Consider the following 71,805-nt stretch of genomic DNA (forward strand, 5'->3'; position numbering starts at 1 on the left):
TATTAGTCGGCCTATCCCTGATGATGAAAATTCCATGATGCAATACACTCCTACAGTTCGTCACACAAATGTCGTACAGATGTCATTCATTTTTGCAAAATTGTACATTTTGATGCAGATGTCATACAATATCATACAAATTGTATGACATTTGTATGACGAAGCCTGTATAAGGTTATTCCATCATAACTTTTTTCAGCAAGGATAGGGCCCTTATCTAGCCCATATGTCCTGCGCACGAATTGTAGAGCTGTAATGCGGCCCCCATGAATTATCCGGGCTACATGACTCTCTTGCTGCTCAAATGGCTCTCGCAAGTCTCCTGAATGGCTCGCATGACCTTTTAACCGGCAGGGCACTAATCCGACCCGCGTGTCTTGTGTACAACCTATATCGCAATATCTGGACTAGATAAACTAACCGGGCTCAATGCCTTTATCCGGCCCCCATTCCTCTTAAGGGACAACATTTGTCTGATGGCGCAAGCATATCCGAATAGGATCGTCATTGACAAGCTGCTCTGTAAGAAAGTTTTCTGAGCCGCATCTTGATGACGGCTACGCCAGTGAACTCCAGAAAAGTACCTCCTGTTGGGGACGCTCGGGAGACTGCGTAATACTTGCTGAGCCCTGCCAATCAGGTTAGGGGAAGGACACCGACCAATAAGAGACTAAATCGACGGGGACCATGCAACACCGCCCTCATTTGTTTCGGTGCATTGTCTGCCTCCTATTAGCCGCTTATGATCCATTGAGATCAGACACTGTGCAGCTTTGTGAGTACTCTTAACTGTACTGTTGGCTCTATAGATTGAATTCACAGCACAAATGCAGCTTCTAAGACACCTTAAAAAGTTGATTCTGACGTGTCAGTGTAGCCTCCGATCATGCCTCCGATATTTAAACCTCGTAAGCAATAACTTGGGTACTTACCTCCACCCCCCGCCGCTGGAACCCTGTAAGTGGCTTTCGCCGTTTCTGCAGACAAAGTGCGGAGTAGGCTAGCGTAAGTAATTCAATCACTAAGCGAAGATGAACACATCACACACAGTTCGAAAGTAGCCTGCAACCGTAGTCAAACTTGTTCACCACGCCTCAGTTCCGTTGTGTTCTTTACCTAAAAGTTTACCGAAAAGTAAAACAAAAAACCGTGAGATTCTGCGTAGTTGAGAATTTCGCCAGCGTAGAGGTTACCCGATGTTTTGACTCGTGAGTTTATACAGGCGTTTACACCTTCTTCCATTTAAACTCTGTGTACATCGTGCTGCTCATTTCATTTAGCTTTCGCCTTCCAGAAGTTCACATGGCCTTTTGACATGCAGGCCACGTATCCCACCCCCATTGTTTGCTTACGGCCTTTATGGCAATATTAAGGCAAAAGCCTTTAATGGCTCATACTGTCGTCCGATAGCAGAGGGTGTCATATCTTTGGAAGTGTTTAACTCATGTTAACTCGGGAACTAAAAAAAGATAGGAGAAACCGAATGCTTGCTTGAGATAGAGGAGGAAAAAATAAACATAGAAGTCACGTTTGATGACTGTAGAGTATTTAGTTAATTAATTATAGTCAAAAATGTCAAAATTGCGTCGAAATAACGCATACATCGATATAGTCACGGTAATGGAGTGACGTCACATCCACCGGAAGTCGTCACGGCATAGTGAAAATTGTCACAGAATGGTCGAAAAACGCCGGATTTGAGTCAAATTAGATGAAAGGATATGTAATTAAGTGCAATTAACACTTAAAATCCCCGAAAGATGTACAATTTGGGTATCGATATAGCCAAGAGAACGGTGTGACGTCACATCCACCGGAAGTCATCACGGCATAGTGTCCTTGGCTTTCGCCTCTCAACGCTTCAGTTGCCAAAGTGTCCTCGCAATTTTTTTAACGAGATCACTTAACCAACCTCAAGGCCCTTATCCGGCCCACAAGCCTATTAGCGGGACCTCATGGGTCTTATGGCCCATAAGAAATAAATGGCCGTGTGACTTATTTCTTTGACTTCTCAGAAGTTTCATATACGGGTGCACCGACATCTCCTAGAGCAAGTGTATCTGCCCCTTTCCGGACGGATATTAAATTCCCACTGGAACAACCATGATGACCACAACAAAAGACAAACTACAAAATGCGAAATATTTCGGGACACCTTTCGTGATCTTTTTTCTGTATTCTTCTTCGAACAATGTACCGTATTTTAAACTTTCCAAAAAGAAACCGTACGATTGGTCCCATCTTCTAGTAGTCTTCGAGCAGGGCCGCAACCTCATCTACTTATCTAGCAGGAAGCGCGAAGCTTAGAATAGACACATAATTCTAAGATCCAGTAGCTGGAAGCAATTGCGACCTTTCCAAATGCAAAGATGATTCCCGTGATGAAATAAAAATGAAAAGGCTCAAGCCTGTAGGTATTCCTTACGTGTTTCGTCACCATGTTCACCTGCGAATAGAATCCGCGCCACAGTTAGAAGCCGAAAAAGTCGGTGGCATAATAACATAATATAAGAAAACTTCCTTAAAACATTGCGACTTCCAAGCTTCAGGAGTTAAGGGGCAAATGAAGGAACCTTAAGAAAAACAAAAACAATTTCTGAGGCGACGTAATGAGTCATCGAAACAGTTATCCGGTGTTTTGCAAAAGAATGAACTAACTTTAAACAAGCCTTTAAGTACTGACGAAGCTGTACTGATTTTTTTGAAGGGCTACTAATCTATTTGGGACAGGCCTTCATGTATTTTGAACTGAAAGTTGTGGCTATTTTATGCGCCGCCGAGCTGGCTGAGTGGTTATGGGGCTCGGCACTACGGGGTCCCTCATAGCCCGAATCGCTTTGGGGCATTAAACCCCACAAACCAAACCAAACTATTTTATGCAGTTATATTACCATTACCAATGAGAACTCCGAGAGAACTGTCCATGTAAAGCAAGGAATGACACACTCGGCATACATAGGCATTAACCCATTAGAGCTATTCGAACAATTTCCATCCCTGAACGATAGATCCGAAATAGGAACGGAGGTGTAAACCGAAGTGATAGAGCACATAATTGGCATTTGGACTAACTACTCAGATCGACCGTCATTTATCCACCCAGAAAGTGATTACATTGCTTATTTCTCATTATTCATCCCCACACACACACACACACACCCACACGCACGCACACGCACAGGCACACACACACACACACACACACACACGCGCGCGCGCGCGCACACACATACACGCACGCGCACACACACACACACATTCACAAAATCGTTCGCATGTGTTTTTCTCGGTTTTCATGAATGTTCACTTCCTTAATAAGCCTGTTACTATTACCCCACGCAAGAATATCACTTCACTTCTGTCCTTACGCGCCTACTGACATAACGGCCGCGGAGACGAACGGCAGTCAAAAGAAGATCTGGACGGGAAACCTTAGCCGCGCCTTAAGGGTATTACAAGATAGTATTAATGAGTTAGATGCCCATTTATGCGGAAACGATCACTCTCTACTTTACATTCATACATCGCGGGGAGCCCTTATACCAAGTCGCACCAAAGGGATAGACTCGCCAAGCTCATACATCGGGATGTCTCGGTACTGGGTGCTGATGCAGTCACCAGGCGCATCAATGACAAATACCTGCCCACTACGCCCACCGAACAACACGCGCCGTACGGCGGCCTACCCAACGCGAAGCTCGATCGTGACATCGACGTCGAGGAGGTCCGCGCGGCCCTGCACGCCCTCAACAGCCGGTCGGCAGCTGGCCCGGACCTCGTCACGAACAAGGCGCTCAAGAACCTCGACGACGGCTCGATTGAGAACCTCGCAAAATACTTCAACAAGTGCTGGAGAGCGGCCGCGCTACCAAAGCAGTGGAAGACAGCCAAGACTATCCTGATACCCAAGCCGGGGAAGCCACCGGACACGGACAACCTTCGGCCCATCTCGCTCACGTCCTGCGTGGGCAAGGTGCTGGAGCACGTCCTGCTCAACAGGTGGCAAGACTACCTGGAACGAGAGGGGCTGTATCCGGCCACGGTGATCGGCTTTAGACAGCACCTCAGCACGCAGGACGCGATGCTGCAGCTCAAATACCAAATCATAGACAATGGCGGCAGCGCCCGCGACAACAAGGCAATCCTGGGTCTCGACCTAAAGAGCGCCTTTGATAATGTGAAACACTCGGCGATTCTGTCCCAAGTCTCTAAGCTCAACATGGGCGAAAGATCCTACAACTATATCAAGGACTTCCTCACGGACAGGACCGCCCAGCTACGAGCAGGCGACCTACAAACGCAAGAGAAGAAGCTCGGGAGCACCGGCACACCGCAGGGATCGGTCATTTCGCCGATGCTGTTCAACCTGGTAATGATCGGAGTGGCCGAGAAGCTCGCGGACATCGAAGACGTCAGGCACACCATCTACGCGGACGATATCACACTGTGGGTGACCGGCGGCAGTGACGCCCACATCGAGGGCGCTCTGCAAGCAGCCGTCGACGCGATAGAAGACCACCTGGAAGGCACCGGCTTGAGATGTTCGCCGAGCAAATCGGAGCTCCTCATACTCCCACCTACCAACAATGGCAGATGCAAGAGCAGACAACGCGAATGCGAAAAAATCAGAATCGTAACCAAATCCGGCAACGTGATCCCCGAGGTCAGCAAAATCAGGATCCTAGGCATGGTCATCGAAAAGCATGGAAGAAACGGCGAAACCATCGCCCGTCTCACGGCAAAAGCGGCCAACGCTATGCGACTCCTCAAAAGAGTAACTTCCCGGAAGGCTGGCATGAGAGAGGAGAGCCTAATCAGGCTCGTCCAATCCTTCATCATCAGCCACGTCGCGTACGTTGCAGCCTACCATAGATGGCTGCAACACGAACGCAACAAAATTAATGTAATGATCAGGAGAGCGTACAAGGCGGCGCTGGGCCTGTTCGAGTCCACGAGCACGACCCGCCTCTTACAACTCGGGATCCACAACACGCTCGAAGAAATAGCCGAAGCGCAACGGACCTCTCAACTGGAGCGGCTGTCCACGACCAAAGCCGGGAGGAAGATACTGGACGACCTGGGAATAGGACACTCGAACGACGCGCAGACGAAGCTCCCCGTCCCCGAAGAGGTCCGACGCCAGACCAGAATCGACCCCATACCCAAGAACATGAACCCCGAGTATAACAAGGAAAGAAGAGCGGCGAGGGCCAAGGCTCTCATCGACCTGCACGCCAACGACGAGCACGCGCGGTACGTGGACGCGGCCGAATACCAACGGAACGCCTTCGCAGCGGTCGTCATAGAGGCGTCGACCGGCGCCACGAAGACGGCAGCGAGCGTGAGAGGCGCCGGAGCGGAACAAGCGGAGGAGGTGGCCATCGCCCTGGCCATTGCCGACGCAGACTGCTACACGGTGCTGAGTGACTCGAGACAGGCGGTGCGAAACTTCGCCAAAGGCCAAGTCTGCAGGGAGGCCGAGCGCGTACTACGAGCGACTAAACTGCAAGACAGAAGAGTAAGAATCAAGTGGTTTCCGGCGCACGCGGGCGACGCGTCGGAACGCAGTGCGAACCACAATGAGACGGCACATGCAGCGGCGCGAGCGCTAACCAACCGCGCCCCGACAACAGACCGTCCGACGTGGTTCGGAGCCAAGGACCGCATGACCGACTACAGCGAAATCACGAAGGCCTACCGCCTGGCTCGCAGGACTCTCCCACCCCCGCACCCGAGGCTGAGTCGAGCGGAGGCGGTACTACTGAGACAGCTCCAGACCGGATCGCTACCGAGCCCGAGACTGATGCATCGCATGTACCCCGAGACCTACCCGACCGATACGTGTAGAGTCTGCCGGAGGGAGCCGGCAGATCACACGCACATCCTGTGGGACTGCATCAAAAATCCAAAGGAAGCAAGATCAAGAACAATCCCGCCGCGGCTGGAGGCAGCCGCGAAGAGCAACGACCATGACCAACAGCTATGGGCCGTCCAGCAGGTCCTCGGGGCGCTCGAAAGGCAGGGATCCAGCGAGCCGGTAACGGCGAGCGGAGACCCGCGCCGAGTAACGGCAGCCTCGTAGACGACGTAGGCCCTCGTCGGGGCGCGCGAGCGTCCAACTGCAGGCACAAATAAAGTTTACTCCAATCCAATCCAATCCAATACCATTCCCAGGTAAAAATTCATGAAAAATCTCGAGAGAAGCCACCTATGAACTAGGTCACGTAACCTTGCGGTGTCATCGCAACCTGACCACCAAATTGTGAGCAAACTGCACACTGTCGCAGGAGGAAGTTAAATTATGATAGGTCGCTGACCGGTTGCTCGGCAAGAGCAACCTCGGTCGCCAAGGCTATGAAATAAACTATGTTTGTAGACGAAGGCAAATGCCAGTAATGGCTGCATTAATTGTTTCATGAGTGAGTTGACTCTTTGTTTAACGCGAGAGTGTTCGTACCCCCTGTCGGATAAAATTTTTCGACGTCGGCAACTGGCCACCTAGGCCACGTGACCTCGTGGGGTCATCGCAACCTGCCCACTGGATTGTGAGGAAATTAATTACCGTGGCGTTGCAAATTGGCCACCTAGGTCACGTGACCTCGTGGAGTGATCGCAACCTGCCCACCGGATTGTGAGGAAATTGACCAGCGTGACGTTGGCAACTGGCCACCTAGGTCACGTGACCTCGTGGGGTCATCGCATCCTGCCCACCGGATTGTGAGGAGATTGACCAGCGTGGCGTTGGCAACTGGCCACCTAGGTCACGTGACCTCGTGAGGTCATCGCATCCTGCCCACCGGATTGTGAGGAAATTGACCAGCGTGGCGTTGGCAACTGGCCACCTAGGTCACGTGACCTCGTGGGGTCATCGCATCCTGCCCACCGGATTGTGAGGAAATTGACCAGCGTGGCGTTGGCAACTGGCCACCTAGGTCACGTGACCTCGTGGGGTCATCGCACCCTGCCCACCGGATTGTGAGGAAATTGACCAGCGTGGCGTTGGCGATTGGCCACCTAGGTCACGTTACCTTGTCCCGTCGTCTACAACCTGCCCGACAGATTGTTAGCAATTTGACCACCATGGCAGGTGGCAGTTAAATTAATGATTCGCCGCGAAAGGTTGCTCGACAAGAGGCATCTGGTTCGCACAAGCCCCACAAGTGGCAGCACCTGCCATAGAAGGGTAGTGGCGCATCTTAGCCTGACCGCTGCACCACTGCGCCAAGAGTGAAATGAGAACTCCCAGGGACCTATTAATGGTAAGTCGAAAATGGGCCATTCCTCATGTGTTGGCATTAAACCGTAAACGCTATCGCGCCATACCTTTAATGTGGAGCCTAAATGCCATCCCAATTCCGTTATTCCTGTGTCCGCGATGTTCAGAGCTCCGCGTATGCAAAGTGGGCAGCCAACTTAAAAACAGGCTCCGTTGGCGCACCCATCTGCCGCTGTTTTATTTATTTAGTTTCTCTCCGGATTCGCTCTTTCCTAACATTCCCCTTTAAATGCACTGCTAAGTCACCTTTCAACCTTTCCTATGAAAATTTTCTATTGCATTTTCTATTCGGTCTCATTCTACCATATTTCGGCCTCGTGCATTACTGCCTCACATATCCCTTCCTAATGTTTACTTCTTTTTCGCACTTCCTTAATTTTCGTTTTGACTTTGTTAACGTCATGCCCGTGTTATTTGTTGGTATTTGTTGAGTCAGCTCTGGCCACGTTCTATTAAGGCCTATAGTTGGTTTTTTTCTCTTTTGTTTTGCTGAAGCTTAGCCTCGCGGGTCTGTCATTTATTGAGTGGCAGTCATGCAGTTTTCTTTATGGCATTTTTGGCCGTAGGTACGCTGGCGGGTCACTACTTTTGTAGCATATTAAAAGGTGCGGATCGATTTCTTCAAAAATAGCCAATAACCCAGCGCAGTTTGCGCGTCGTTCTAGTCTTCGTGCATACGTCTGCAAGCGCTGTGGATTCCGTGAGGTCTGCGTATGGCAAGGGGTGCATACGTGTCGACAACACAAAAGAGGGTGCAATGCCGACGAGAGTTTTGCGTGGCGCCCATGATACTCACCGCTATAGTAACCGGAAAGCAAGAGAAGAAGAATGATCATGATCACAAAAAGGACCACGATACAACAGCAGATAAGGGGAAGGGCCTCGTCCGGATAGCTGTCCTCATCCTCGGTTCTTCGCTCCCTGCAATCGATCGATCAATCAATCTGTCAGTCAGCCAGTCACTCAATGAATAAATCAATCGATCAGTTAATGTATCAACCAATCAGACAGTAATCACTATTAGTCAGTAATCAGTCAATCAATCAATCAATCAGTCAATCAATCAGCCAGCCAACATTTGAATCAAGCAAACAATCGAAGGATTACGTATAGAAAAGATTACACACAAAGCTGAAAGCTGAATATTGAAGATGAAGGGGGGCTGAAATTCGTTTCAACCACAGGCTCATGTCCAGGCAAAAGTTATGAATATTGGAAAATTTTGAGGCACTTTTATACAAATATTAAAGTTAATGGGCTATTCCGATTTTCGCCAAAATTTTTTCTTTTATTCTAGTTTTTTCATCTCACGCATTGAGTAGTTAAGACTACCTTGGAAACCAATGGTGAAAGCTTTTTAACGACACCAAAAACGTTTTAACTAGAGGCCGGATTTTTAGGCACTGAAAAGTACGTTTTAGGCGCCATAAACAGGCGGCTAAAATTGCATTTTAGGCACCTAACGGAGAAAAATAGGCACTATAAACTTTATTAAAAGTCCACACAGTTCCGAAATTCAGCGCGAAATATCTGCCGTAAAATAAAACAAAAACACAGCAGGAATGATTTGGGACTTTAAGCAAGGTGCGGGCATTAGAAGCCGTTTTCTTAAGGCTGTCGCGCAACTTTTCGTACAATACACATGCTTCAGCAGAGCAAAAGGGACGGTTACCAACCCTTTTAAAACACTTTGGTATACCTCGAAACAAACAATTCGCTTGTCGTGTACAAACGTAGAAACAATGAACACCTTAACAGGAGGCCATGTATTTAGAAATTGATAGAAACATTGTCAATTCAAAGCATCTGACAAATGAGTTCAGTCTTCGCTCACACAGGAATTGAACCGAAATGTGGTGCCATCTAGTCAACGACCACTTTAAGAGCCAAAGTCATCAACAAGCTGCCGAGATAAAATAGCAGAAAATAGGAAAAAGGTTGCTTCGATATTTTCGGCTGATGTGGTTGGTATTGTGTACACAGCCGGCGTAGGTGCAGTGCTCAGCACAGCCAAATGACGAGATCATCTAATGTTGCCACGTGTGTGTTCTACTCACAACCGAAATGGATTCGAAAGCAAACAGAATCTGAAAGCAAAACAACGGCGTATTTCAGGCCCCTTTTCTGTAAAATATGGCATTTCAGGCACCGACGTCGGAAAGAGGCATTTATAGGCACTGACACCCAAAATAGGCATTTGTAGGCACTACAAAAAGAGCATTAAACATTTTCAACACCTAATTCGTGCTCATATGTAAAAATAGTGCACCTACGAAGCGTTGAAAAAAATAGGCATTTGCCTGAAATCCGGTCTCTAGTTATAACCTAAGAATGCAAGCCTGACGACGAAAGATCTGCGGATATATTGGGAGTTGCAGTGAAACCTTACAATACATGAAAAAATCGCCTCCTTAAAATATTTCCCGACCAAAAATGCATTTTTCCCGAATTGTTGGGTATGCTATGATGTCAGCCGAGCTTCTCGATCGACACCTTCGATGGCCGCCTGGCAACTTTTATTTCTTTAGGCAGCTATGTTCCCTGTCATTGACGTCGTTAGTGGAGAAACCCATATCATTTCCCCGAGTTGATGCTCTTCAGCGCGCAGCGATATCTCAGTGCAAGTTCGTTTGTTGGTTTAACCTCCACCAGCGCTAGGCCTCAGAGATTACATGGGATCGAGTCCGGCAAAGGCAGCTGCATACCCAGCAATTCTGGACAAAATCGTTTTTAAACGAGAAAAAGTTTACGAACACAATTTTGGTCATATATTCGAACATTTGACTACAACAATCAGTATATCCGCAGACTTCCCGTCAGCAGGATTGCATTTTTTATTCTATTAACGTTTTGCCTAACGTCGAGAGAGTTCCCCATTGGTTTTCTGTGGCAGTCTTAACTACTCTGTGTGATCGATGGGGAAAAAAAGATTTTGCTACACATTACAAGAATGAGACATTGCCCTTAATATTTCCATAACAGTTAACGATATTTTTTTCGATACTAAAAATTTTATGTCGCAAAATTTCGGATATTGTGTGTTTCGATGAAGGCAAAAGACGAAAGGCGCCCGTGTGCTGTGCGGCATCAGTGCGCGCTGAAGGACAACGGAGCAACGGAACACTGCGGCATTTTGGCTAGCTAAAGCACGAAACATTGAAACGAGCACAGCGACATGCCTGCTGATAATAAAGGCCACGCATTGGCTGTCTCTATCCCAGATGCGGCCTGTAGATGGCTTTGCAACGCAGTTTTCCCCTTGCTCCGGCTTCCGCCGCGTGGAGTATACCACTTTTCTCCCCGATAGCACATTCATGTAGTGAAAACTACAGAAGGAATACTGAAATACTCGACAAAAGGCTTCATACACAAGTGATGATTGTGTTGCTTATGATCAGGAATAGTTGGAATAAACGCTTTCAATGATGAAACATCGAACGGCCGGAAATAAAACACTAAGGACATCAATATTTGAATCAATGAGGTTCCTTAAAAGTAATGGGAGTCGGTAATTATGCCTTTGGTGTGCGTAACTTGTTCGTGCAGTGGGCCCAGTCCACAGTGACTTGTGATGTTTTGGGTATAGAGTCTGGAAATCCTGGAGTGAGCCCTAATGTTCAGTTCTGCAACTTTCAGCTAGGCGTCCGCTTTCTCTCAACCCTCAATTCCTTCGGGAGCTGGTATGGTCAGTGCGAAATAACTAAAAGTGTTGTCAGCGGGAGTCACGAATGATCTGAACTTACCCATACCCGGAGACCATTTGGCTCATCTCGCCGCCGCTGTACAGAAGGCTTCGCTCGACTTCTAAAACGAAAAGGAAAGTCAACACTTAAGTCACATCTGTAATACAGACTGGATACGAATATCTAGCCCTAAGGGCATCGCCGTGGCTGCTATAAAAATACCGCTCGCTGTTCCACCCCCTCGGTCACTACTTGCTCGCTCTGGAGTCAATTCAGAATACGGCTTCACCATCGCAGCATGAGGTTAGCGAGATCGAATCACGGTCGAGAGGGACACAAAATGTCGTGCTCGGCACTTTTAGTAGGGCAGAGCGCACCGTTCGAGCAGGTTGGGGCAAATAACTTTAGTTGCTCTAGGCCCATTCCCCCATTTACCACCTCATTCCCCGCCAATAAAAAACGCTACAGCAAAATACAAATCGAGCCGCGTCGTGTGCGATGTAACTTCCGGCGCCACAAAAGCTCCTGATTTGTTAAAGTTGACTGTACCACTCGTCCGTATTAACAAGAAAAGAAGAGCGGAGGAGACCGAGACAAAAAGGGCGGATAAGAGACAGCCTATCATGTCGTCTTTTCGGCCGTTTTATATTAAGGCGAAGGCCTTTAATGGCTAATACTGTCGTCCGTTAACAATGCGTGTCACACGCGTTTCACTCGGGAACTAGAAAGCTAGGAGGAAAAGCAATGCTTTCTTCAGATAGAGAAGGAAAAAATTGACCTAGAAGCCAAGTTTGATGACTGTAGGTTAATTAGCTAATAAACTATGGGCAAAAATGTCGAAAATGCGTCGAATAGCACGGACGTCGATACAGCCACGGGAGCGGTGTGACGTCAGATTCACTGGAAGTCGTCCCGCCATAATGAAAATTTTCTCTGAATGGTCGGAAAAATGTCGGATTTGTGTCAAATTAGAAGGAGAAATGTGTAATTAAGCGTAATTAACACTTAATATGCCTGAAAGATGTACAATTTCGGTACCTGTACAGCCACGGGAACGGTGTGACATCACATCCAGCGGAAGTCGTCACGGCATAGCGTCGTCGGTTTTCGCCTCTCAACACTTTAGTTGCCAAATTGGCCACGCATTTTTTTGCTTGATGGTTTACGGTGGTCTAACGTCCTAAAGCGATTGAGGGCATGAGAGGCGCCGTTCTGAAGGGCTCCGGAAATTTCGGTCACCTCGGGTTCTTTAACGAGCACGTACATCGTACCTCGCACGGAACTTTAGAATTTCGCCCCCATCGAAATTTGACCGCCCGCCGTCGTGGCTCAGTGATTACGGCGCTCGGCTGTTGTACCGAAAGACGCGGGTTCGATCCCGGCCACGACGGCTGAATTTCGATGGAGGCGAAATTCTAGAGGCCCGTGTACTGTGCGATGTCAGTGCACGTTAAAGAACCCGAGGTGGTCGAAATTTCCGGAGCCCACCACTACGGCGTCCCTCATAGCCTGAGTAGCTTTGGGACGTTAAACCGCAATAAACCAACCAAATTTGACCGCCGTGGGCGAGATGTCGTCCCGATAGGACGACAAACCTATAAGGCTCTCGATGTGCAGAACAGAAAATCTGGCGTCGTCGGAGTAGCTGTCGGCATTGTGCGATTAATGATTGGTGGTGAGAGATTGCTCGGGAGGAGCAAATTGGGCCGCACAAGATCCACCGCTGGCATCGCCTGCCATCGCAGGGAAGTGGCACACCGGCGCAGGCCGCTACACCAGTGGACAAGGAGCGGCACGAAGATTCTCAGCGGCACATGAATGTAAATTGATAAACTCCGCGTGCATTAACTAATTAACGCAATAGCGTCATACGCATAAAGCGGAGGTTAACTGTCCCGCCCAATTTTAACCAATGTGTGCAACGGCACTATGATTCGAGGCCCACATAATTTGTGGAGTTCACTGCTTTGGCTCGGCTGCTGAACTTAAGGGCGTGGAATAAAATCCCGGCCGGGGCGGCTGCTTCGCGGCGTGGGCGAACAGGAAAAATTTTGGTGCGCTGTGAGATATCGCAGCACGTGAAAGAACCCTGGGCGGACGACAGTAATCTGCAGCCGTTCAGGGCGCCGTTTCTCTTCGCTCATATCCAACTTTTCGCCGTCAAACTCCACATACCATATCAACAGGGAAAGTTGAAGGAAGTGGCTATATTGCCAGCAGCCATAAGGATGGCCCGAAAAACAGAATCCCGGCAGTGTCGTCTCACTGGCTCACTGTAGTCACGTGACGCGTACAGTCCTTCCTCGAAGAAATTTTCGTTTCATGAATGAAAAAAGAAAAACACAACTCAGTATTCGTTTCGCCTGGGAGTTTGTCCCTTTTAGGCAGCGTTCTGAGATTCATTGGTTAATGTTTGACTGCCAGCAGCCGAGAGCCTATTGTGCAGGGTATTCGGAGAAATAGACCACTGGCAGTGTCGTTTCATTGTGTGTGCCGTGGGGCCAAAGGGCCAAACTGCGGGCAAAGTTCCCTGTGGGCTACTCTGCCGGCTGCCGGCTTAGTAGTCTCGTCCAATGTTCAACGTCCTCCGGAAGGACTCCGTAAGGTCGGGCTCCGAATTAACTTGGACAACCTCTGGCTCCTTAACCTCTGCCAATATGGCGCAGCAAAAGGGCGTGTTCAGTGTTTCGTCTCCACCGAAACGCGGACGCAGCAACTGGGATATGGTCCTGCGCGCTCCGACATCGCAGGTGACCGCTCTGTCCCCTCCGCCAGCGCGGGAGGTGTCGAAAAAGGCCACACGAGAAAGAGGCGCTCACCTTCCGTCATTTTGATGCTTTGGGGCTGTCTCCTTACGATGCGCTGACCAACGTGAACAGTGCTGCAGTCCTGCCGGGCTTCGCGTGCTGCTCTCGCGCTCGCGCAAATGGCTCGGGCTCTACGCGCCCTTTTCTACTTCTTCGGTCCCCACGTGGTGTTGTCTACGGCATCCCACAAAAGTTACGGCAGAGAAAAGTGGAGGCTGAGGATAGAAAGGATGACCCCACTGCGCTAAACCTCCACGAACTCATGAATATTTAGCGCAGTGGGGTCGTGCGGAGACCCAAGAACCTACATGTTCCAAATCCTATGGCCAATGAAGTTCCTTTCACTCTCTCTAAACCACTGGCGCTTGCCCTGAAGGCATTAAACCGGACCCGACCAATATAGCCCTAACCATGGAATAAGGCAGTCTACAGTTTTCACGCCTACTTAAAGCTGAGAACGGCTAGACAGAGCAGCTGTTCGTGAACTGAACTAAGGCTATAGGCGGTTGATTCTAGTCAGCTTCTGCAGTGGCTTAACATTTACAAGCGTGGGTTGTCATACTAGACGATGCTGAAATATATTCACCGAGAAAAGCTTCAGTGTAGCTGACGCGTCCGAATGGAATAGAGTTTGCTCACAGTAAACGTATCACAAAGTTAATGCAACTATTCTTTCACGTCCACGGAAGGAAACTGCGTTTAATGGGTGTAATTTGGGTGTAATATGTCTAGCCATGCAAATCATTCGAGTGCACTGAGGTGCGGAACAGAACAAGCCAGGGCAGAATTCTGCACTGTGGCTGGCTCTGGGGCGGGTCAAAGCCCTAGCCACAACAACAGGGGTTGTAAACTTCAGGGGTTGTAACAACAGGGGTTGTAATGTATTTCGGTTTCTTCATCCACTTTTGAAAGCACTGCATAGTGAAAAATCAGTTTCAACATGCACCTATTGTGCTCAGTTTTAAAATCACTCGCTCGTTTCTGTGTTAAGTGTGGTTTTTCAAGCCAAACACTTACTATGCTTAAGTGCTGGATTTTTTTTGTCTCCAGCGGAAGCCACACGATTGTCGTAGTGGATGAGGCGCCCCTAAAGACGCATTGTTAGTGGCCAACATTAATCCCCAACATTTTTCACAAGTAGGACATCTCAGTTATACCACCAGGGTTTGCGAACTTCGTTAGCCCGAAAAACAGAATCTCGGCAGTGTCGTCTTTGGTTTGGTTTATGGGGTTTAACGTCCCAAAGCGAATAAGGCTATGAGAGACGCCGTAGTGGAGGGCTCCGGAAAGTCACGTGACACGTACAGTCCTTCCTCGAGTACACCCTGACCCCGACCTGGACGTTGCTCCTTTATTGTGCAGAAAAAGATGAGTGCTTCAACACAGTGGCAGAGTCTCGGATATTAAAAACAATCTTCCCGGCCCGCTGCGTCCATAGGAAGTCCTGCGGGCCGTATTGGTTAAGGGTGAGGCAGCCAATGACGATGTCTCCTGCGCACATTCAGTCTCTGTGGTAGTGGCATGGTATGGTAAGGTATGGTAAAGATTATGCGCCAATCATTTAGGCCTCGTCGGTTGCGCCTTGAATAAATCGCTGCTGGGTTTGTAGATTCCATGAACCTCGCTGCCGGGGACACCATCTCGAGTGCTTCCAAGCCAGGTGACACTGCAGCCCTGAAAGGACACGAGACAACCAGTTGCATGCGGTACAATTGAACATCCCAAAAAAATTCACTTGAGTGCCAGGAAGATACAGGCACAAAGAGCAACTTGTACTGAATAAGTGTCCTATTTTCTGCGCGAATGTTATACCTAAGCATTTTGTATCATTTTGAACAATAACAAGACCTTGCGACGTGTTTGCCACGCGTTGAGTGTTTAGAGAACGAAATCGAGTCGTGCCGCGAGAAACCCAGGAGACAGGAGTTCTCCAGACTCTGCATACGCGATTCCAGGGTATCCAGCAGGAAAGCTTTTCATATGTGCCTGTGCTCGTGTAATTCATCCTCGGTACATCTCGCCATCATGTTTACCCTTTTTAAATGCGAAAGCATTACTAGTCCCATTACCGGCGACGTGTGTATTTGTGTACTTTCAGATGGTACAGAAAATCTAAGCAATGGCAAGAAAAATAGGATGACGTCATCAAGCGGCCGTATGACGCACACAGCAAGCAGAGCACCACCGCTTCAAACAATCGAATATTCACCACTGGCTGATCTCAATCCGGCGCAAGTTTTCCCAACAACCGACGAAATATGCAGTTTCAATTGTATTCCCTCCCAGTCTATTTACCTCATCCCTTAAAGGGCCACGGACCAGGGGTCTCGACATTTTAGACAAACAAGCCCAGTGCATAGATGACGCATCGAAGATAACCTCTACAAAATGCTATCTACAAAATGCTAGAGCCATGCACGTCCCGAAAAGCTGTAAGAATACAAATCAAAGCCCGTTCGCCGTTTCATTCGAGATGCAAACATCCTCATCCTCTACCGTGGCTCCTGAGCCTTCTAGATGACGTAATCTTGAAAACCTTCACGAGAGACAATCCATTGGTGCGTCGTTTTGACTGACGGACGAAGGGTGGGCGTAGCCGGTTCGTCGCGTCGTTTGGTCGTTGCGCGTGTGCTTTCAGCAGCGCCTTCTCTTTTCGCACTCGCATGTAACCCCCCCCCCCCCACCTAAAAAAACAACAACAAATAACTACTACGTTTTTAGTTAATTGTGCCAGTTCATGTATGCTTCAGCCCCTCCCTACTCCAAAAAAAAGAAAAACTACGTTTTTAGTTACTTGTGCCAGTTCACGCATGCTTCAGCGTGTTCTGTGCATGTGCCGTGACCTGTGTCGTACAGCCTTTCCCTCGTTCGCGCACTTGACAGCTCCGTACACACACTGCTTCTCGCTCGTCTGCCAAGGCGGCAACTTAAGAGCTGAGAACAGACACAAGCACATACAGCCCATAAGCACACACGGAGAAGCGCAAATGTTCATTTCCATGAAATGCCGGACGGTTCCGGGTCCGCGCTTCGCCATGTGTTTCTAACAAAAGTGACTCCTACTCCTGCATTCCGGTCGTAAAACGGCGGGTTGGCTTCGCATAAAAAAAAAAACTAAATATAAGAAAAGGTGGCTTGCTAACTGGGGTGCCACTGACAAAAACATATATATCGCGTCTCTCGACCGTTCAGGGTACGGAGAAAATGCAACGAAAAATATTTTCGGCCGCGACTTCCGCGGACGATGCCTCGCTACCCGAGAGGTAGAAAATATTTTCGACCGCAGTGTGGTCAGTGACCCTTTAAGGCGAGGTTGAGTGTCCATAATTGCGATGCAACTGTTTGGCGCACAGCGTGTGTGTGTGTGTGTGTGAGTGTCCTTTCACATTTCTCAGCTGAATTTTAGAGAGTTGGCTCTCCTTCTCTCTTTCTAAGCCTCCGAGTTATGCTGATTCCACGGATAAAATCCTAGATGGCGGCCTTCATAGCAACGACATTTTGTTAGAGCGTTAAGCTCGATCGTAACCATAATCGTAACCGAATGGCGGCCATGGTTACCGAGATGGAAACTTAAGGGTATAAAAAGGGCACCACAAATCGAAACGCCGCTATGTCGATTCCGTATATATGCATCCCTATCTGGCAGGCGTCGAAGTCGGGACACACAGCCCCGACATTAGTGTAAAATTCGTGGGCCAACCGTCTGCCCATGAATATTCCGGATGGTGTCATAAGATTCAGCGTTTCGGGCACCAATACCTTACTGGTTAAGTTAGAGCCTAGCTCACGCCACAGATTCGAACCGGCGACCTATGTACCCCGATTCTACGTCTTTACGAATCTTCATATGAACATTGCGGCGTAATCTTGGTTTGCTTTATTGGCGTTTAACGTCCCAAAGCAACTCAGGCTATGAGGGACGCCTTAGTGAAGGGCTCCGGAAATTTCGACCACCTGGGGTTCTTTAACGTGCACTGACATCGCACAGTACACGGGCCTCCAGAATTTCGCCTTCATCAAAATTCGGCCGCCGCATTGCGGCGCAATCGTTTGTCGCAAAAAAAAAAATGAACCGACGCTGAGGCAGCGATCGAAAATCCATCCTTAACACAGCAATCATAGGTCGCCGGTTCGAATCGTAAATCGTAATCGAAATCGTATGCCACCACCCAGAACACACTGCGGCGTAATCGTTTGTCGCAGTGTGTTCGGGTAGGTGGCATACCATTTACGATTTCGATTACGATTTACGATTCGAACCGGCGACCTATGATTGCTGTGTTAAGGATGGATTTTCGATCGCTGCCTCAGCGTCGGTTCATTTTTTATTTTCAACGACTTAGTTTGACTGAAGCCAAGTGTGTAACCTTTTGCGCTTAAGGCACCGACCGCTACGAGGAGGTGGTGTCAGTGAGCTCGAGCAGTTCAGGTCAGACAAGGCGACGTAAGGAGCCACAGCTGGCCGCGCCACGCATCCAAAGCTCCGATGGCTGCCTGCGAACACAACAGGTGTATAAGTGGATATCGCAAGAAACGACGCAGAAAAACCCTCCTTCCACTCCTCGTTAATTTCATGCGTTTTGAGTTGCAAATGTAGCACGATATTTTTAATCGCGATTAGTTTCAATTCTTGCAACTTTGCCGATCAGTGTTCTTATCCACCGAATTAAGCCGCGGGAGCGTCTCTTGAAGACAAAGCAACAAGGCCGCTCGTTTATCAGGCGTGCTGGCACGTTAAGACACTGCAGAGCAGATTGAAATTACGATTACTCTATCTGAAACGTAATTGATTGCAGTGGTCAATTACAGCCCCAGCACACTGACTAACAATGACAAGTCATAATTACTACTGCGTATTTTTTCTTCTTTTAATGCGAAAACATGCTATGTATGCGGCTTTCCCTCCTCGAAACCGTGCTCGCAGCGACTGTGGGAAACTATAAAGAGATATCGTCTCAAAAGTAGCTATAATGGAAGGAGGACGCGACGCAAAAATATTGGCGCCTATCGAATAATTAGTTAATTGATTAGATCCAAAAGAGTGACCAAAAGTCGGCGTGGTCAGGCCGCTAGTGGCGCGAAATTTGAATCGCCTGAAGTGCGGTGCCACGTGACACACCATGTGACGTAACACGGGATTGGCCCACGTGACCGGAAAGGTGGGCGGAGCCAACGCGCGGCGCAGAATTACAGAGACATGAAGACTTCCATAGCATAGGAATATAGAAGCCGCCGCGGTGGCTCAGTGGTTATGGCGCTCGGCTGCTGACAGTAAAGACGCGGGTTCGATACCAACCACGGCGGTTGAATTTCGATGGAGGTGAAACTCTAGAGGCTCGTTTACTGCGCGATGTCAGTGCGCGGTAAAGACCCCCAGGCGGTCGAAATTTCCGGAGCTTTTCACTGAGGCGTCACTCGTAGCCTGAGTCGCTTTGGGACGTTAAACCTCATAAACCAACCAACCAGCGTCAGGACATCGCTCCACAGAGAGCATGCCGTCGATCCCTTTTCCATGCGCTCTCTACTGTTGTTAGTGTAGCTTTGTAGTTTAACGTTACTCTTTCGCAGCTAAGCCTTTAATACGACCCAGACTCTTGGTACAGTGCTGTACACGGGATCTAACAAGACTTCGTGGTTTTAACCGGGACTATCCCAAGCACCACGGGTAATCGGCCCAATATTGTTAATGGATGGTTCATTCAGGTCCCGTGTAGGACCGGCATTCGCCAATACATTTCCGATACTGGGTCGATTAGCTGTGCAGCTGGGGATGGCGGTCGCAGAGGCCCGTGAACAAACTCAAAGGCAGGATTCCTGCACCCTTTTGAAATCATTATGCTCAGAAGTGCGCTCCCTAAAATGAATCCAACGCTTGTTGTAGGATTAAATCTTTCGTTTTGAATACCTCTTCCTGCGCAAGCATATCATAATACCAATCCAAGCTCTCCAAATGCACTTAGAGAACAATGAAGGTGTAGTGATGATGAATTAAAAAACCACTATTGCATCCTTTTGTGTCCTTTATACCCCTGGAAACGTGACTATCGGGCGCTCTCAAAACATTGTTGGCCCTACGCCTCACCTGATGGGGGTCTTGTGAGGGCAGTCGCCGGGTTGAGGCGGGTCTCACTCCCAGCAGAGCATGTCGCACCCACGTGACAAATGCACCGTGCCAGCAGCAGGCTTGTGCTGTAAAAATAAAGATAAAACGTTTATTTCGACTGCAGGAAAACCTAATCCACATTGCGGATATCGCGCCGTCAAGAAAACGGAGATCCCTCCAACAGCTTTGCCCCTGGAGATATTACCAGGTACTGCGTCTGACTTGAAGGTGCACTAAGGGCGATTTTGAGTTCGCCATATTGCCACGTATCATTGTGGTAGTGTCCGTTCGTACCAATCTGATTTCACCAAAGTCGTTTGGGGTACAACGATACTGTAGTGGTGGTGCCTTCACATCTGCTTTATGCCCAAGCAGATGTGCCTCTTCTTTCCCACAGACGAAAAGAAAAACGACTAACTCTGTTTTATTGTGTAATAAATGGTTTAGTCTTGATTAAGAAAGAACAATACATTAACGAAGCAAAGACACGCGTCACTCGTAATAAACATAATAAACACGTCCAGGTAGAAAAATTTTTTAAAGACTGTTTTAAATACTCTTTTTTTCCTGCTACATCGTCCGATTGGAACAGCCTTCCTAACCACGTTGTGAATGCGCAATCCCGAGAGCAATTTGCTACCCTCATGTGCAAATATTTAACGCAGGAGTGCACATAATTTGTACATTACATTGACTGTGTTTTGTGAACTGTGTTTGACTGTACTGGCTGTTTTATCGTACTGGCCTGCGTTTATAAATTTTGATGTTGTACCCACTCCTATCTTAGTCCAGCTGGACTGATAGTATGTACAAATAAATAAATAAATAAATAAATAAATAAATAAATAAATAAATAAATAAATAAATAAATAAATAAATAAATAAATAAATAAATAAATAAATAAATAAATAAATATAAATAAATAAATAAATAAATAAATAAATAAATAAATAAATAAATAAATAAATAAATAAATAAATAAATAAATAAATAAAAATGCTATATATATTCTTTTTTAGTCATTTACACTCCAGGATACCAGACCACCGGATGCCCTCGAAGTGCTGTTGGATTTCCGTCTCACCTGCGGCACGTCCTTTGATGTCCGTCGGTAGATACAGGCGGTTCTGACTCCCAGCAGAGCAGGCCGCTCCCAGGTGACAAGTGTTCCGTGCCGGCTTCAGGCTTGTGCTGCGTTAAAATAAAGACAAAACGTTTAATCCGACTGCGACAAAGCCTGCTCCACACTGCCAGGATATCACGCCCTCAATAAAACAGAGAACCCTCCAATACCCAAGCAGCACAGGTAATCGGCCCAATATTGTAAATGTATGCATGGTTTCACTATGGTCCTTTGTAGGAACGGCGTTGGCCAATACGTCTTCAATAATGGCACATTAGCTGAACTGCTGGGTTTCACGCTCCGGGCATTTGCAGAAACTTCGAATTATTACACTCTGCGGCCGATTTTGCTACTAAATTGGATAAAGCGCGACGACTTCGCCACTTTTTTTTTTTCTGAACTCGCCTCGGACAGCAGGAATAGAAGTGCCTTTCAGCCAATCGTGTGGGGGCTTTCTGCACTGCCGTTGACCGAGTAATACGTAGAGTTGTCTTCAAAAATGTACTGGCTGCTGTTCGGACTATGTTTGACCGGAGCACACAACCGTGCTCATCACCCCTGCCGCAGCACAGGAGTTGAGAACATAGCCCGCGTATTTCGTGCTTGATATTTCGGTATTATGTTCTCTGAACCACGAATAGGTAGCAGTTTTATGAATGTATTACTTTAGTCGTTTGTTAATAGAGTAACAAAATTACGTTCACTATGTTTCCTCACTACAGAATTTTCACTGGCCACCGCAGAGTGCTGAGGTTGAGTCTCTCAAAACCAAACAGTCGATACGTATTTTAGTTTTTATGGACATCATTTGTGGCTGGGGTGAAACTAATTATTCACAGGAACAACCAAGAAAACAAAATACAAGCGAAAACAAATTTTCCAAAGCGCTCTTTGAACACCTGTAACATACACACGGATGGAAAAATGCAACGACAACAGCGTAGTTTTCACTGCATAGGATAATCAGGTTGGGGTCCCACACTGCCTCGAGAATGGCAAGATACTAGTAGCAATTCTGAAACAGGACAATCATTGATTGGTCATTATTGGTGACTATCATGCACGTACCCTTTGGGCCGACAGATGGCGAGCCTGACGGGAGACAGCAGCTGGCTGCAGTGATCAAGCACATGGAGGTTAGTGGTCATAGAGATGACAAAAAGTAAAAGAGAATGGTTGCGTTCATTAGTCAACTGGTGTTGTGCCACCTGTGTGGTGTACTTTTGTACAGTTCTTTGAGCCATTTCTTTTCGTAAGTTAGACAAACTTCAATTGAAGAAAAGTCGTAGCACAGTAATATCACCAAGCATGTGACATGCGCTTCTTGGGCGTCCAGGTTTCTACAGCAGCCTAAGACACACGAATTGATCCAATACAGCACCGGTCACACAGAAAGAGGCTCTTCTTGTGCATGTTCCTAGCATTCGCAAATACTTCGAAGGTTGGAGACACCTCCTGGAGAGATCACCCACCCACCAGCCGCCATCTCTCTTTGCTCCGGTCAGAAGGGTAAAATATAGCCTGATTATTGGTACCTGCTTAATCGTAATTTGGGTCAGTAAATGAAATCAAAGCACGCGCGTTGTAGATCTGGCGGGTAGTGTCCACAGATTGATCATTTGATCTCGCTATAACTACGTGAAGGCTCAGCGTGATCTGTGTTCACCTTCCCAGACAAACAGTTGCACCTTCCCAGACAGCACAGTGGCTCTGGGGACGCGCTTTCGCATCATATTTTAATTGTAATTTAAAGTGACACGTAAAGAGCTAAGGCAATCATGCCCTCAGCACTTCACCAAAAATTATTTTTCCTTGTTTTAAGTTCATCAGATAGGTTTGAGAGTTGCAATTTTTCTTGTATGTTTTGTTAATAACCAACAGGTTTCAGCTGCACATCACTGGCTGAGATGATGAGTTGGCTTCACCCACTGGAAAGCGCAACAGTCTAAGAACTCTCCTGTCAAGGCAACGTATTCCTCATCATCGTATCTGGCCATGTCGACAAGTAGCGCGAGAGCAGGAGCAAGGTCGAGATGACCACGGGCGCTGCTGAGAGTCCAGAGGAAGTGCACGGCCGCGCAGCCGCTGCTACGAAAAGTACAAGCAGATGTGGAATGAAGAAAGTTCCCACAAAGAATTCACTACGATGCAGCGTGAATACGCCAGGACAAGGCCATCAAGGCCAGTGACTGCTAGAGAGATGGGTCTTGTAGTGGATGTCCTGCCGGACCAGCTGGCCATCCGAGGGTCGAAGAGCAACAGATCTAATTATGAACGCCTCCTACAAACGTCTCGTCGAGCAAAGGTTGTCACGCTCTAGAGAGCTAAACGAAAACCCTAGCAAGCATCACTAAACCAGGTCTCTCACAGCATTTAGAGCTCAGCTGTCAAGCTGAACTGAAATAGGATGAAGGATAACGTACTCAGCGTAAAACTAGGTGAGGTATACAGTGTTCGGAGCCCTCGAGAATACCATTCCCAAGTTGTTTCAAGTTTTTACATAGCCACTAAGGGCACATCGCCGTAGATTCCTGCCAGCACCATGCACATGCAGGCTGAAGCCTGTCGCTCGGAGGGTCTGGGTATATTTGGTTTTCATCCAAAAACGAGCTATAAAGCGTCTGAACAGAAAAATGAAATGTCATTGATTTTGGCACCCCATTGCAGAATTCATATGGCACCAGCACCTTCCCTGAAGCATTTCTTTCCCAATGCTGTGAGCACCTCTAAATTCCGAGGTATGACTTTACGAGCAGAAAGATAACTGCACTAACCCCGTTTTTGTCCTGTGCTCCGCGATATCTTACGTGCTCAATATGGCAAGCAGCTGCAGGTTGAACTAAGTGCCTTTGACCCGATGAAAGCCAAAACTGCGTGGACGTGCCCTCGATTGAGGGAGGTGTTCGTGAGCGTCGAAGGCGGTGTGTGGTCACAGTAACGAAGGAATTTCCATATAAACGCTAGGTTCGCTATCTGTGAATGATAGTCCTCACTGGCAATCATCTATAAGGGCTAGTAAAAGGTTTCCATCCGTCTCCTCCACACAATACAGCGTTTTGACGCGGCATATTGCTTCAGGAGTCCTGAAGAATGTCATTTGAGGCCACGAGCAGGTGCAGGGATGTTTACACGCGCATATGGAGTGTTTGATGTCAGCTTCACTTCAGGAGTCATTTTGCTCAGCACTGTGGACGAGTCTGTCAGAGGCGACCGAATGTCTGTTGCCTAGAAGGAAGAACCTAGGAGCACAACCTTCGTCGTAGCTCCCCACGTTCGCCAGATATCTCATAATCTGAGCCGCGCCGCTCGCTGGGTTGGGGAATATGTTAAGTGCACCAAATAAGGAAGGCTATTTGCGGTGAATGAACGTTATAGGGTCTCGTATGACAGTATGACGTAAGAGGTACGGCAGGTGTTTCATAGCCTGCCGCACCTCCACTAAGCATGTTCCCTAAGAGGCGCTGATTCGTGAGGGGCCTAATGTTGGTCAAATGAGGCGATGACAAAATGATCGCCTCAAAACAAGCTTCGTCCCTGTATGTAGCCATCCCCAGTGCGTACCTGGCGCTCAGTTATAAAACGTGCAAGGCTTGTTTTACTCTGTTCGAACTCTGGGCCATCCTCCAGCACTATTACCAATTCACGGACGAGGGAATCTTTGAAGCATTTGTTATTGCGCGCAACCGGACATCACGAGTCAGCAAACCTGTTTGCTTGTCCTGCCGCGAAGTGGTCAATACGAACTTTTTTGCGCTCTTCTATTTCGTGATGCCCTTTCTCTGCTTCTCCACATACCTTCATACTTATTTGTTCATTCAGTTCCATTCAGTTTCCATTCAGCCGTCGCGTCTCTGTCTTCGGTCCTGTTTATTTGCTCTGTATTCTTTCACAAAAGTAGAACAGTGTAGACTGAGCTACCGAATAGGCCAGAAAAGAATCGGAAAAACTGTCCGGCGCAGTGGGCATTTCCATTCCGGTCAATGTATTCTACGCTTGGCCAACCAACCCAGCTCTTGTCACCAAACGGACCACTCGAGAAGGCAATTCAAGTTACTTACACGGACAGGTTGATCTGCGCACGGACTCGTTCACAGCCAGGCACTGAGCTGCATTGTGAAAAGAAGGTGGTTTAGCAAACATGACCTGGTACAGGTGAATTTTATCACTCGTAATGTGAAATTGTCAAAAAGGAAAGGTATTCAATATTCCAGACACGCGGTCAATACTGTAGTTTTGTTGGTTACCAGCTTTTCCAGTGATGCTATTCTTTTGTTAAGCCGCCCTTTGTGTGCCGAACATATATTTCAAAGGCTAATTGGCACAGTCGAGCATCATGACAAATTATGCACTGTCATTCTTAGCTTAGAAACAACCTTGTTGGACATCCGTATCACCCCTCCACACCATAGCCCCCACGTGTACAGTCGTAGTAGCATATAACGTGGTCTTAAGATCCCGACATAAATTACTGCGTTAAAAACAAGATACTAATGTCAAGGTGAATGTCAAAATGTATGTCAACATGAATGTAAAGTAGACCAATAAAGCATGTTATTTTTAGTGGTTGAATGTATATAACGTCACTTGGTCATGTCTTTATGCCTGCCCAAGAATAACACTGAGATTATATTGAATATTGAAATCCGTCTTTCTCGAGAGGTGGTTCTCACGCGTATTTCTCTGAATAATGTGAGATTTTAAAACGGGAAAAAAAGGCAGCAAAGGAATAGAAGCGAATAACGGAGAATAACGGGAAGCGAATAACGGGAACAGGAGAATAACGCTTTCTATCTCCCTCATTTTCTGATTCGATTCCTACACTCGGCAAGGTGACTGGAGCGGTTGAAAGTGCTAATAACGAGAAGGCAGGTCTACGTACAACCAGAAGAACTGCCTACGTACGCAGCCGCTAAGAATGTGAAGGAGGCTAGGGGGAGTGGAACGCGCTGAGAAGACTGCATGTTTCCGACCCAACCATTATCGAAGTAATCACAAGCTGCCATCGGAGCAGGAGCGTCAGGGTTAGACCTCGACAGGCACCTCGTCTTACTGTCTTCCCTGAGCACTACCCGGGTACGCGGAATGTGTACGCGAAATGACCACGCCATCAAAACACGCTGCGGTGGTCTTCCCTGGAACGCCAAAAACTGCAAGTAGGCTTCCACTAAAATCTGGATAACTTCCGCTCGTGTCCGGAGATCAGTACTCCATTTTCAGAACACCTTTGAAAAATAAAGCGCCACAAAAAAAAAACACTGCGAAGAGCAATGGACAAAAAACAAGCGAATAGGTTTTTCCAATTCATCCATCCCTGAAGAATCTTCTTGACAACGACACTGCCATTCAACAGTAGAGTTTTGGATGTTATGGCGCATACGTTGCAGTTGCCGTCATGCTACCAAAAATTAGGGAAAATGTCAGTATTTTATGTTTGAAGAAAGGCCTTCAATGTTGAGATTCGCGGCCATTCTTCTTTGCTTGCACGATCAGACATGACAAACAAAGAACTTCGCTTTTTACTGAGAGCAAATTAGGGTGCCATGCTAGAATGTTTTCCAACCGCACAAGCAGCAGTGCGAAAATTGCGTTTCTACTCCGAGTATATTCAGAATATTAGAGTATGTTCGAAAGATCTCGTCCCAGTCGCTTTTGCGCCGTAAGTTTATCTGTGCACCTTTCCAGATCGCCCCGAATAAAGGCCGGTTTTCAGGTTTAGCTTCAGTGGCGACGGATGTTGTAATTCATCACCGAATGAACATAATGAGAATGCAGAAGGAGGAAGGAGAGAGTTGTGGCAGGAGCAGCATGTACCGACGCGGAATCTCTAGAAACACTAACGTGGGCTGCCGTACAGAATCTTGTTTTTTTTTTCCGGAAAAATACTGCGGGGCGCAAGGCATAGGGCACGCCCGCGAGTTGGTCCCGTGATTGCCTCACCATAGGGTAACCTACCCCTCCATGCAGGGTGCCCCAGCCTGCCTTCTTGCCACTTCTCGGTCACGCTCGCTGAACGCGCTGCCAGAGCAGTACGGACATAACGCTTCGAAATGAAGGCTTTGGCCAGCGTTTGCAGCTCGCATACCGGCATTTCACCGACCACATGGCCTCACTGATATATTTAAGAGACCGAAGAAGACAGTATTGGCACACAGAGATGGATACGACGACAGCCTGCTGAACAGTTCTGAACAAGTTGTGGAAACTCAACGATTATTTTAAGAGTGAGCGATGCATCAATGCCTACTCGGCTGGTTCGTGCTGAAGTAAGCGGCGCGCTCTATAGCGTTTAACTGCAATTATGTCTTCCCTCTTCGATATTATGAGTATTCGTCCATGCGAAAGCACACCGGTGTTACTACCCGCCTTTAGTGCCACAGCTGCCAGATTCAACGAGCCAAAGCTTATTACAACGCATCACCGGGCTGCGTTCACATTTTCCAGGATTTCCACGTGATAGAGCTCAAATAAAAGACGATTAATAATTAAAAAAGACTGGTCAGATGCTTTTTTCTGTGATTATGGCATAAGTTATTTAGGGAAACTGAAGTAATTTCGGATTGGGCTTTACGGTTCAAAATGTCATAACGCTTTTTAAAGCTGGTTGGGTTGGGTTTCACGAGTTGCGCCTTTAATAGATGACCTCGCGTGGAGTACCATTACCGCTGAAATTACGCTAACCTCTTTTGCCTGAGTCATAAATCGCGGTTTGTATATTCTGCAAAAGTAATGCGAACGCTTCTACTTTCTCCGTGTGCAACGCGGGCGGTCAGATAACTAAATGGGGCCCTAAAATAAATAAAATTGTTTATTAATTTAGTTGGTTTTAGCTCTGTCATGTACAAAATGTCCGCCTCGCTGAAAATCCGCTGCACTGACTGCGTAGGCGTGTCTGTTCACTGTTTTGGAAGCATAAATGTACACATATAACACGTACATTTATATGTCTGCATGATTAATGTCTTGTTGGGAGCAGATCACAAAGTATTCTCCGAAAGTACAATTAATTTCGCCTTACCGAATGTTTCAATTTGCATCTATTATTCTGAAAGTAGACTGCATATGTTTTTTTTTATTGAGCAACAGAAATATAGCCGCCATTTCTCATTTGCCTTGGAGGTCTGTTACTATTCAGGCGACACTCGGTAAAGTTTTCGAGCTACAATCGATGATTTAATATCAGGGTAAAAATCAGTTTTTACTCGTGTACTGTTAAGTAAACAACAATGACACATTTTTCACCATTTGCAATAGGAATGCACTTTCCTTTTAAGTCACATTGCAAAAAATTATTTTTTATCTTAATATGGTCACAGACAAGTCCGGAGGGCAAACCGTAAGTACGAGCACGATAGCTTTGAAAGAACAGAATTATGACGAACGGAACATGCTCGTCATAGAACTCTGTGTGACCCTGTTTCCTAATTTTTAAAGTTCTGCACACGTACATACGTGATATGAGGATTACCATAATCATGTTTCCGCATTTTTCATATAAATGTTTGTCTTGCTTCGTCGGAAGCAAGACAGAAGCTTGGTGTAAAGCATGGCAAGATGGCATATAGCAGACTTCGATATATTACCGTGGCCCCCAGATGGCTGGACATTCAACTTCAAAGCACTTAAACAAGGCATAATGTTCACCACATGAGCAGTTGTTATTTTCTTTCATGCCCGCCTTACCGCGAAAATACCGCATCAATAATCTTGAATGTGTCGAACATGTCGCGTTGGAAAACGGTATTCCGAACCCTGGTTCATGTACGAACAGGTCAAACCCCCTCAAAAGTAGCACAGAAAAATATCTGAGCTCGAATTTTGCAAAATTGATGCGCACTATAACCTCTACGGTGGTGGTCACAAAAACTTCAAGAGAACCCTAAATATATACAATGCAGGAAAATTTAAACAAGCCTTTGCTGTTAAGGGAAGCAGAAAATGGTAGACGTGAGCATCAAATAGGCAGCGACAAAGCAATACGTACAAAGGAGAGTTCATATATAGTAATGGCGAAAAATGTGATGAAACAGACTTCCACACGTACAACATAATGCTCAGTTAATTTCAGTCATATAGTGTGCCGTCGCGTAATGTTCGAACATTACAATAAGTGTTACTTCCCTCAAAAATAATGCATGCCTACCTAACCTCAAGCAACGTCGCACAGTTGCAAGGCTGTGCTTGTACCACAAAATGTATCATAATTTTTCTTCCCACTGTCCTATTCAGCCTGCTCATCGTTCTTCAGCCCGCACAAGCCACCAAAATGCCGTTTATCCACACCCTGCTCGCACCGTGACCGATCTTCATTCCTTCTTCATCCAAACAACTTTTCTCAAAAACAGCCTTACTCTCTTCTTCAAGCGGAAAGCACGAGAAGAAAGGTGGAAGCGCGATGAAGAAGATCACTATTCCAGCGATCTTCACTTGCTTAATCGTGCGTCTGCGACGATCACGCCTATGTTGCCTGAAACAGAAGAAACAAAACACAATGTCAGAACTTAACACAGACCGACACCTCGCAGACTGGAGTCAGACAAGATATATGTGGTCTGAGGTAACTACCAAGATTCCCCCATTTTAAAAGGACTCTCTCGACCGCTGAGGAGCCCTGGCCAGTGAGAAGCGCAGGCAGCAATTATTTGCCTGTGTGGTTGAAGCCCTCTAAGCAAGGGTCCCACGCAGCCAGAGGGCGCGTGCAGATCAGGAAAGCAGGACAGGACAATTCGAGGAAGGGAAATGGAGGTTCACAATGACCTCGCCGCAAAATGAGCTAGCTCTGCGAATGTCGCTTCTGACTCGCAACCGGTCGTAACCGGTTGTGACTCGTGCCCTAACCGGTGGTATCTCTTCACGACGCCACACCGTTAATACGTGTCCGCGCATAGCCAGGTCTTGACGATGCGCATTCATGACAACCCTGTCGGGCACTCCGCACAACAACTTCGCTCGTTCGGAGCGCTGCTGTCGCCGTTTGCAGGCGCTAGTCCAGCGTCTCCCGCGGACCCTCGAACTCGAGCCGTGGCTGAGCTCACTTCATGGCCACAAAATGGTCACGCAACACAAATGGAAATCTTGACTTACTCCCCTTCTCCTTTTTCACATTAATCCCCTAGGATTATTTTTTATGATAGGTAACATTGGGCGGTAGTAGGCGGTGTGTAGTAGGCGGTGGGTAGTAGACGGTGGTGAGCGGGTAGACTGCCACCTATAACTCATTGATCAAGCTTTGTAATATTGTCCTGATGGACTTAGCAAGCCAGTGTCATCAGTGCATCGAAGATTACTAAGGTATTTGCCATTAATCCCCAACAGTTCCCAAGCCAGGTCTCTGAATGCCTACTGTAAACAGGCGTTGAATAACATTGGCGACTTCGTGTCGCCATGCCCGAGATATTTCGTTAACAGTCTTGCATTGCTGACTTCATGGAAGGAACTTAGGCGTCTCATCAATAAAGAAAATTCCGCCGATAGAGAAGCAGGCAGCAAGCAAGACGAAATTTCCTAGTCAGACCAGATAAATAAACAAAACCGGGTAGAAAATTGGTCGAGGTGGGGAATCGACCCATGGTCTCTGGAGTGCGAGACAAGCATGCTAACCACTCCGCCATGCCAGCTCGATGGTTCGGAATGAACAAAGGCGCTGAATACGATGTCTTCGTTCATTGCCATCTTCCTTTCTTACGGTTATGGCGAGGTTCAGGTGTCCACAGAGATATGCGAGACAGATACATTCCTCTCCCTCAAAAACGAATTTACCGACGAGCAAGGCGTAGAGCAGAACGGGCGATGGCGTTCTGTGGACTCCCTGGCAGCGTTCCAAGACGCAGTCGTGTTCCAAACTTAGAGGCGAAACTTAACCTAACATCGGTGACACAAGCAACACCACCGCCCTTAGGGCTTTCACCTCATTGATCTTTAGGTCAACAAAGTGCCCCCCTGAATTTTTTTTAACACCAATTAATAGCCACTAAAAATCAGTAACAACAACCAAATGGCTCCGACGATTATTTTAGCAGCGAGTTTTAAATTTTAGGTCTCCCTTTTTTTTGCGCAAACGTAAAGCTTGAGCACGGCGCTTCTCCGTTTTCTGTCTCTGCTTTATCTGGTGCGCAAACAAACCAATACCAAGCTGCTGAAGGTAAAACGCGTGCGGAAAACAAGGAAGGTACAATGACGGCGCCATAAAAGGTCAGTGCACCCTCCTCACTGCTTCTCGATTTTCCCGGAAACATGTATCAGCGTGCGAACACAACGAGACTGGCTCGCCGCCTCACCTCTAAAGGGCCGCTCCTTTTGGACCCCGAGGTGGCTCTGGCTCCAAGAGGGGTAGGTTGCACCCACGTAACGAATGTACTGCAGTCGCCACGGGCTTCTGCAGTTTCAGGAAAAGGATAGAACGTGAGTAATCTGCTTGGGACAAAGCCTGCTCGACACTAGGAAGACTTAGCGCGTCCAAGAAACGGAACTGGGTTCCAATAGCACGCACCTGGCAAATTTCGCACATATAGAGTAGTACTCATTGCAGACACAGGTGCAAAATAAAATATTAATACGGGGCTACAACGCTTTGCCAATCAGGGGATATTTAGGCTACGACACTGATCTTCTAGGCCGGAAGAATGCTGGTTACTTTTCTGAAAGAGGTATGCCGTGGTTATTTATTGCACTATTATCCACGTACCTTCGGTTGCGGGGAACAGTGAGCCTGACGGAAGAAAGTAGCGGCCATCTGCAGAGGTCAATGAGATGGATATTAGCGTGGACAGAGGTTACAAAGGATAGGGAATGCCATCGTTCCAAATACTTTTGGTCCTGTCTCTCACTTGATTTTCTTTTTACAGTTTTTAGCGGCGCCCGCCTTGCAAACATGTGCAGATGTTAAGTCAAGAAAAATGGGAGTGCAAGAACAGAACCGAAAATGGGAAGTGTACTTGGGCTTCCACATTTTTATAACAACCTGCGGTGCCCGTTTCGACCGTGACAACACCAGGCACAATGGCCGAGACTATGCCAGGACCTGCTCCTAGAATTATTTCAGAACTCCGGAGGCCGGGGCCCACCTCCTGCTGAAATGCCACCACCTACGATCAGCCACCTCTTCCCCAGTAAGGTTTGATGACTGAACCCAACGCACTTCAAACCTTAGGAGAAGTTTTGTAGCGAGAGCTACATTACGCGCAAGTCTCGCCATATTGCCGTGGCATCAGTTTCGCCGTGGCTGCACCGTGACCTTGAGCCGTTGCCTAGCAACCACCGCACCTGGCGGCCGCCGCTCGCCACGCCATCTGGCGTGACGTCACAGGAGGAGCCGGTGCCGCGCCGTTCCGGCGAAACCGAGTTACAACAGCTTTGCGCATGCGCCGTAGGAGGAAAAAAGAGGGGGGGGGGGTTGGTGTTGCTTTAATGTAGCCGCAATTAGACGCAATGGGGGGATAACAACCAAAGCTAAACATTCAACATAGGCGGAGAGACACCAAACTAAACGACAAGGTGTGATCAAGTTTAACCATACTCTCGCTACGTATATACTGGCCTAGCTGAGCTAAGCCACTGCCATTTTTTTAAATCTAATCAGCAAATAAAAATCCCACAGCCCTGTGGTCTTTCTATGGCTGAATGCCTGCGTGAAGGTTGAGCGCCTACTGTGCTCAGCCTGACAGTAGGGGCGAGTCCATGGCATGCACGCTTCAGAAATGCGATTGTCGCGGGTAGTCCAACGATGCGCGACTTCGGCCTGCAGCTGGCTTCGGACGCTGCAATGCCAACGAAAAGCAGAAAGACGGCTAATAACTTAGTCTTTCACAGTCACAGCTTTGCACGAAATGCGAAGGTGATGAGTACACACTTTAGCGTCAATATGGGCGTACTTTTGTGCTTTGAAAAGCCGTAAAGAAAAGAATGAAGAAACCACAGCATAGCTCGCCTGCTTTTACTGCAGCCGTTTTACTTCCCTTTTACAATATTGGTAGCCCCAAAGTAGGAGCTACGGCAGGGTGGGAAACACATCACTACACACCGAGATAGTACACACTTAACAGGAACAATGATAACAGACTTTACATCCTAAGTTCAATCAACGACTGATTTTTTTAAGCGATGTTCATTGCCTGAGGGCATAAAACGGTATGTAGTGATGGTTGACGAGGATGCTTAAATCAATGAGAAAAGGTTCGCTGATCTAATGAAACCGAGGAGTGAACGTTGTTGGGGTCCCTGTATTCAAGCAGTGTATGAAGCAGGAGTGTTCGGTGAAAGACCCGACGCCGCGATTTACCGAATTCTTATTGGCTTCAGCGCCGGGCAGACCCGCAGCAGGTGGGAAATGTTGGCCCCAAGATTTCTGTTCTTGCAGACTGAACACCCGGGACGGGATATAAACCTTGTAATTGCCGCCACTTTCGTGCCACGGCTGGAGTTGGGGCAACCCCTACCCTGGTCCTCCGAAGCACAGCCTTCTCTGCACGGACAAAAACCTCAGGGGGAAGGTTACCGCACATGGAGGGATTAGAGCGCGTGTGCGGCGCTGGAAGTTCTCCTTTCTTGTTAAAATGAGGATGGTCTCACCGAAATTGAGGACTCGTGGCAAAGACAAGTTTGGGTTACCCACGTCATCGACTTGAACCCACATACTGTCAAGGATGTTCCACTTGACTGTCGTGCGTGAAAGTGGCGATTAGTATTTGAAAACATTCTTGCTTCAAAACGCAACAAAGTGAAAAGGCAACAAAGCATAACCAAAAGAAAATTCGACTTATTGATGCGAGTTGCTTTTCAATTGACCTTCCGCAACTTTACAGAGGAAACGCAGGCGCGCTATCTTATTTTTGGGAAATAACGCCCTCGAACCAATTCTTTTCCTCAGTTCAGTAAAGGACGTGTTACCATGCTGATTAAAAGTAAGCCTGCTTTCTTTTGCACCCTGTCAGCTTAATTGGTAGTGAGAAAAGTGAATGGATCCCGTATTATAATACCACATCCGAGAAGAGGCAAAATATTATTATTCCATGATAAGTCAGTGAATTCTACAGTATTTCTTGTGGTGAATTCTACAGTATTTTTATCCAGAGAGTAGGTGGTGGGAATGCGTGGCTTTTTGGTGAAAGACGTGTTTAGTTTTGGAAAGATTTTAAAGATTTGTACTTTAGAAGCTTAACATCTTAACGAGTTGCGACATCGCTTAAAATTATTTTGTCACGGTGTTATGCACAATGTGGGTAATATGACGGTCTCAACACAGATCTTTAACGATCACAAGACCGAAATACTTGTATTCAGAAACTCTAAGAAGTCTAGTGCTGTAGGAGAAAAAATTAGGCAGTGGCTTAGCTCTGGTTAAGCTTGCATATAAAAGCGAAAAGCTGCAGTCGGCTTTGATGTAATGGCTGTTGCAGTTAGCGCACAATGCACTGGGAACAGCATGATAACGGTAGAGGCGTTCGGCCGTCCACACACTACCTGTACGGAGGTGGAGGAGGAGACGCGCGTGTAGTGAATACGGTGCTGTCTTAGAAGGTTGCTTCAGAGACATGTAGGAGATCCATTCCTTTCCGGCGCACAGCAAAATATGAGACAGGCATTTCCTTTCCGTAAAACCAATTTTGAATTTTTTTCCTTGAGGCCCCTTGGGCGGGTTCGTGTATGCACCGAGATATGAGACAGGCGTCATTTCCTTTCCTTAAAACCAATTTTCTTCTCATTTTCCTTTTCTTTTCATTTTCCTTCGCTTACGGCGCGTTTCGGAGATTTACCGAGATGTGAGTTTCCTGGCGCAGTGTTTGTCTTTTATTTATTTTTTTTATTTGTGCTGCGTGTCACGTCACTCGGTTTCGCGCATGCGCAGCTATGACAAATCTTGGCTCCGGCGGCTCACGCGAAGAGCGGCTCTGGTGCGGCGAGTGAAGCTTTTCGCTTCAAAATCAAACCAGCACAGCACGCAGTAAATAACCTCTCGCCGGAGCGACACTTACATTCCGCTTTAAGGGTACCATACGAGAGCGCTAATGGGTCCCTTTGGCATCCTAGGGTGCTCTTTGTGTATAACTTCGCAGTCACTGACACTTCCTTTTTCGCCACAACATGACGCTTAAGACTGTAGTGCGACAGCATCAGGGATCCCTCTTGCACAAGCACTCCGCTGTGCCTGGGTTCTGCCTACTCACCCTTTCTTATCATGCGCATCAGCCTGCGCTCGGTGCCGCCTGCTATGCGTCGCCTATCTACTATCGTTCGAGCTGCCCCGCTCCCAAAACAGAGCGAGGGTGTGCACATAATCACATTTTCGGTCCATAGTCGGTCACGAGTCACTCACATCTCGGATCGGTGCCTGCGCCCGAATGGCATATTCAGCCACATCGGAGATGGTCTTGCTTGCTGGCCCTTTCTTGGCAGGCCACCAAGCCAGACATGTTACTCGTGCTGGGCTCCGTGGATGTTGATTGGGACATCGTTGCAGCCATTGCGTAGCAGCGGTGACTGCAAGAGAAAAATGGCGATCTCCTAATAGTACCTCAATGTTGATGACACGCTCATTAATTGTTAACCCAGGCTACTCACAGCTGAAAAGCACCACTCACAGCAGTTCAGCTGACAATATTCAGTATTAATCCTAATCAAGTTAATTACAGGGTTTGACATTTTTGCAGTCATCTCTGCAATCATTATCGAGCCTATAGTAAACACTAGAGAGCCGCGAGGAGGTTAGCACAAACTTCCTGCAAGCGGCTGCGCCAATTGTCGTTTCTTCACACGGGCGCTCTGCACATGAGCATGCGACCTCCTCCTCCTCGATAGGTTTAAAACAAACTGCCAGCTCTAGCTATGAAACCACATGTACCGGTCCAGCTCGCTATTTTAGAGGTGAAATGCGTCTCGTTTCTTGACGTACAAAACATATGCTCTTACTTCTGCTATGTGCATCCGGGGTTAACTGCACATCAAATTCGTGCATTAGAAAGGTACCTTCCAACACCATTATTCTGGTGAAAAATTGTTGCTTTCACTCTTCCTGTAACGGGTAACGCTGGTATAGAAGATAGCCACCTTGTTAGGCACTCGTTTCAATAACGGAGACAAACGTCACGGTGTAGGTAAAGTAGCTTCACGTTTCACCCCCTGTGTGGCAGCGGGTGAGTAGAAAGTTCAGTTGCAGTCACAAAGTCACCCCATGCACTTACCGACTCGCTGGCAACCCGAGGAAACGCGACAGCTCCTGAAGTCAGAACGTACGAGCCGGCTGCTGAATCCCAAATCCCGGGATTCTAGCCCCAGTCCACATCCAAAACGCCGAGTGCCACCTGCGAAGAACGCCTCATATTGATGCTAATGTCGTGCAAACGATGCAGAGAATAGCGACGATGTTTCTCGCTTATATTTGACGTCAATTGCACCATAACCTAGAAACTCTACGAACAATGTCGGCCACGGCAGCTGGTTGGTTATGGTGCTCGGCTGCTGACACGGAAGACGGAGTGGTTCGATCCCGGACGAGAGACTTTCGTTTCGATGGAGGCGAAAGGCTAGAGGCCCGTGTGGTGTGCGAGTCACTTAGGTAGGTTTCAGACGTTGAGTCGCTCTGGGACGTAAAATTCCACTAAACGAAACAAATCTTAAATCAATTTTAGGAAAACGTGATTGCTGTTTCGCCGTTGTAAAGGAGAGCTTGTTCGTGCTTTTCCGTGTATATCTGCCCTTCGTTTAGCCATATCCCGAGGTATTTGTATTCGGCCACTTTGGGTATTTCGTGGCCTTGTATTGTAAGCTCCTGGTCAGTTGTATCATTAAAAATCATCACCCCAGATTTAGTTGCGCTGAAACTCAATCCTAGAGCGTCTCCTTCGTCTCCACAGGAATTAAGCAAAGTTTGTAAATCTTCCGGGCTATCTGCTAACAGTACAATACAGTCCGCATACATTAAACCCGGGAGTTGCTGCTCAACAACATTTCCGCCTAATCTGTACGACATATTATAACCTAGATTACTTTTTCTAGCCTTCTTTCCATATTTATCACGTAAAGCATGAACAGCAGCGGTGATAGAGGACAACCTTGCCTTAATCCTTTGTGCACCCCTACAGTTGTGGTACTTTTGTTCCCTTCCCATTATCTCGGTAGATTTCCTGTAGAAAATCAATTACCTCATGATCGATACCTAAATCTTTCAATATGCTCCACAGGAGTTCCCTGTTCACGTTATCGTATGCACCGCTTATGCCCAGAAAGGCTAAAAACAGAGGTCTGTTTTCCGCCTTAGCTATATCTATGCATTGGGTAAGCACGAACAGGCTATCATCTAAAAGCCTACCCCTTGTGAACCCATTCTGAAGTTCTCCGAGTATCTGATTACCTTCTACCCATGACTGCATTTTTAATTTCACCGCCTGCATTACCAGCCTCTACATAACAGACGTTATCTTAATCGGACGGAAGGATTCGATGTTCATCTTATCTCCTTCCCTTTATAAACCAAATTCATTTTACTCTGTCTCCAACTGTGCGGGATTTGCTGATTTGTTATGACTGTCTCCAATGCTTTTATTAGCGCTTCCTTGCTTCTTGGGCCAAGTTCATTAATCAGCTTAATTGGAATTTCGTCTATCCCTGCGGATGTGGTTTTAGGAATGTTCGCTTCCGCCTTTTCCTAATTAAGACTAGTAAGTTCTAAGCTGTTCTCTATTGTGCTGTCCTGTGTTGCCGCCTCACTTGGTGAGATTACCCCATTGTCGTTGCTAAAAGACGCAGCTATAAATGACGTAATGTTGGGTCGCAGCGCCCCACGCGGCGAGCGGAGTAACGAGCCGTCAAGAATCCACCCCATTGTTCCATCGCCGGGCGCGTAGGCCGTAAGGAAGAGCGCGCGCGTCACCCCTCTAGCCCGGCCATGCAGCTACCAAGCGCGGCCTCGCCTCGCGACGGCACAAGCTGGGCCCCTGGTTTTTGCGGCAGATGGTATGACGTCATAGCAGAGGTCGAGCTAAAGGTCAATTGTAGCTACCGCGGCCTCGCCACGCGAGGAGCTGAAAGTGGTATTGCTTTCGCAATGAAAATTGGCTCTGACTTAGCTAAGGTTAAGCCAGGATATCTCTACGCGAAAAGCTGCGGCAAGGCGGAGGCAAGGCGGAGGAGGATCCGCGCGTGTAGTGAATACGGTGCTGTCTTTGAAGGTTGCTTTACAGACATGTACTGCGGCGTGCATTCCTCTCGGGTGCACACCAAGATACGAGAGGCAGGCATTTGCTTTCCTTAAAAGCAATTTTCATCGCATTTCATTTTCCTTAAGGCCCTTACGGCGCGGTTCGGGTATCCACCGAGATATGAGAGAGACAGGAGTCGTTTCCTTTCCTTAAAACTACTTTTCTTTTCATTTTTCTCCCCTTACGGCGCGGTTCGGGTGTCCACAGTGACGTCCCGCAGTTCGCGCGTGCGCACCTGTGGCTTTTTCTGACGACGGAGCCCACTCTAGCCTCCGTGTTGACTAGCCTAGTGAAGCTTTTCGCTTCAAAACCTGAGCAGCCCAGCGCAAGGTGCAGTAGCCGGCTTTGGCTGTAAATCGATGCATTAAGGAACAGAGCTTAGCTCTGTCTGCCGCTAGTCATTATTTCTCAAGTTCTTTATTTGATTTGATTTATTGGTGTCCCAAGACGATTCAGGCTATGAGGGACGCCGTAGTGAAAGGCTCCGGAAATTTCGGCCACCTGGGGTTTTTTAACGAGAACTGACAACGCACAGTACACGGGCCTCTAGAATTTCGCCTCCAACGAAATTCAGCCGCCACTGCCGGGATCGAACCCGCGTCTTTTGGGTCAGCAGCTGAGCGCGGTAACCACTAAGCCACCTGTTCATGGAAATAAAAGTTTACTCTTGACCTTATCGTCACTTCCTTATAGTTCTGTATTCTTTCTCGATTATGAACCTGCGCGCAATGTGTGTGTGTGTCTAATGCGAATACTGCACAAAACCGTTTCGAGAAAAGTGCCACGAATTCCCCGTGACTTCCATTCTCCTAAAACGTGTTTTACGAGCTAGTCTATCATTTCTAACTCAATTTACCAATCCGTACCTTGCTAAATTCAGTTCAGGGCATGCTTCGTTGCTTGAATATAGCTTAGCGAGCTTGTGCAGCACAAGCGCCAGCTCCACCAGAATCTTGTAAACCGCTACTGACCAGTCATACCGTATACCATGGCACCCCTGTCGGATTTCTGAATCAAAAAAATTAACGAAACGCAAAACGCCCACAAAGACACAGCCAGGAGGCACAAGGAGTACCACTCACCTGCGAAAGCTCCCTCTATAGGCCCGAGTCTGGAAAGCTCTCCAGTCTCCGGGAATTGGTTGTCCCCGAGAATGGAGAGGTCTCCCATCTCCCGGAATTGGCTGCCAGTGGCGTGGCGGAACCCACGCGACGAATGCACAGCCAAGACCATCCCGTGCTTTTTCGTGAATGCGTCTGCTGCAAAACATGCCTCACGTCAGGAAAACCGGGTCCCGACATGAAGCACATATTTCTGGCAAGATGCCCCAGCAATATTTCAGTGATCCAGCCTTTCAGTTAAGTGCCGTACTATCATAAAGGTTCTCGTGAACTTCGTCCTTCTCAACGTACCCTTCACCCGCGTCTAAAAGTTACAGAACAGGAAATGCTGTGTATAACAAAACGATAAAAGCGCTCTGAAAATAGCGACTGCTTTCAGTAAATACACTTAACTTTTAAGAGCACCGAGGAGCGCGTCGCTGCACTGAAGCACGGTTATGCTTCACAGAGCGTGACGTCACTTAAATGCCAAGGCAGTGGCATTATGTTGCGCAAACATATACTACAAACCTGCTGAGCCGACGAATGCATGAGCCTGGCAGGATAGAGCAGTATATGCCTGGTGTGTATAGTGGCGCGGCAGTCCGTGATGCAGGCGGTAAAGACACGGTAATGCTTGGGCTCCTTGAACCATTGTTGTTGTATTTGGGCTGATTTTTTCTCCCCCGAGGCACATCTGAAGGCATTACTCCACTTATCTGCCTGCCTACTCGCACGCGAGAGGAATTTCGCGGGTGCATTTCATAATGGTTTAAATAGCACCGAAACGCAAAGGAAAGGTCGTTTTCTGCGTGTTTAAAGTTTCGGGATGCACTGTGTCATTTCGACACTCTTCCAAAGGTCAGTAACGCGAGGAAAACTGAGCTCCTTCAAATAGGTTTGGTTCTCCGTGTTATCTTCGGTATTTCTGAACGCATGTGTAAGCAGAGCGTACCTCAACATTTGTTTTTCCGTAATATTTTCAACCTTTGTCGAATTCCGGCTAAGCTATTCGGAAGAGCTAACTTCGGCCACAAATCTCGCATCGCTACAACCAGGCCTGCTCATTGTCAGCTGAACTGATGCACGAGGCGCATTCGAAAAAGTCCTTTAACCCTTCTCCCACAACAGGGGACATTGCGGGCTTGCCATAAATGTCTGAATTGATCACCTATAATTTATAGCAAAACGTTTCCACGTCTTTAAAATTCCTCAAAAAAATTACAGGATTGTCAGTGAAATGTGACAATTCTGCGAAGGCAGGTGTATTTATTCTCAATATTAGACCTGTTTACTCTAACGAATTTTTAAACTCTAAGCAGAGACTTCACACATGCCTTCAGGACCTTTTCAAGCTTCCTTTAGGTTTCCATAGCAGCCTCCTTAATATCACAATTTCATCGAAACTCATTTTTCACACCTTTACAACGGGCAAAAATAAACGCTTCGGAATTTTGTCCCTCTAAAAAAGAAACAACTTTAAGGAAGCAATAAGGAAGGTTAAATATTGCCACGTATCATTGTAGTGTTTGTTCGTTCACGCTCAAGGCTGCAGGAAAGGGCTGTTATCATTTTTGTTCGTGACGCGAGAAGCGACCAGTCTAATCTCGATTGATCGCAGCCATGAAAGGCTGCATCTAGGTTTTTCCAGATTACTGTAGATGATCTTGTCCTGCTATCTGGAAGTTTCTTTGCCGGCTTTAAATTGAGTGATGCCGCGAGCGGCGGACATTCGTAGTTCGACGATTGACGAGCACGCTTGTTGCTTACAAATGGTGTTGGTTGCAAATGGTCGACATACTTTATCGTCCTGCGCGGCGGTCGAGTATCGGCATTTTTACTGCATTACTGACGTGCTCAGTGCTGCGTCACTGAGCATGTGCTTGAGTGATCAGAGCATTAAGTTCATCTGTTTTGTTTTGTATTTTCTATGTTAAAACAGAAAAAATAAACTTCTCTTTCTACGCCGCCACCGAGTGATTTTCTTTTTCGGGCGCAAGTCAGCTCAAATAAAGAGCTTCGTTTGCAAGTCTTTCTGGTGTCTTCCTGACCGCTGGACTGCCGTCACTACAACATACTTTCTGGGTACAGCGCGTAACGTGTTTTTTTCACAACACGTGGTTGGCCCTACAGCCGAGCAGCCGCCGGAATTTTTCGTTAATGTGCTTTGCACACTGACGTCGTTGACTGCCAGCGTGCCCGATCTGGATGTTGATGAAACCCCGCCCTCCAGAATGTGTGAAGCACTAACGGTCGCTGCGCTGACCCGCGAACAACTCCAGAAAACGAGACGGGCACGCTGGCGCCAACTGACCTCAGCTACGCTTCCTGCAGATGTCAGGGACTTCGGCTGGCTGCGAGGCTGGCGGGTCCTGCCCACAAGAGACCGCCTTGCGGCGTGGGGCGTGGCGCCCTCCGCCCGATGCCCGCAGTGCGGTCTGCTTGAAACTTTGCAGCACGCAATGTTTGAGTGTGTAGTTGCGCGCACCTTTTGGACGTTAGTGTCACGCATGTTTTTAACCCGCCTCGAAGCGCGCACTAGTTCACGCGAACTGTTCACAAATATGCTCTTGTGTGTCGGCATGTTCGTTTTGTGGCGGCAGCGTGGAGTGGCATCCTTAAATGGGCGTCCGCAAAGAACAATGTTCCCAATGTTGCAGCGCCTGCGCACGCGCCTCTTTGAACAAGCATGCATGGACGCTCTGTCAATGAGCGAGGCCGAGTTCTTGCGCAAATGGTCGACATACTTTATCGTCCTGCGCGGCGGTCGAGTATCGGCATTTTTACTGCATTACTGACGTGCTCAGTGCTGCGTCACTGCGCATGTGCTTGACTGATCAGAGAATTAAGTTCATCTGTTTTGTTTTGTATTTTCTATGTTAAAACAGAAAAAATAAACTTCTCTTTCTACGCCGCCACCGAGTGATTTTCTTTTTCGGGCGCAAGTCAGCTCAAATAAAGAGCTTCGTTTGCAAGTCTTTCTGGTGTCTTCCTGATCGCTGGACTGCCGTCACTACAACGTGACAATTGGTGGAGGTGCGGGGTAGCCTTCCAGATACCGGACAGCCCCTGCAAGTCGTGACGCCAGCCCTTTGAGTTATTCGCCGGAAGACCTGACTCCAGTCTACCACGCAGCCTCTGGAGCCTTCAGCCATGACTTACGCCGCAGCAGTGCGCCGTCGTGTACCTCGAAGACGGGACCCAAGCCCCTATCGCCCTTAGGCAGCTGCGCTGGAGCGCCGCCCTCTCGCCCCAACTCGCCCGTCCTACGAGCGTCGTACACGGCCGAGGAAATGCGTCGAGTGGAGAACACCCGACCAGCGCCGCCCACAATGCTTCAACTGCGGAGAAGCCGGTCACATTCTCCGGTACTGCCCATACAGGAGAATGGGCATCCGAGGGTTCCCTTACGACGCCCCACGACCCCGACCCGGCCAGCGGCCAGCCGAAATCGAGGATTTTTTTTGGGGTCAGGAAGGATACTCATGGCCGAGCCGCCTATCACGTTCCCCGTCGCCATCGTCCCCGCGCTTTGTATCTCCTAGCCGAGGTTACGCCGTGCGTGGACGCTCCCCCAGCCACCGAAGGTTAAACTAAATAAAGCAGCCTCTGGAGGTGCGGTTGCTTCTAAGCGCAAGAACTAAGATCCTCCATCGACGAAAACAGAAGACCATGCCCCCTACGACGACGACGAACCCTACGACAACGACGAACCCTACGACAACGACGAACCCTACGAAGACGACGATCCCTACGAAGACGACGATCCCTACGAAGACGACGATCCCTACGAAGACGACGATCCCTACGAAGACGACGATCCCTACGACGACGACGACTACTACGACGACAAATACGACAACACCGACGACAACACCGACGACGACACGGCCAGACTTGAAGCTTTTACCGCTGCCCTTACACCTTATTATGAACGCTAAAGGACTCGAAGTTTCATTTTCCGTGTTTATTTTCATTTTAAAGCATCGAGACGATGCTTCTTTGGAAGGGGGGTAATGCCACGTAACATTGTAGTGTTTTTCGTTCACTCTCAAGGCTGCAAGAAAGGGCTGTTATCATTTTTGTTCGTGACGCGAGAAGCGACCAGTCTAATCTCGATTGATCGCAGCCATGAAAGGCTGCATCTAGATTTTTCCAGATTACTGTAGATGATCTTGTCCTGCTATCTGGAAGTTTCTTTGCCGGCTTTAAATTGAGTGATGCCGCGAGCGGCCGACATTCGTAGTTCGACGATTGACGAGCACGCTTGTTGCTTACGCCGCCACTGAGTGATTCAGTTCCTTTTTCGGGCGCAAGTCAGCCCAAATAAAGAGCTTCGTTTGCAAGTCTTTCTGGTGTCTTCCTGACCGCTGGACTGCCGCCACTACAACGTGACAATATGAACGTTCAGAGATATCTTGTTTATTCTGTTCAGGATACGAACTTCAACGACTTGACACAAACCGCGAAATAAGCAGGAGGCTACATTCAAAATGTGTAATGATTAAGGTCTGAACTGAGCGGAGATTCATTGCTGATTCGAGAGCCATACAGGATAGGCTAATGCGCATGACAAGAAAGGACCATAGCCATTGCGCGAAGCGAAAGCCTCTGTTGAGAGACACAGGTTGCTAGCAGAGAGCAAAATTAAATGGTTTATGGAGTTTAAAGTCCCAAATAAGCTCGGGATATGACAGGCGCCGTAGTGAAAGGCGCCGGAAATTTCGACCACCCGGGGTTCTTAAACTTGCTCTGACATCGCACAGTACACAGGCGTCTATAGTTTCGCCTCCATCGAAATTCTACCCCCGCGGCCGAAATTGAATCCGCCTCTTTCGACTCAGCATCCGAGTGCCATAACCACTGAGCCACTGCGGCGGACCAAACATTGAAGTTATAACCTAAAAGGTTTTAGCAAAATTTTGAGGATTTCACAAACACCATGGCGAAGATTGCCTTGATATCTTCTCTTCGCTTGGTCACCAACCTAATATTTCGTCACTGACGCCTTCTTGTCAAGAGCATTAGCGCACCCTTAGTGCTGTCTATGTCCCCTATATAGATTAGTTCCAGCTACCTCGCTCCCAAAAGAAAGCGAGGATGTACGGCCCCCGTCAAATGTATACAACCCAAGGGGTTTGGCTAGTCCAACATTTTGTAGCGAAAGCTACATTTGCCACGAACCTCCGATTTCGCTGTGGTGGTGCTCCGAGGAGGGGCAGAAACCGGCCTTGATCCGTTGCCTAGCTACCTCCGCAGCTAGCGGTGTGCGCGCGATCTGGCATGACGTCACACAGCGCGGGAGACCATGGAGCCGCCGGGGCCGTTTGGTATGACGTCACACCGCTTGCCTCGTCGTTGCGCTCGCCTCCGCTCGCCTCGCCAGCTGTGTCGCGCGCCTCATAGCATGTCGGAGGATTGAAAAGGTGAGCTTGCGTGCTCCACAACCGCAGTTGACGCGGCAGTATGGACGGCGACAAGTAAAACGCTTTAGCATTCTGTTCTTAAAGGCGAAGCTTTAGCGTCCTCCAATTTTTTTTAGATGGGCTCCCTCTCACATCTAGGATTCTAAAGCTTGCGAGGATTGAGGAGGCGAAGCTATTGCTCTTTAGCAAGATTACGGTCCATGATCTGCATAAGCAGTCGCCCTGCCGGCCTCACAAGAAAGCCCATTGTGCCGTATGCGTTAGACGGAGGGTATAAGCACAAGCGCATTTTCTGCCTGGAGTCGGTCACTCAACACCTCGCCTCGGTGCTCGCACCTGAATCGCGAACGCTGCAATTCGCAGGTAGTCGTACTTACGGGGTCCAATCTTGGCAGACCACCAAGACGGACATGTTACTCGTGGTGGGCTCCGTGGACGTCGACTGGGCATAGTCGCACCTGCTGCGTTGCAGCCGTGACTGCAATAGATAAAATGGTGATCTCCTATTAGTAGTTCGATGCTCGTGACACACCGCGATTTTTGTCAGGGGGAAAGGGAGCTCCACAAAAGGGCAGACTGAAAATTAAAAATGCAATTTAAGTAGCAACTTCTGGGTTTGAACTTGCCGAAGGTAAATGCGGACTATGAACGACACCGTCCTTCATAATCCATGTTTTGTTTTGGCAAGTTAAATCCCATCATCAAGGTGATGACAATGATGATTATGGGATTTAACTTGTCGAAGCAAAGTGTGAATTCTGAAGGACACCGTAGTGAACGGCTAGATATTCGCTTGGTCTTATGGGAGTTTAAAGTGCCAAAGGAATTGAGACTATGAGGGATGTCGTTGGGTTTTTTTTAACGTGCACTGACATCCCACAATACGCGGGTCTCTACAATTTCCACTCCATCAAAATTCGACCGCCGCGGCCGGGATCGAGCCCGCGTTTTCCGGGTCAGCGGCCGAGCGCCATAACGACTGAGTCTCTGCCGCGGCTTGAAGGACAACGTATTATTGTAGACAGCCGGGGCGATGCAAAATGCACTGCCTTCGGTCAGCACACGGGCTGCTTTGAATTCCCACCATCGAAATAGGGCCCTCACGGCCGGTAACGACGTCACGACCTTGGGATCATCAGCCGGACACCAAGACCAACCAGAAAGGTACCGATATTCAAAAAGCTACCAAAACATTAACACCAAGAATTGTTGCTGCAAACATTTATACCCACAGTGTTGGCTACCACAGCAGGTAATTTATACCAACAGCCCGAAATTACAATTCTTGGTGTTTAAGCATAACTATGTTATTACTATAAAAAATAAGATTTTAAAACGTGATAAGCAGAGGCAATATAAACTGTTTACAATATATGCGCCTCTTCAAAAGCAGTAAACAGAAGGCCTGACAAGTATGGAGAGATGAAAAAGAACGCACTTTTAAACAAAAAGCACAGAGGGGCGATCTGTTCGGGCTGTCTGCATGAGACCGTAGTAATAATTCTGTCAGGTTATTTTGTTTCGCATGAGTATAAGTTGTGTATAGCGGATGCATCCAATGTGCAGCCAGCGGCAGTAGTCTATAAGCTGGCCACATTCCGTTGTCTATTTGGCACCCATTCGCTCCCATGTCAGCGGACACTCAGCTATGCCCTCGGTTTTAAAGCGTGTCTGGCAAGCGACCCGGACACCATTGGTTGCATATTGCAGACAATGACAGACAGTTTTCAGGTCCGGTCTCCTGCTTTCGACAGAGCTCTGCGATTGATTTGATTGAAAACATCTTTATTTATTCAGTATTTTCAGAACAGGTGGGTGGGCCGCCTAGTCCGGTAGTCCACTGGCTGCTGCTGCTGCGGTGGCCCTCCCCACCAGCCAGTGCTGACGGTCAGGATCATCGCTGAGCAGAATAGCCTCCCACTGCTCCTCCGAGGGGTTGGGAATGAGGTCAAGTAAGGGATTAAATTGGCATGCCCACACCATATGGTAGAGGTTAGCTACCTCTCCACAGTGTGGGCACTGCGGAGAGTATAGTGTAGGGTACCACAGGTGTAATTTAGCTGGTGTTGGGTATGTGTTGGTTTGTAGTCTCCTAAGGGTGTTCTCTTCTAACTTATTGAGGGATTTTTGTGGTGTTGGGTACTCCTTTCTGGCTGTTCTGTATGGCGCGAGATTGTCAGCATACACTGCTACACCTATCAGGTCACGCACAACAATGACTGCATACTGCATCCAATATCGGTCAATGATAAGGTCCGGTCGCTAATCACTCAAAGCTCCTGTCCCTCGGCACAGATGCTCTGTGGCAGAGACAACCTCAGTGACCAGTGATGAAGGACTGAATAAACGCGAAATGGACTACGTTAAATGGGCAGCTTATGGAATACAGCCTCCAAAATAGAACTACCTCAATGAAGCGCTCTTGGTGTTTGCATATTTTCGAACTCCGAAAATAGCTGCTATCATTTTCGGTTTATTGACCCCTTCGATATTCGATCACAAAGAAGTATAGCTTCTATAGTTCACCTTTCCAATGAAATTCCCGCGACTTGCGCACCTAATCCTGCTGAGAAGTTTAACAGCAGTGAAAGGCTTATGCCTAGCAGCAGTGGTAGTTTCTTAGTGACTTCACAAATGACACCAATCACTTCAACAATGCTTAATAATTGCTGTTCATCTTATTTGCTAGAGCGACTGCCCTGGACAGGCGGTGAGCCACCGCGGCGGTAACGTCGAGGAGAAGTAGCATCTACACTCATCAACTCTATTGCAAGGGCCCGGTAAAAGGCTCTGCCGGTCCAAAATCAATTGGCTCATCAACTTACCGACTCGCTGTCAGCCTAGAGGACCGGAACAGCGCCTGAAGTTCAGAACAAACAAGGCGACGGTTGAAGCACAAGTCCGAGGTGCTGAAGCAAGATGGCGAGTTCGGCGAGCTGTACATTGTTGAGCTCTTCTGCACTGGTCTCGTCCAAAACGCCAAGACCATCCTGCGAAAAACATCTCAGTGATGGGACTGTCGCATAAACGTGGCGGAGAATAATAACTGCACTCCACACTAGTACATTTTATCGGTGTGCACATTTTAACTTTAAGATACTGCAATCCTACTTTTGGAAATCATAGCAGGATGAGAAGAAAAAAAAAAGGCCAGGCTTAGCTTGGTTAAGCCAAGAATGCGTTGCATATTGCGCGGTCTTTTTGCGCGAGGTATTGCTTGGCGGCACTCGATTTTCTCACCAGTTTTCCCTCGGTGACGTATGGATGGATGGATAGGAGCGCCCCCTTTGAAACGGGGTGGTGGTAACCGCCACCATGCTCAACCGTTCCTTTCGTTTTTTTTTCTTTTTTGTTTTTTTTTTATTTATTTTTTTAAGTGGTTTGGTGAAGTGACGTCACCAAACCACGTGACGTCATGTTATGTGGTTTGGCGGCTGCGCGGCCGCGCCCAAGGGCTGAACTGAGTGATTGCAATATGCTACGCATAAATGAGAATACCATAAATAATACTTCGGCAAACCACAAATAAGCTGTTCTGTCAGCAGCGAAAATATTAAGTGCGAAAAAACGTCACTGTCAAATAACAACCAAAGGAGGAAGGCCTTGCAAGAAATGTTAAACCATTTATTTCTTTTCAAGAACGGCAACTTATTGGAGTAACGTAATTGACAGTGATGTTTTACAATCATCACTGTCACCATTTATGGGTTCATGGGGGTTTAACGCCCCAAATAGATTCAGGCTATGAGGGACGCCGTGGTAAAAGACTGCGGAAGTTTCTACAAACCGGGGTTCTTTAACGTGCACTGATATCGTAGAGTGCACGGGCCTCTAGAATTTCCTCCATCGAAATTCAACCGCCGCAACGGTTTGGATCCCATCCTCCCTCTTTGCTATAATTTCCAAAATTAGGACGCACGTCATTCGCGTATTGTTCTTAAAGTAACTCTTCGTTTCATAATTCAGCCTTCTTTCAGTCATTAATGGGGAGAACGCAACCGCAAGAAAAGAACCTACCCTTGGTAGGGAAAACAAAGCAAAACAGGCTTAGTTCTACACGCCAAGAGAGTGTCACGCGGCCTGAAACTCTGCGAAAAGGATTCGTAATATGAATTTGACGTCGGAGCTTTCGTTCTTTTAGTCAGCAAATGCTGCTTGATATGAAAACAAATATGCACCATGCATTGTGCAAACTATTTGTTCATGAGAAGGTACGGTGGCCTCCAGTATAAATTTGTCGGTGAAAAAATCACTGGGGGAGGGGCCTCAAATATAGGAATATTTGGGATATGCAATGCCAGGTTGGAAAGATTGTCAGGTTGCTTAAGCGTCACGCTACTGCCCGTCCAAGCGGTTGTTTCAAACAATGCCACAAATGACGCTTTTGAGACAGAGAAACCTCTCCCGACCAACCATTAATTTAAATGCTACCTGCCACGGTGGCCGGTTTGCTTTGATGCCGGTGGGCCTTTTGCCACCTGCAACGGTGCGCAGGTTGTGATGGTATCACAAGAGCACGCGACCATGTGGCAGGTGGGCCACCTGCTTCTCTGCGATTTTTAGCTCACGCCGTCACCGATGACGACGGGTTTGCGCCTAACGGGGCCCTTGACACTTCCGCATTAAATATCTTCTAAATTGCTAGAAACGCTTTCGAAATGCGCCTGAATCTTAAGAGCGTTAGCTCTTACGCATGCCGTTTGGAGATTTCGAGGGGTCTGCTACCACCATGAGATAACAGCGCCATCTGTGGCAGCAACCGCTCATCCCGTTTCCAGATTTCGAGGGGGTCTGCTAACACCCTGAGATAACAGCGCCATCTGTGGCAGCAACCAGAAAACAGCACATCTCGCATTGAGACTTGTAGCGCCATCTACAAACCACCACCTGCCATGTTACACTGATGATTTCATGGTCGAACAGTGTGCATAGAGGTCAATTCTAGTAAACCAAAAGCTAACGCTCGTTATTTCAACGCCTTCGAGACGGTGGCGGACTTTTTGTTAGGCATTGTTGTTTGCGCAAGCATTTCGTCGAGGGAACAAACTGTGCTGGGCAAAAGCAGTGCAGGCAACAGCGACAAGCAACACGATGACACTGTCAGGAGGTTAGAGCAAACTCGTTCTACAAAAGCCCCAAGGCGTCCTCACCTGCGAGCGGTGACTTCCACCGCCCAACATCGACGCCGAGAGGAAGTGCTTCTGGGTGACGTCGGCGCACCTACACCCACATGTCGACAGACCTGCAGACCCTGTAAAAAGGGCAGACCATGTAAGGTAATAAAAGAAAGAATGTGAGTTGCATGTTCTTAAAGATGCTCTTCGTAAGTGCGATAAAAACTTCTACAAACCGAAATCCCTTCCTACAATTTGCTTGGGCGAATTAGCAATTTGCAGCTATGGACTTAACGGTTGTCCGAACTTCCAGGACGTCCCCGAGGAAGGTTTGATTTGGTTTATGAGGTTTAACGTCCCAAAGCGACTAAGGCTATGAGAGACGCCGTAGTGAAGGGCTCCGGAAATTTCGACCGCCTGGGGTTCTTTACCCCAGGTGGTTTATATTTCCAGAGCCCTTCACTACGGCGTCTCAAGGGTGTAATCCCCCATCCCGTCCTTTCTTTGCGTTCCCTTCCTTTTGCTCCAAGAAAGGTGCAAAAATGTGAGGGTAGAATGTTTCACAATTAAACCCCTATCGCGTTTCGCTTCAGCGTCGCTAATAAAACTAATTGACAGCGCACACCGTTCGCAGTCTACGACGTCCCATATAGACGTAGATGGTGCCGCTGCTTAGCTCTGTCGATCACGTGTACCTGCTGGGGCGCCGAATGTGGGAGCCAGACCAGAGGCACGGGGAGCTGCTCGGATTGGACACTACTGTGATAAAATATAAGCTATGTGACAAAGGGAAGGTGATGTTCGCATTCAGCTGAAATTAGGTGCAGGGCTATTTTTTTCTGACAAGGGTTCCTTCAGGCTTTTGATGATTGAGCTGAATATCACCAGGACAATTTCTTTTTATTTTCTAACCTTATCAATGAAAAAACTTCAGATAGACCTTTCTTCCACTAAAAAATTATCATCGGATACCGCCCAGATTGGGAAGTAAACTTTATATTAGAAGCCCTGCTTTCTCCTGAAGAAGTTAGCTGTGAGCCACACTCGCGGCAAAAGACAACCGTCTACGCTGGCATGCAAACACGTCAACTCAGCATATTCAATCTTCTCTGTCTCAGCATACTCAGTCTTCTCTGTCTCAGCATGCTCAGTCTTCTCTGTCTCAGGATGCTCAGTCTTCTCTCTCTCTCTCTCTCTCTGTGCTTGTTGGGTTTTATTGCTCATAAGCAGCTCCCACACATTCCCAAAGGCGGAATACGTGCGAGATGCCTACATTACCCATATTTCCCTGACGCCTAAAGGAGGTGGGCTTCTCACACACGATCGATGCATGCCACATTAATGCAATCAGATATGAGCTGCCAACATTGACCTAATTAAGGTCCCAGTAGGGTATACGGGCTTCCTGCTTTTGCTGTGCATATCAGAAGTAGAAGGTATGTGGCACTTCAGAGATCCTAGCATGCTTAAAATGCCTGTTAATGCTTTCTCAGGAAAGTGCGGCCAAGCCCACGTCGGACATGTCCTTGGAGAACCATCATCGGTTCTACGTGGGTATTGCTAAAGCTAACAGACATACGAAACAGACGTTCGTCCTCATGGTCAGGCCCACTGCAGGGCCACATGAGGGGGTTAGCTGGCTGCCCATTTATGGCCCATTTTGGGCGGAACCAGCATTTAACTCCACTTGGGATGCTTACATCGCTACCTTATGGGACTAATGGGAATGACCAGTGGCCAGCCCACATGAAGCCAATGTGGCCATCGTTGTAGAAACTCCATGGGGCCCGCGTGGACTGCCACAGCGAACCATCCATAGGGGCACCCACCTCCTGGCCCACTTTGCGCTTCATGATACCGCTGAAGTGTACTTCTTGTCTATGTATGTTCTCTTGTTCTCAAGAAATAAGAAAGTGCAACCTCTAAACGGTGCCAGTTAACTGCGATGATAGGCAAATGAGTCGGTGAAATACAGTGTGTGTAAACAAAGGGGAGGGGGGCAGTGCAGTAAGGCTGAGAGCCGGTTCCGTTGTCCATGCAGTGGCTGTCGGAACATATTTTTCGCCCATTCTCACAAATCAGAACAACGTTCCCAAGCAGCACATATAATAGGACCAATATTGAATATGCATTGGCAAAGGCCGGCCCTCAAAGGATCACACAAAAACCCTCCATTTCCAATATAGGGCCGATTACCAGTGCTGCTTGGGTTGAACATGTAAATTCTTTGGCCAGTTTCTACGCAAGTACTAATGATTTAAGGAGGCATGGCGCACTCTCCCCTTCCTCTGTGGTGTTCCTAAACGTGGGGATTCAAATTCAAATTCACTTTATTTCTGGTAGAAAGCAAGTATACATCATGAGCAAGAGAGTTTAAAAGAGGATGATTCTACCAAGGAAGACGAGGCAAAAGGCGTTTCATCTACGCCTGACAAGGCCTCGCCTCCTGGCGAGATACATTGCACTCTCTATGCTACAAAAGCCGTTGAAAAAAAGTATGTTACACCATTCATTACGTGCAGAAAACAGAAGCATTGTGAACAAGCATTATATGAAATTAAAACCGTAAGTACTACAGAAAACAAGAGAATTTTTCATTAAAAAAAAGCTTACGTCACAACCTGTTAGTTATTGTGTCAAAAGGTAAGAACCACAGTTGCATAAATATTTATCTCAACAAAAGATTAGCTCCTAACCAGAAAAATTATTACAGTGTCAAAAGCATGAAGAAGCAACATTTGTATCGACATATTTCAATAATCTAACAATGAACACAGCAATACAAACGAAACACAAACCTAAATGAGATAACAAGGAGACAGATCATTTTTTTTCTACCAGGAGTACTTTTTTTATCCGTGCTTTATAAGTATACGGTGACTGTACATTCACTGCGATGTCAATAAGCTCTGGAAACAAATTTAAAAGGACAGGAATCTGGTAGCCTAACGATTGTGTACCATAGAAAGTTCTGACTTTTTTCTTAGCAAATGAATTTGCCCTAAAGTTATAGCCGCATTCTTGACGTCGGTACTTCCCAAGAAATGAATTTAGGTTGCTTTTTATTTGTGTGAATATGTTGAGTGCCAAGCGCTGTCGAAATATACTTGTAATTGCAAGTATTTCATTTTTTACGAACAGTGGAGCTGTGTGTTCCCGAAACGCTGCATTTTCTATGAATCGGATGCATTTCTTTTGAAGAATATGAAGACGTTCCAAATTACCAGTGGTAGTGGTGCCCCAAACTAGTATGCAGTATTGCAATCTTGAATTAATCATGGTGTAATAAAGCTGGCGTTTGAACCACGCTGGGAGCATAAACTTAAATCTATTTAGCATTCCAATAGTTTTCGCGAGGTCCATAGTCAAATAGTTTATGTGGTGTGTTCAGTTCAAGTTTTCATGGAAATGTACACCCAGAAATTTCTGAGCGCTATCACGGTTTAATGTTTGCCCCTCGAAGACTAGTTTAAGTTTAGTGTCAATCGCCTTATTTTTAGCCCGAAAGATAATGTAGTTCGTTTTGTCTGTATTGAGTCTTAACTGGCTATGCTGCAACCACGTCGATAATTCTTCGAGCCATGTATTGGCATCCTTCATTAGGGTGATTAGACAATTGCCATGGAAAAACACATTAGTATCATCAGCATACAACACTATTTCGAGGGTTTGGGGTATTGATACAATGTCATTAATATAAAAGAGAAATAGGAGAGGACCTAAGATGGAGCCTTGGGGTACGCCATATTTAATTACCTGTGCTGTTGATCTGCTGTTATGAATACTGACGAACTGGAGGCGGTTGTATAAATAACTTTTTATCAAATCAAGAGCTTTGCCGCGGATTCCATAGTCGTAAAGTTTACTAAACAATATATCGTGTTTAATGGAGTCAAATGCCTTCCTGAAATCTAGGAATATACCAAGAATATAGAGCTGTCTCTCTACGTTTGTTATTATTTTTTCCTTAATACTCAGTAGTGCTGATTCAACGGATTTCCCTTTTTGGAAACCATACTGTTGTTTTGAAATTATACCCTTAGAGGACAAAAACTGCCGATTCTAGTGTTGATTATTTTTTCCGCCACCTTCGCGAAAACTCACCAAGAAGAAGACAGAGCTTACTGAAACAAAACGACTATTCAATATAAAAATCGAATCAAATGTCAGCACAATATTTCTCGTATTCTGGCCCACATATGGCTTTTAAAAACCGCTCCTGCCTGATGCCATTATTTTAATGTATTTCCCGTCAATACTCTAGAGAAGTAGTGAGCACCAACTGCGCAGGCTGCGTAATGAAATACCAATATGCATGGAAGGACGAACACATGCCTCCAAGAAATCGTGCGGAATGTTCTAGCTACCGCCATCGCTGATATATTCTCTGTTCCAAAGCTCACTTCGTTCATTGTAATGCAGTACGCGCAGACATAAAGGCGAAAGAAACTTGATTGTTGGCAAATGCACCGCATCACATACAATATTTCATTACTGCCCTTACGAAGCCAATGGGTGCGACTTGATGAAAAGGATGTCTGTTGTACGCGTTTGTAAAACGGCTCACGGCTCATATATGGTGTAGCAACAATGCATGCTGCGGGAATGTATTTGGCGACGCACGTTTCACAAGGTCATTTCTTTTCGTGCCCGCGGCATTCATCGCTATTCACATCACTGACGAGCTAATCACTTTCAATCAAAACGGAGCACTGGTTTGCTAGAAAAAGCAACAAAATCTTAATGTACAGTCTTTGTCAAAAGTTTAGAGCCCAGGGGGTTCACTTCTAAGCTTTATACTGGGTCTCCAGGAGCATTCACGGAAGTCCTACCTATTGCAGGAGGCAGTACCAGAAATCTTCTCATGTCCAGGAAATTTGGAGCGCTAGAGATCCATTAAGAACGACCCAGTGTGGCTCAAAAGAAAACCCCCTGGGCTCCAAACTTTTGACAAAGGCTGTACTTACTTCAATGCGTTTGTTTGAATGGCAACGCCTCAACGGAAACTACGTCACTGGAGTCTATAACTGGCGCTTGTCCTAACATCACAGTTTTGAATATTTCAACAAGGAAACTAACGTTGCACAGCGTGGTTTCTCGGTGACAACTGAGCCGCTAAAAATTACTGCCTACGGAAACTGCCATTTGCACGACCGGAAGAGACATGCACTTACCAGAGGACGGGCGTGACAAGTCCATGCTGCGCTGCTACTGGTACTTGCGACTTCATGGAGCACACCAGGGGCCCCGTCCATGTCTCTGGGCGTATCGCTGACGGAAAATAAAAATTGGATGGGACACTCAAGCTCCGCCTTGAGGGCATGATGTGATAGCGTAATGGGCTAAGCGCCACATATGCAGACGGTCATCCTCTATTTTAGATTCATTGATCCGTGGGGGACCCCAGACCCCTCCTTGCGGAGCGGTGCTGCGGTTAAGCGATGCGCCCCTGCCCTGCTATGGCAGGTGCTCCCAGCGGCGGGCATTGTAAGGCCCAGGTTGATCTTCCCGAGCGACCAATCTTTAGTTCAATTGCCAACTTCCACGACGGGCAGTTCGCTCACCATCCGTTGGGCTGGTTGTGACTGACGCCGCAAGGTCGTGTGACCTGGGTGGTCAGCCTGCCTCCTATGTTGTTCTCTGGACATCATCTGCCAGATGCATGCTCGGGATTTTTCGCTCACAACGCTGACGCCGGAACTTCTGGGCGACGGGGCCATAAACGCTGTCACGCCGAATGCATAATTAGGCTTAACATCACCGACGCTTACAAGCATGCTGTCTTCGCATCGTCCTTAAAAACTTGCCCATGATGATGGATATACAATGGAATGGTTGCATATTAGCTTGGCTGGGTGTATCATTACGAGGAGAGACTACCCGAAGACTCAAGGGCGGTGAGCAATCGTCGTCACACACTAAAGCCATCTAAGTGTCGCTGTGCTATGAATGATGCCTAAGTGCTATATGGCGAGAATAAGCTTCAAGCATGCTTGTAAGAACTACTTTTGAGCTCAACGCATCAAGGCTAATAGAATCCGTTGTAGGGCTAGTTGACTCATTCTTAAAGGGACACAGAGTAAAATTCGACGTGTGTCGGTATAGACTACGGAATTTAATGACAGAGAGGCCACTCTCACCAAAAAGATCGTTTGTAAGTTAAAAAAACAAAAGCAACAAAATACACGTGCTGCCTCCAGTTGCAAATTTTGAGAAGTAAACTGCATGCGTCAGCACTGGAAGAGGTGGCACCTGCTGAATGCCACCGTGCAATGCACTTCGACTGCCGTTGTGGGGGAGGTGGGAGCAACAATAGCAGGTGATGGACTTCTTTCCCACGTGAGATTTGCAGTCTGAATATTTTTATACATTTTTGGATGTTTAACACCTACGTCACATGCAGTTAGAACACATCCTCGTGCCAAGAGAAACATTTTGTTAGGAACAAAGGTGAGCAAAGCAGTTTGATAATATCAGTACTTTCCTACCGAGCCCAAACGCCGAGGATAATGAAAGTGCTTGAGCTCGGTTTTACGGCACCGCAGCGTTCTTTGAATGGGAAAAGGACTTTGTAAACTTCAGAGACAAAAAAGGCGGAATGTGAATTAGAAAACAAATTCCAGTCAATTACCCAGCGGAAATGAACACTAGACCTAGCCGGCACATGAAGTGGACCAACAGATGGCGTGGCCCAATAAAAGAGGGCTAGTTGGAATACAGTGCTTAAGGCCTTTCTTCTGTTAGGCATTCCTGGCTTTTATAAACAAAAAAGACATGTTTCGTGGTCAGTAGAAGAAACGACGAACTTACCCGTGATATCCAGATTAAGTGGTAGCATCTCCTGCCAGCGGCGTTGTTCCCGGCGTGCAAAGAAAAACAGACTTCAGGTCATGTAGCAGAGAGGCGTTCAATACATGCTTACTGGACGCAGTTTATGAAAACGCTTACGCTCTCTTAATTGAGGGTACAATGGCAATAAGTACTATATTTAACCTGTTAAAATATGCGTGCAAACTACATGCGAATACCAGCAAAGGCAAGCTAAAACTGCAACATTATCATCAGCACAGCCATCAGGCCAAACACGCTATGTATAAGAGAAAGGGCCACTGAGCCGCCGCGGTGGCTCAGTGGCTATGGTGCTCGGCTGCTGGCCCCAAAGACGCGGGTTCGATCCCGGCCGCGGCGGCTGAATTTCTTTGGAGGAGAAATTCGAGGCCTGTGTACTGTGCGATGTCAGTGCACGTTAAAGAACCCCAGGTGGTCGAAATTTCCGGAGCCCTCCACTACGGCGTCTCTCAGCCTTAGTCGCTTTGGGACGTTAAACCCCATAAACCAACCTAGAGAAAGGGCGCTCTTAGACGGCGAAACAATTACACGGTGCTCCAGCTGCACAACTCTAACTCCCCTCTGCCCTAGATTAATTCCAAATCTGATCACCACAGCTGCTTCTCTCTGAGCTGCTGCTACCACTTATACAGGGTGTTGCACTAAGATCTTAAGGCGAATGCCTTTAATGGCTCATTCTCCTGTACGTCCGTGCGGCGTTACATCCAGCGCCTGGGGTGACTCATCGACGAGCGCAGCTGCGAAAAGGTGACGTCATCTTCGCTGACAAGTGCAACTGTCGGCGCGACAGCGTCGAGCGCTGCTCCGTCATCACTCGGTGTGCGGCAGCTACTGGAGGAGGATGACTCCCAAGCGGCACAAGCGTAACAAACAATTGGCAGTCGAAGTAGCGCTACAAAGGCTTTCGCCTAGCGCACTTTAGGCTGCCAAGGTCTCCCCATAGTTTGTACACAATCTTTAAAAATAGACTTTTTGAGTTTCAAGAGCGCTGTTTTTCGGCGCTGCCCTTTTCAGCGATGTAGAGCTTAGACATGCCAACTAACTAGCAGGCTGGTTCACTAATATTGAATAGTGAACTTGGTAACTATTACTCTCAGGCTTCTTAATTAGAGAGGTGTATTACCATCATCATCACCATTAATTAATTTATTTAACCCATAGGGCTGGTAGGAAGGTGCTTAAATTAGGATGGGTCACAGAAAGAAGTGGTTTAAGACATGGCTGCTGTCCAAGTCAGCATTGCACTATGAGGTTGTGTTGTAATCCAGATCTGCTGATGCTTATTAGTACATGAAAGAGGAAATGTGTGCTGTGGAAATTCCACCGCCACGGTGGAATTTCTATGGAGGTAAAATTCTAGATGCCTGTGTGCTCTGCGATGTCTGTGCACGTTAAAGAACCCCAGGTGGTCGAAATTTCCGGAGCCCCCCACAACAGCGTCTCTCATAGCCTGAGTCGCTTTGGGACGTTAAGAAGCAATTCCTGGGTATGCAGTTATTCAACATTTGGAGCCAATGTTCCAGGTGTGAGGACCTTGGTTTGGTTTAGTGGGTTTAACGTCCCAAAGCGACTGAGGCTATGAGACGCCGTAGTGAAGGGCTCTGGAAATTTAGACCACCTGGGGTTCTTTAACGTGCAATGACATCGCACAGTACACGGGCCTCTAGAATTTCTCCTGCAAAGAAATTCAACCGCCGCGGCCGGGATCGAACCCGCGTCTTCCGGGTCAGCAGCCGAGCGCCATAACCATTGAGCCTCCGGACCAATTTATTTTTCTTGGACAGTAATATCAATATATGATATCCAGTGTTATGCGTCTGGTGCTAGCTCAAAGTGGAGAAAGCTCCCTTTCCCCTCCCTCATACCTGTTTTCGAAGCGCAGAGAACCCACGTGGTGACTGCACTCCACCCATTGTGATAGAATCGAAAGTGCCTCCACGCTGACGTCCGCTTCGCTCCTATGTAGGAAAAGAAAAAAAGAACAAGACACCAAGACACGATGTTAGGAAGTTCGAGCCTGGAAGCAAGGCCCTCTTCAAATTCTGAGAGGATCATGCACATACCTGCTATATCAAGGAATGTCAGAGCCTGACGGGAGACAGGGGCGGTTGCCTGAAGTTGGAAATATAGAATGACGACCAATGCCGACCACTACTTTACTGGACACAAATTAGTGGGATACACATAAGCACATGGAAGTTTTTAGTGCGGAAGCAGCGAGCCTCCCACACTGTAAAATGAATAGTTTAACTTAATGCCTTTAAGAGTTGCTGAGTGGGCCACGAAAAACATCTTAATCGCGCTTTGAGCTGCGTGCCGGCAGTGACACACATGTGCGCTGCCTGTATTGGCGTTGAACGCTGAGGAGGAAACTCGGAACTGGATGAATAGGCCGCCGGGGTTCGCTGGGTTGATCGGCGCTGGTGTTGACAACGTTGTAGACTCCGTTGATTTTAGAGCGCAGCTCTTTGGCGCCCGTTTCTCCGTTTCGCGGTGCCGCCGTCGCCGTTCTCCGCTGTAACCAGCAGTGGTCACCTTAGTCGCGCTCTAAGCTGCGAAACCAATGGAGCAGTAGCTTGGAAAGGAGAGGCAAAAAGGGTAAATTGGATTTTCAGCTAAAGAAATGGCGCACTGTCAGTCTCAGACATCTCGGTGGACACCAGAGCAAAAGGGAAGGCGCACAACTGCACTCATGGAACAGTGGACACCTCAGTCTTGCTTTAAGCTATGTGGCTGTAGTGACACATCTGCGCTGCATGCGTTGGCACTGACAACGTTGTGCCAGAAACGCGGCGCTGAAGTCACAGGCCCTCGGCGTTCGTTGTGTTGATTAGGGTTGGAAACACTCAGATCATTTTAGGAAAGAAAAAGAACTGGCTCCCTGGGAAAGTGGGCACCTTAATCCCGCTTATAGGTGCATGGGTTAAGGAGAGAGAGTTGTGGGCTGCAGGTATTGACAAGGGTTTGTCAGAAGCGCGACGCTGAAGCCACAAGCCGTCGGCGTTCATTGCGTTCATTGGCGTTGGTGTCGAGAACGTTTCACACTCCGGTCATTTTAAGGAAAGAAAAACCGCATAACGCTCCCTTGGTCAGCGGACGTCTGAATTGCGCTTATAGGTACGGGGGGGGAATGACACATGTGGGCTAGCCGAATGTGTTTGCGCTGACAACGCTGAGAGAGCGAACTCTCGCCATCAGCCATTAACCTGCCAGGGTGGCAGGGTGGTTGGTGTTTTAATGTAGATATAAAAGCAACCAAGCAGGAATTCCTTACCACTCATGGGGGAGAACATCCCGTTCCACTCGCTCGTAACGCCTCCCACGGCGGTGACAACCTCGAGAAATACTTGCATGGACCTTTTCTTTGAGAAGCAGGCATTGGTGCAGCACATCGAGCTTATATCCACCTATTTCTCCGACCGGAAAGCTTCCTTCATGACCATCAAGTGTTTCTGAAAGAAACACTCCGCTAACAGAAACGAATATCTGAAACATGACTACGATCTCTCATATCTCGGTGGACACCCGAACCGCGCCGTAAGGGCCTTGAGGAAAATGAAATGAAAATTGGTTTTAAGCAAAGGAAATACGCCTGTCTCTCTCATACCCCGGTGTACACCCGAAAGGAATGGACACTACAGTAGTAAGTCTCTAAAGCACCCAAGACAACACCCGTATTCACTAGACGCGCCTTTGTTTTTTGAAAACCATCGAGCTGGCGTGACGGAGTGGTTAGCATGCAATATAGCAAAATATTCCGAAGGGATTCCGAAATGTTGTAAGTACGCCAACCACCATAAATAGATTAAGCCCCCGGAATTAACGCGGATTAGAGTACGAAAGTGGGCATCGTTAGTAGAATCCATACGATAAACTATTAAAAGCTACTCAAGCATTCCATTCACATTTTTCAATTCCGTGGTACGCACTGCACATGGGCCATTTCTGAGATTTGCCTCCCTCAGAACGCGGCCTCCACGGCCAGTATTGAACCCTGGTCCTCCGGCGCAGTAGCCGAGCTAAGTAATCACTGAACGCTAGCGGCGGGTAGAGCTATGCTTTAAATCAAGTGTGAAATCGTGCTCCATGACTGAGCACATAGGCCTAATCGATGGTCGTCCGCATCTTCAGCCTCGAGCTACGCTAAGTGCGACGGCTGGCCATGCATTTCCGCTTAACGTACAAATATCTTAGGTTGCTGCCTGCCACTAGGCTCAGAGGTACACCAGTACTGCCTAAGGATGCGAAAAAAAAAATAGTCTCGATACCCATCTATTCTTCGGACGTCAGACTCCAGCGCCAGAGACGCCTGTCGAACACTGCCGACGCACCAGAACGCTTCGCTCTCCCAAGCGAATCAAGGAACAAAAAACGCTTCGGACGGCGAACCAAAGCCCCCTTTTCCAGAGACGGAGTAATGGGGTAGTTTCTTTTTCTAGCGCTTGTGCTGTCTGGATTCCTTCTGTGTGCATAACTCCGAGTATCGTTATGGGCATATCTACAAAACCAAGTCTTCATGGGTAATGTTATCGCTTAGAACTACTGATTGCTCTCACCTGTAGTGATGCCTTGCCTCAGGGGCCGTTGTTGTAAAACGATAGTTGCCGGTGGCGTCTAATCAGAGGCACAGCTCAAACCCAATGCAACCCCACCGATGCCTTCCACGAGCCTCGTGCAACGCCTTCTCGAGCTGTGGCCTGCACTCCGCACAATGGCCGGCTCCTTCCGGAGTGACGCTGACGTGTGTGCTCGGACAGCAGGCCACGTTATGCCGAGCGCGAGCCAATCACGTCCTTCCGCGTTCCCATGTCACGTGCTCCACCTGGCGTCGCCGCTGTGTTCTACTTCAGACTAGTGCCACATTCTATATATTTTATGCGTACAGTCTTCGGGGGAGAAATTATTATCTCAAGCGAACGGCGACCAAAGCCGGAACGTAAAGTAAAGCACGACTCGACAGTTTGCCGCCGCGGTGGCTCAGTGGTTATGGTGCTCGGCTGCTGACCCGATAGACACGGGTTCGATCCCGGCCGCGGCGGCTGAATTTCTTTGGAGGGGAAATTCGAGGCCCGTGTACTTTGCGATGTGAGTGCACGTTAAAGAACCCCAGGTGGTCGAAATTTCCGCAGCCCTCCACTACGGCGTCTCTCATAGCTTTAGTCGCTTTGGGACGTTAAACCCCATAAACCAAACCAAACCAGTTAACGAGAGCTATAGTAGCGAGAGTAGAGCGCCTTTTTTTCTTTATTATCTGTTCCCAGTACAGTGCCCCTCTGTTGATTGTGGCTGATGATCCCAGGGAAAAGTTGCTGCTTCTGCCTATATTCAGCTTTCACTGCGAATCAATCATCTGACGGCTAAGCTTGCAACCAGCTCCAGCAAAAGATGCGAACAACTACTTACATCAAATGAAATTAAAAAAAAATTGTGGCAGGTAATTGTATTGGTGCGGCTGAAATGCGGTAGTATTCATCTTTCATTCGCCACTCTCTTTCCCTTCCGTTTCTATTTCAATTGCGATTACGCAACTACGCAAAATGAGTCACATTGCTCAACTGACTGCCTACAGATTTGGCGTCAACAATGGCATCAAAACGCGGAATCGTAGTCAGTACCGTCATGAAGAGGATTGAACGTTCAGAGTGATTTCATGTAGGACTCGTAATGAGAGCGCTCCAATAAACCAAAGAAGACACTACAAGGCACACTTACGCGCCACCTATGATGCGAAAGCGTTTGTGAGGAAATATACATAAATTGGGGAATTAGTAATTGTTCTCTTTACATTCATAGATGACTGGGAGTTCTCATACCTCGCCTGGCACAGTGGCGCAGCGCTTGAGCGTCGCGCTACTGCTCCTCCAAGCGGTTGTTTCAAAGACAGCCACGAATAAGGCTTTTGAGACAGAGAATCCTCTCGCGACCAATCATTAATTTAAATGCTACCTGACACGGTGGCCGGTTTCCTTAAATGCCGGTGGCCCTGTTGCCACCTGCCATGGTGCGCAGGTTGTGATGGTATCACAAGACCACGCGACCATGTGGCAGGTGTTCCACCTGGTTCTCTGCTATTTTTAGCTCACCCCGTCGCCCATGACTATCGGTTTTGAGCTTAACGGAGCTCTTAACGCTTCCGCAAAAAATATTTTCTAAATTGCTACCAACGCTTTCGAAATGCGCCTGGAACAAGGTCTTAATCATCAAACACGTTTGGAGATTTTGTGGGGTCTGCTACCACCCTGAGATTACAGTGCCATCTATTGCAGCAACCAGAAAACAGCACATCTCGCACTGACAATGGTTGCGCGATCTACAATAGCATTGTGGAACCAACCACCTGCCGCGGAACAATGACGACGTCATGGTCCAACAAAGTGGATAGAAGTCGATTCTAGTAAGCCAAACAGCTAACGCTCGTTATTTTAACATCTTAGAAGGCTTTATTTTGTGCGCAAGCATTTCTTCCAGGGAAGAAACTGTGCTGGGCAAAAGCAGTGCAGGCAACTGCGACAGGAAGCCCGATGACACTGTCAGGAGGTTAGAGCAGACTCGTTCCACAAACGCCCCAAGCCGTTCTCACCTCCGAGCGGTGACTTCCACCCCCAACATCGTCGCCGAGACGAAGTGGGTCGGGGCGACGTCGGCGCATCTACACCTACATGACGACAGGGCTGAAGACCGTGTAAAAAAGGCGGACCCTGTAAGGTGATAAAACAGAGAATGTGAGTGACAAGTTCTTAAAGATGCTCTTTGTAAGTGCGATAAAAACTTCTATAAACCAAAATCCATTCCTTCAAATTACTTGGGCTAATTACCAAATTGCAGCTATGGACATAACGGTTGGCCGAACTTCCAGAACGTCCCCGAGAAAGCGTCTAAACCCCCATCCCGTCCTTTCTTTGCGTTCTCTTCCTTTTGCTCCCAGAAAGATGAAAAATGTGAGGGTAAAATGTTTCACAATTGCACCGCAATCGCGTTTCACTTCAGCATCGCTAATAGAACTCTAACTGACAGCGCACACCGTTCGCAGTCTACGACGTCACATATAGACGTAGGTGGTGCCGGTGCTTAGCGCTGTTAAGTACGTATACCTGCTGGGGCGCCGAATCTGCGAGCCTGACCACAGGCACACGGAGCTGCCCGCATTGGACACTACTGTGATGAAATATGATCTATATGACTAAGGGAAGGAAATGTTCGCATTTACCTCAAATTAGGTGCAGGGCTATTTTTTCCTGGCAAGGGTTCTTTCAGACATGTTGGGGAGGAGGAATAACCGCAAACTTGACAGGACTGAAGAACGAGAAGAGGATAGGACGAGCGGTAACTAACAACTGAAGTTTATTGAAAAAAGACATGTTGTCTGACCAACTGGCCCAAAGCTTCCCCTTGTTGTTCTTTCAGACTTTTGATGTTTGTGCTGAATATCGCCAGGACATTTCTTTTTATTTTCTAACCTTATCAATGAAGAAAAATTGAGATATACCTTCATTCCAATAAAAAATGGTTATCGTATTCTGCTGAAATTGGGAAGTAAACTTTATATTAGAAGCCCTGCTTCCTACTGAAGAAGTTAGCTGTGAGCCCCACTCGCGGCAAATCACAGCCGTGTACGCTGGCATGCTAACACGAAAACTCAGCAAATTCAGTCTTCTCTCTCTCTCTCTCTCTCCCTGTGTTAGTTGGGTTTTAGGGCTCATAAGCACTCCCAAACTCTTCCAATGGCAGAATACGTGCGTCATGCCTACATTACCCGATTGCTCTGGCGCTTAAAGGAGCAAGACTTGTCACACACCTTGGACGCATGTCACATTAGGGCAATCAGATATGAGCTGCCTACATAGACCTAAAGTAGGGCCCAGTAGGGTATGCGGGCTTCCTGCTTTTGCTGTGCATATTGTCACGTTGTAGTGACGGCAGTCCAGCGGTCAGGAAGGCACCAGAAATACTTGCAAACGAAGCTCTTTATTTGGGCTGACTTGCGCCCGCAAAAGAACTGACTCACTCGGTGGCGGCGTAAGCAACAAGCGTGCTCGTCAATCGTCGAACTACGAATGTCCGCCGCTCGCGGCATCGTTCAAGGAAAGGAAACTTCGAGATAACAGGTCGAGATCATCTCGAGTAATCTAGAAACAAGTAGATGCAGCTGTTCATGGCTGTGAACAATCGAGATTAGTCCGGTCGCTTCTCGCGTCACGAACACAAATGATAACGCCCCTTTCCTGCGGCCTTGAGCGCGAACGAACGGACACTAAAATGATAAGTGGCAATATCACAAGTAGCAGGTATATTGCCCTTCAGAGAGTTCGGCGTGCCTAAAATGCCTATACCGATGCATTCTCGAGAACGTGTGGCCAAGCGCACATAGGACATGTCCTTGGGGAACTATCATCGGTTCTACGTGGGTATTTCAAAAGCTAACTGACATACGAAACAGACGTTCGTCCTCATGGACTGCCCAATTAAGTCCAATGCAGGGCCACATGGGGAGCTTGGCTGGCTGCCCGTTTATCGCCAATTTTGGGCGGAACCTGCATTTAGCTCCACTTAGGTTTCTTACATCACTTCCTTATTGGACCAATGCGAATGGACCAGCGGCCAGCCCAAATGGAGCCGATCTGGCCCCCGTTACAGAAACCGGATGGGGTCCACTTGGACTCCCACAATGAATGACCCATTGGGGCCCCCACCTCCTCGCCCACTTTATGCTTCATGATACCGCTGAAGTGTATTTCTTGTCTATGTTTTGTTCTCTTGTTATCAAGAAAGAAGAAGGTGCCACATCGAAACGGTGCCAGTTAACTGCAATGATAGGCAAAAGATTGGTGAAATACAGTGTGCATAAAGAAGGGGGAGGGGAGCAGTGCAGTAAGGTTGAGAGCCGGTTCTATTGTGCATTCATTTGCTCTTTGAACATATTTTTCGCTCATTCTCACGAATCAGAACAACCTTCCCGAGCAGCACATATATTCGGCCGAATATTGTAAATGTACTGGCAAATCTACTGGCTACCAAGCTTCAAAAAAAAGTAATGGCTTTGAATGAAAACGGAGCACTTGTTAACTAGAAAGGCCACAAAATCTTAATGCGCTGACTTCAATGCGTTTGTTTGAATGGAAACTACATGACTATCCTTTTAGACTCGCGATCCTGGAGTTATAACTGGCGCTCGTCCTTAACGTCACGGTTTTGAATATTTCGGCAAGGAAAATAACTTTCCACAGCGCAGTTTCTCGGTGACATCTGAGACGCTAGAAGTTACTGCCTACGGAAACTGCCATTTGCACGAGAGGAAGAGACACGCACTTACCAGAGCATGGGCAGGACAAGTCCATATTGTGCTGCTACCGGTACCTGCGACTTCATGGTGCACACCAGGCGCCGCGTCCATGTCTCTGGGCGTATCGCTGACGGAAAAGAAAAAAATGAAGGGGGCACTAAAGCTCCCCCTTGAGGGTATGATGTGATAGTGTAATGGCTTAACGCCACATGAGCAGACGGTCATTCTATATTTTGGATTCACAGATCCGTGGGAGTGCTCAGACCCGTCCTTGAACTGCGGTGCAGCAGTTAAGCGATGCGATACTGCCCTGCGATGGCAGGTGCTCCAAACGGCGGGCCTGGTAAAGCCCAGGATGACGTTCCCGAGCGACCAATCATTAATTCAATTGGCACCTGCCACGATGGACTGTTCGCTCGCTATTCGTTGGGCTGATTGTGACTGACTCCGCAAGGTCACGTGACCTAGGTGGTCAGCCTGCCTCCTTGTTGTCCTCTGGACATCCCCTGCCAGATGCACGCTCGGGATTTTTCGCTTACAACACCGACGCTGGATCTTGCCCCGCTGCCCCGCTGAATGCATATTTAGGCTTAACATCACCGACACTTACAAGCATCCTATCTTCGCATTGTCCCCAAATACTTGCCCATGAGGATGCATATGCAATAGAATGGTTGCATATTAGCTTGGCTCGGATGTATCATTACGGGGAGAGACTACTCGAAGACTCAAGGGCGGTTAGCAATCGTCGTCAACAACTAAAGCCACCTAAGTACCGCTTTGCCATGAATGATGCCTAAGTGCTAGGTGGCGAGAGCATTCTTGTAAGAACTGGTTTCGAGCTCAACGCATCGAGGCTAATAGAATCCGTTGCTGAGCTAGGTGGCTGATTCTTAAAGGGAAGTACACGAAAATTGGACCTGCGTCGATATAGAGTGCGGCACTTATTGACAGAGAGGCCACTTTCATTAAAAAGAGCGTTTGTAAGTTAAAGAAACAAAAAGAACAAAATACACGTGCAGCCATCAGTGGCAAATTTTGGAAGTAAACTGCATGCGTCAACACCAAATTTTCAGGGCGTATCCCAAAGGCTACGCTATACCAGTTTAGAACTCAAATCAGCAGCACTCGTCCTTTTCAGTGTGGACATCAACTTCGAATGTTATGGCGGGAAAATTTTTAAATTCAGTTTTCCTAGTCATAATGTTTGCTGCTGCCTAATAGATATTCACCCACCTCTAAAAAGACACAGAAACAATCTTCACGATGACGATAATTGCATGGATTTGTCCTGAGTGGTTCAGTAATAAACCAAAAGTTCTACATCTTTCAACACGCAATGACAGTGAACCGGAAGGGCGCTGCCAACAGCCACTGCCTAATCAGTGGTCTACGTATGGTCTTTTAAGCCGCGCAACTATTCGTTTATTAACTGTCATGGCTACAACACGTGGCACCTGCTGAATGCCACCGTGCAAAGCTAGACACAATGCGTTTTTACAGCCTTGGGGGACAACAATAGTTGGTGATGGACTTTTTCCGCACGTGACATTTGCAGACTGGTCATTTTGATATATTGTTGGATATTTAGCTACTACGTCGCATGCAGTTCGAACACTTAGCCTCGCGCCAAGAGTAACATTTCATTAGAAACACAGATGAGTAAAGCAGTTTTATAATATCAGCACTTTCCTGCCGAGCTCAAACACAGAGGGTAATGAAAGTGGTTGAGATCAATTTTACGACACCGCAGCGTTGTTGGAAAGTTTTCTGAACTGAACCAAGTTCTCTGAACTTGGTAAACTTCATAGACAAAAAGGAGGAATTTAAATTAGAAAAATTCGAACTAATTCTTCGGCGGAAATGAACAGTAGACCTGGCCGGCACATGAGGTGCGCCAACAGATGGTGTGGCCCAAGAGAGGGCTAGTTGGAATACAGTGCTTAAGGCCTTTCTTGTGTTAGGCATTCCTGGCTTTTATAAATAAAAAAGACATGTTTCGTGTTCAGTAGAAGAAACGACGAACTTACCTGTGATATTCAGATTAATTGGTAGCATCTCCTGTCAGCGCCGTTGTTCCCGGCCTGCAAAGAAAAACAGACTTCAGGTCATGTAGCAGAAAGCTGTTCAATACATGCTTACTGGAAGGAGTTTATAAAACGCTTACGCTCTCCTAAGTGAAGGTACAATGACAAAAAGTACTATATTTAACCTGTTAAAGGTTGCGTGCAAACAACATGCGAATAACAGCAAATTCAAAGTAAATTTACAACATTATCACAACCATCGGCCGAACTGGCTGTGTATAAGAGAAAGGGCGCTCACTGACCGCGAAAAAATTGCACGGTCCTCCAGCTGCACCACTGCGGCAGGCTGGTTCACTAATATTCAATAGTTAACTTTGCAATCATTACTCTCAGCCTTCTTAATTAGGGAGGAGTGTCGCCATCGTCATCACCATTAATGAATTTAACACATAGGGATGGTGCAAGCTGCTTAAATTAGGGTGGTTCTCAGAAACAAACCTTTTAAGACATGGCTGTTGTCCAGTTCAGCATTGCACTATATTGTTGTGTTGTATTCCAGACATGCTGATCCTTATTAGTGCATGAAAGAGGAAATGCATGGTTTGGAAATTCGACTGCCGCGGTAGAATTTATATGGAGGTGAAGTTCTAGAGGCCTGTGCACTGTGTGATGCCAGTGCACGTTAAAGAACCCCAGGTGGTCGAAATTTCCGGAGCCCTTCACTACGGCGTCTCTTATAGCCTGAGTCTCTTTGGGACGTTAAGAAGCAATTCTTGGGTATGCAGTTATGTAACATTTGGAGCCACCGTTCCAGGTGTGTAGGGACCAATTTATTCTTCTTGGGTAGTAATATCAATATATAATATGCAATACTATGCGCCTGGTGTTAGCTCACAGTGGAGAAATCTCCCTTTCCCCTTCCTCATACCTGTTTTCGAAGCGCAGAGAACCCACGTGATGACTGCACTCCACCCATTGTGATAGTATCGAAATTGCCTCCACGCTCATGTCCGTTTCGCTCCTATGTAGGAAAAGAAAAAAAGAAACAAGACAATGTTAGGAAGTTCGAGCCCAGAAGCAAGGCCCTCTTCAAATTTTGTGAAGATCATGCACATACCTGCTATATCAAGGAATGTCGGAGCCTGACGGGAAACAGGGGCGGTTGCCTGCAGTGGGAAATATCGAATGACGACCAATGCCGACCACGATTTCACTGCAAACGAATTAGCGTAGTGGGATACATATAAGCACATGGATGTTTTTAGTGCGAAAGCAGTAAGCCTCCTACACTGTAAAATGAAAAGTTGAACTAAATATATTTACAGTCCCTGAGTGGGCCACGAAAAACACCTCAATCGCGCTTTGACCTGCGTGCCGGTGCCGACACATGTGCGCTGCCTGTATTGCCGTTGAACGCTGAGGAAGAAACGCGGAACTGGATGAATAGGCCGCCGGGGTTCACTGGGTTCATTGGCGCTGGTGTTGACAACGTTGTAGACTCCGTTGATTTTATAGCGCAGCTCTTTGGCGCCGATTTCTGCGTTTCGCGGCGTCGCCGTTGTGCGTCGCCGTTCTCCGTTGTAACCGGCAGTAGACACCTTAGTCGCGCTTTAAACTGCGAAACCAATGGAGCGGGAGCTCGGAAAAGAGGGCAAAATGGGTAAATTGGATTTTGAGCGAAGGAAATGGAGAACTACTTGTCTCCCACATCTCCGTGGACACTTGAATCAGAGGGAAGGCGCACAACTGCCCTCATGGAACAGTGGACACCTCAATCTTGCTTTAAGCTATGCGGCGGTAGTGACAAATTTGCGCTGCATGCGTTGTCATTGACAACGTTGTGCAATAAATGGGGCGCTGAAGTCATAGGCCTTCGGCGCTCGTTCTGTTCATTGGCGTTAGCAACGTTAAACACTCCGATCATTTTAAGGAAAGGAAATTAACTAGCTCCCTGGGACAGTGTAAACCTTAATCGCGCTTATAGGTGCGTGGGGTATTGGGAGAGAGATGGGGGCTGCAGGCAATGACAAGGCTTTGCCAGAAGCGCGGCTCTGAAACCAAAAGCTGTCAGCGTTCATTGTGTTCATTGGCGTTGGCGTCGAGAACATTTTACAGTCCGATCGTTTGAAGGAAAGCATTTGCGCATAACTGGCTCTCTTGGCCAGCGGACGTCTGAATTGAGCTTGTAGGTACGTGGTGGAATGACACAGATGTGGGCTAGCCGTATGCGTTCGCGCTGGCAACAGTGAGCGAATTCTCTCAATCAGCCCTTAACTGCCACCTGCCAGGGTGGCAGGGTGGGTGGGGACTTTAATTTAGATATAAAGACAACCAAACACTAATTCCTTACCACTCATGGAGGAGCATATCCCGTTCCTCTCACTCGTAACGCCTCCCGCGGCTTTGACAACCTCGACAAATACTTGCAAAACCTCTTCTTTGAGAACCAGGCATTAGTGCAGCAAGTCGAGCATAAATCAATCTATTTCTCCGACCGCAAACCTTCCTTCATAACAGTCAAGAACTGTTAGCGGAGTGTTTCTTCAGAAAGGTATATCTGTGAAAATTAACAAGTTGCCTGTATTTGTACAAACATGTCTTGCTCAAATTCTTTCCCTCAATCTATCGAAAAGCTGAAACAGCTGATGTGGTGCGCTCAAATTTCGAATTAGGAAATAACGTAATCGTAGTCAAATTTTTTGTGGAAAGGAAAAGCGCATAACTGGCTCCCTGGACCAGTAGACGCCTCAGTCACGCTTTCAGGTACAGGTACTTTGCGCGGTGTCCACCTGCAGAAGTCCGTTCTTCAGCAGATTTCGTACTTAGCAATGCTAAATCGCCAGCCATTTTTTGCGCATCACCTCCATGGAATGCGGTCGCCACCACTTGGATTCAATTTCTCGTCTTCGTCCTCAACAGCCAAATACGGTAACCACCCTACTAACAAGGAGCGCCTTTTTCTCATAAAAATCATCTCGGAGGAGGAGGCAGGAAAGGAAGGGCATGGTATCAGCCTCAGTCTGTATGACACTTTACGCCGAGTGAGAAAAGAATCAGGAGAGGAGGACAGAAGAAAAAATTTACACGTACAGCATTTTAATTACGAGTTGGCAATTCGAAAGCATTAGAAGCTGTTGCTGCCTTCACCAGAAGTGACGCCACTATCACTCTGGTGACGTTATTTGCGGTCTGGTGATTTCCATCTTGTGTAATGACTTTTTTCCAGCCAACTGAAATGATCTTCGGGTGAAGTCACTTCCTTACAGCCATTCAGCGAATTGAGCTACCGGCGACATATTTTATGTCCTACTATGGTTTATGTTTAGGTTTATTGGGGTTTAACGTCCCAAAGCAACTCAGGCTATGAGGGACGCCGTAGTAAAGGGCTTCGGAAATTTCGACCACCTGGGGTTCATTAACGTGCACTGACATCGTACAGCACATGGGCCTCTAGAATTTCGCCTTCATTGAAATTCGGCCGCCGCGGCCGGGATCGAACCCGCGTCTTTCGGGTCAGCAGCCGAGCACAATAACCACTGAGCCACCGTGGCGGCTCATATACAAACGGGGATTTTTTTTTATAGATACAAACGGGGATTAGGAAAAAGAAACCAGGGAATACTCACGCAAGACAATCTAATATTGGAATTTCGCTCTCTTATAGTGCGATAGAGGAAAGTGTCTGCGCGCTAAGAGATGTCGGTGCACATTAAAGATTCCTAAGTGGTAGAAATAATTCCAGAGCCCTCCACTATGGTACCTATCTTCATTTCCTCTTTCACTCCCTCCACTATCCCTTCCACTACGGCGTGGTTCAGGCGTCCTCC

At 47.5% G+C, this 71,805-nt stretch overlaps 2 protein-coding genes and 1 long non-coding RNA gene across 5 annotated transcripts; all 3 read right to left on the reverse strand.

Annotated features, from left to right (window-relative positions):
* Positions 1–217: 217 nt before the first annotated feature.
* On the reverse strand, positions 218–13,788 carry LOC149347646 (uncharacterized). The gene is made up of 6 exons (XM_089541621.1): positions 13,779–13,788; positions 11,020–11,104; positions 8,073–8,197; positions 2,426–2,446; positions 933–977; positions 218–231 (listed from the first exon to the last, which is right to left on the reverse strand). The coding sequence occupies exons 1-6, from the start codon at positions 13,786–13,788 to the stop codon at positions 218–220; spliced, it is 300 nt and encodes a 99-aa protein (XP_089397747.1).
* A 1,476-nt stretch (positions 13,789–15,264) lies between these two features.
* LOC149347647 (uncharacterized) lies at positions 15,265–29,450 on the reverse strand. 3 transcript variants are annotated; one of them, XR_016292175.1, is made up of 7 exons: positions 29,342–29,450; positions 25,052–25,099; positions 22,062–22,106; positions 20,955–21,061; positions 19,849–19,955; positions 18,134–18,256; positions 15,265–15,440 (listed from the first exon to the last, which is right to left on the reverse strand). It is a non-coding gene; the product is annotated as an uncharacterized LOC149347647 (long non-coding RNA). The 3 variants fall into 3 exon arrangements; XR_016292176.1 differs by having other exon boundaries at positions 15,265–15,432; positions 18,134–18,260; XR_016292174.1 differs by having other exon boundaries at positions 18,134–18,260.
* Positions 29,451–35,968: 6,518 nt separating this feature from the next.
* LOC149347648 (uncharacterized) lies at positions 35,969–45,360 on the reverse strand. The gene is made up of 3 exons (XM_089587241.1): positions 45,086–45,360; positions 39,265–39,441; positions 35,969–36,286 (listed from the first exon to the last, which is right to left on the reverse strand). Exons 1-3 carry the CDS (start codon positions 45,156–45,158, stop codon positions 36,150–36,152), a joined length of 387 nt encoding a protein of 128 aa, XP_089443367.1. The 5' UTR covers positions 45,159–45,360; the 3' UTR covers positions 35,969–36,149.
* Positions 45,361–71,805: the final 26,445 nt, after the last annotated feature.

Source organism: Amblyomma mixtum, chromosome 4 (assembly GCF_055824585.1).
Source record: "Amblyomma mixtum isolate Tamu chromosome 4, ASM5582458v1, whole genome shotgun sequence".
Lineage (NCBI taxonomy): Eukaryota > Metazoa > Arthropoda > Arachnida > Ixodida > Ixodidae > Amblyomma > Amblyomma mixtum.

Coding starts and splice junctions, on each gene's coding strand:
- LOC149347646 (XM_089541621.1), bottom strand. Junction 8,198..11,019: donor CAAATGGTCTCCGGGTATGG/GTAAGTTCAGAT, acceptor GATCGATTGCAG/GGAGCGAAGAACCGAGGATG. Junction 2,447..8,072: donor GCTTTCCGGTTACTATAGCG/GTGAGTATCATG, acceptor TTCTATTCGCAG/GTGAACATGGTGACGAAACA.
- LOC149347648 (XM_089587241.1), bottom strand. CDS start 45,158: ATGCCCAGTCGACGTCCACGGAGCCCACCACGAGTAACATGTCCGTCT. Junction 39,442..45,085: donor GTCTGCCAAGATTGGACCCC/GTAAGTACGACT, acceptor CATGTTTTGCAG/CAGACGCATTCACGAAAAAG. Junction 36,287..39,264: donor TATAGAGGGAGCTTTCGCAG/GTGAGTGGTACT, acceptor CGTTCTTCGCAG/GTGGCACTCGGCGTTTTGGA.